The sequence below is a fragment of the Heterodontus francisci genome, chromosome 32, assembly GCF_036365525.1.
Source record: "Heterodontus francisci isolate sHetFra1 chromosome 32, sHetFra1.hap1, whole genome shotgun sequence".
NCBI classification, from domain to species: Eukaryota; Metazoa; Chordata; class Chondrichthyes; order Heterodontiformes; family Heterodontidae; genus Heterodontus; species Heterodontus francisci.
The window spans coordinates 421,835-493,923 of NC_090402.1; positions in this window are offsets into that span (position 1 = coordinate 421,835).

Consider the following 72,089-nt stretch of genomic DNA (forward strand, 5'->3'; position numbering starts at 1 on the left):
TGCCCCTCATCCCACTCCTTTACCCTGCCACTGTCTCACCGTGTTCTGCCCCTAGGCCCATTCCTTTATCCTGCCACTGTCGCACTGTGCTTTACCCCTCATCCCACTCTTTTATCCTGCCACTGTTATACCGTGCTCTGCCCCTTGTCCCACTCCTTTATCCTGCCTCTGTCTCACCGTGCTCTCCCCCTCGGCCCACTCCTTTATCCTGCCACTGTCTCACCATGCTCTCCCCCTGGGCCCACTCCTTTATCCTGCCACTGTCTCACCGTGCTCTCCCCCTCATCCCACTCCTTTATCCTGCCACTGTCTCACTGTGCTCTGCCCCTCATTCCACCCCTTTATCCTGCCACTGTCTCACCGTGCTCTGCCCTTTGGCCCACTCCTTTATCCTGCCACTGTCTCACAGTGCTCTGCCCCTCGTCCCACTCCTTTATCCTGCCACTGTCTCACTGTGCTCTACCCCTCTGCCCACTCCTTTATCCTGCCACTGTCTCACCGTGCTCTGCCCCTTGGCCCACTCCTTTATCCTGCCACTGTCTCACTGTGCTATACCCCTCTGCCCACTCCTTTATCCTGCCACTGTCTCACCATGCTCTACCCCTCGGCCCACTCCTTTATCCTGCCACTGTATCACCGTGCTCTCCCCTCGGCCCACTCCTTTATCCTGCCACTGTCTCACCGTGCTCTACCCCTGGGCCCACTCCTTGATCCTGCCACTGTCTCACCGTGCTCTCCCGTCATCCCACTCCCTTATCCTGCCACTGTGATACCGTGCTCTGCCCCTCGGCCCACTCCTTTATCCTGCCACTGTCTCACCGTGCTCTCCCCCTGGGCCCACTCCTTTATCCTACCACTGTCTCACCGTGTTCTGCCCCTCAGCCCACTCCTTTATGCTGCCACTGTCTCACCGTGCTCACCCCTGGGCCCACTCCTTTATCCTGCCACTGTCTCACCGTGCTCTCCCCCTGGGCCCACTCCTTTATCCTGCCACTGTCTCACCGTGCTGTCCCCCTCATCCCACTCCCTTATCCTGCCACTGTTATACCGTGCTCTGCCCCTCGGCCCACTCTTTTCTCCTGCCACTGTCTCACCGTGCTCTCCCCCTGGGCACACTCCTTTATCCTGCCACTGTCTCACCGTGCTCACCCCTGGGCCCACTCCTTTATCCTGCCACTGTCTCACCGTGCGCTCCCCCTCATCCCACTCCTTTATCCTGCCACTGTCTCACCATGCTCTCCCCCTCGGCCCACTCCTTTATCCTACCACTGTCTCACCGTGCTCACCCCTGGGCCCACTCCTTTATCCTGCCACTGTCTCACCGTGCTGTCCCCCTCATCCCACTCCCTTATCCTGCCACTGTTATACCGTGCTCTGCCCCTCGGCCCACTCCTTTATCCTGCCACTGTCTCACCGTGCTCTCCCCCTTGGCCCACTCCTTTATCCTGCCACTGTCTCACCGTGCTCTCCCCGTCATCCCACTCCTTCATCCTGCCACTGTCCCACCGTGTTCTGCCCCTTGGCCCACTCTTTTATCCTGCCACTGTCTCACCGTGCTCTCCCCCTGGGCCCACTCCTTTATCCTGCCACTGTCTCACCGTGCGCTCCCCCTCATCCCACTCCTTTATCCTGCCACTGTCTCACCATGCTCTCCCCCTCGGCCCACTCCTTTATCCTACCACTGTCTCACCGTGTTCTGCCCCTCAGCCCACTCCTTTATCCTGCCACTGTCTCACCGTGCTCACCCCTGGGCCCACTCCTTTATCCTGCCACTGTCTCACCGTGCTGTCCCCCTCATCCCACTCCCTTATCCTGCCACTGTTATACCGTGCTCTGCCCCACGGCCCACTCCTTTATCCTGCCACTATCTCACCGTGCTCACCCCTGGGCCCACTCCTTTATCCTGCCACTGTCCCACCGTGCTCTGCCCCTCGGCCCACTCCTTTATCCTGCCACTATCTCACCGTGCTCACCCCTGGGCCCACTCCTTTATCCTGCCACTGTCCCACCGTGCTCTGCCCCTCGGCCCACTCCTTTATCCTGCCACTGTCTCACTGTGCTAGACCCCTCTGCCCACTCCTTTATCCTGCCACTGTCTCACCGTGCTCTGCCCCTTGGCCCACTCCTTTATCCTGCCACTGTCTCACCGTGATCTCCCCCTGGGCCCACTCCTTCATCCTGCCACTGTCTCACCGTGCTCACCCCTGGGCCCACTCCTTTATCCTGCCACTGTCTCACCGTGCACTCCCCCTCATCCCACTCCTTTATCCTGCCACTGTCTCACCATGCTCTCCCCCACGGCCCACTCCTTTATCCTACCACTGTCTCACCTTGTTCTGCCCCTCAGCCCACTCCTTTATCCTGCCACTGTCTCACCGTGCTCACCCCTGGGCCCACTCCTTTATCCTGCCACTGTTTCACCGTGCTCTCCACCTCTTACCACTCCTTTACCCTGCCACTGTCTCACCGTGCTCTCCCCCTCATCCCACTCCTTTATCCTGCCACTGTCTCACCGTGCTCTCCCCCTCGGCCCACACCTTCATCCTACCACTGTCTCACCGTGTTCTGCCCCTTGGCCCACTCCTTTATCCTGCCACTGTCTCACCGTGCTCTCCCCCTCGGCCCACTCCTTTATCCTGCCACTGTCTCACCGTGCTCTCCCCCTCATCCCACTCCTTTATCCTGCCACAGTCTCACCGTGCTCTCCCCCTCGACCCACTCCTTTATCCTGCCACTGTCTCACCGTGCTCTCCCCCTCATCCCACTCCCTTATCCTGCCACTGTCTCACCGTGCTCTCCCCCTCGGCCTACTCCTTTATCCTGCCACTGTCTCACCGTGCTCTCCCCCTCGGCCTACTCCTTTATCCTGCCACTGTCTCACCGTGCTCTCCCCCTCATCCCACTCCTTTATCCTGCCACAGTCTCACCGTGCTCTCCCCCTCGACCCACTCCTTTATCCTGCCACTGTCTCACCGTGCTCTCCCCCTCATCCCACTCCCTTATCCTGCCACTGTCTCACCGTGCTCTCCCCCTCGGCCTACTCCTTTATCCTGCCACTGTCTCACCGTGCTCTGCCCCTCGGCCCACTCCTTTATCCTGCCACTGTCTCACCGTGCTCTCCCCCTGGGCCCACTCCTTTATCCTGCCACTGTCTCACCGTGCTCTCCCCCTCATCCCACTCCCTTATCCTGCCACTGTTATACCGTGCTCTGCCCCTCGGCCCACTCCTTTATCCTGCCACTGTCTCACCTTGCTCTCCCCCTCATCCCACTCCCTTATCCTGACACTGTATCACCGTGCTCTGCTCCTCTGCCCACTCCTTTATCCTGCCACTGTCTCACCGTGCTCTCCACCTGGGCCCACTCCTTTATCCTGCCACTGTCTCACCGTGCTCTGCCCCTCATCCCACTCCTTTACCCTGCCACTGTCTCACCGTGTTCTGCCCCTAGGCCCATTCCTTTATCCTGCCACTGTCGCACTGTGCTTTACCCCTCATCCCACTCTTTTATCCTGCCACTGTTATACCGTGCTCTGCCCCTTGTCCCACTCCTTTATCCTGCCTCTGTCTCACCGTGCTCTCCCCCTCGGCCCACTCCTTTATCCTGCCACTGTCTCACCATGCTCTCCCCCTGGGCCCACTCCTTTATCCTGCCACTGTCTCACCGTGCTCTCCCCCTCATCCCACTCCTTTATCCTGCCACTGTCTCACTGTGCTCTGCCCCTCATTCCACCCCTTTATCCTGCCACTGTCTCACCGTGCTCTGCCCTTTGGCCCACTCCTTTATCCTGCCACTGTCTCACAGTGCTCTGCCCCTCGTCCCACTCCTTTATCCTGCCACTGTCTCACTGTGCTCTACCCCTCTGCCCACTCCTTTATCCTGCCACTGTCTCACCGTGCTCTGCCCCTTGGCCCACTCCTTTATCCTGCCACTGTCTCACTGTGCTATACCCCTCTGCCCACTCCTTTATCCTGCCACTGTCTCACCATGCTCTACCCCTCGGCCCACTCCTTTATCCTGCCACTGTATCACCGTGCTCTCCCCTCGGCCCACTCCTTTATCCTGCCACTGTCTCACCGTGCTCTACCCCTGGGCCCACTCCTTTATCCTGCCACTGTCTCACCGTGCTCTCCCGTCATCCCACTCCCTTATCCTGCCACTGTGATACCGTGCTCTGCCCCTCGGCCCACTCCTTTATCCTGCCACTGTCTCACCGTGCTCTCCCCCTGGGCCCACTCCTTTATCCTACCACTGTCTCACCGTGTTCTGCCCCTCAGCCCACTCCTTTATGCTGCCACTGTCTCACCGTGCTCACCCCTGGGCCCACTCCTTTATCCTGCCACTGTCTCACCGTGCTCTCCCCCTGGGCCCACTCCTTTATCCTGCCACTGTCTCACCGTGCTGTCCCCCTGGGCACACTCCTTTATCCTGCCACTGTCTCACCGTGCTCACCCCTGGGCCCACTCCTTTATCCTGCCACTGTCTCACCGTGCGCTCCCCCTCATCCCACTCCTTTATCCTGCCACTGTCTCACCATGCTCTCCCCCTCGGCCCACTCCTTTATCCTACCACTGTCTCACCGTGCTCACCCCTGGGCCCACTCCTTTATCCTGCCACTGTCTCACCGTGCTGTCCCCCTCATCCCACTCCCTTATCCTGCCACTGTTATACCGTGCTCTGCCCCTCGGCCCACTCCTTTATCCTGCCACTGTCTCACCGTGCTCTCCCCCTTGGCCCACTCCTTTATCCTGCCACTGTCTCACCGTGCTCTCCCCGTCATCCCACTCCTTCATCCTGCCACTGTCCCACCGTGTTCTGCCCCTTGGCCCACTCTTTTATCCTGCCACTGTCTCACCGTGCTCTCCCCCTGGGCCCACTCCTTTATCCTGCCACTGTCTCACCGTGCGCTCCCCCTCATCCCACTCCTTTATCCTGCCACTGTCTCACCATGCTCTCCCCCTCGGCCCACTCCTTTATCCTACCACTGTCTCACCGTGTTCTGCCCCTCAGCCCACTCCTTTATCCTGCCACTGTCTCACCGTGCTCACCCCTGGGCCCACTCCTTTATCCTGCCACTGTCTCACCGTGCTGTCCCCCTCATCCCACTCCCTTATCCTGCCACTGTTATACCGTGCTCTGCCCCACGGCCCACTCCTTTATCCTGCCACTGTCTCACCGTGCTCACCCCTGGGCCCACTCCTTTATCCTGCCACTGTCCCACCGTGTTCTGCCCCTCAGCCCACTCCTTTATCCTGCCACTATCTCACCGTGCTCACCCCTGGGCCCACTCCTTTATCCTGCCACTGTCCCACCGTGCTCTGCCCCTCGGCCCACTCCTTTATCCTGCCACTATCTCACCGTGCTCACCCCTGGGCCCACTCCTTTATCCTGCCACTGTCCCACCGTGCTCTGCCCCTCGGCCCACTCCTTTATCCTGCCACTGTCTCACTGTGCTAGACCCCTCTGCCCACTCCTTTATCCTGCCACTGTCTCACCGTGCTCTGCCCCTTGGCCCACTCCTTTATCCTGCCACTGTCTCACCGTGATCTCCCCCTGGGCCCACTCCTTCATCCTGCCACTGTCTCACCGTGCTCACCCCTGGGCCCACTCCTTTATCCTGCCACTGTCTCACCGTGCACTCCCCCTCATCCCACTCCTTTATCCTGCCACTGTCTCACCATGCTCTCCCCCACGGCCCACTCCTTTATCCTACCACTGTCTCACCTTGTTCTGCCCCTCAGCCCACTCCTTTATCCTGCCACTGTCTCACCGTGCTCACCCCTGGGCCCACTCCTTTATCCTGCCACTGTTTCACCGTGCTCTCCACCTCTTACCACTCCTTTACCCTGCCACTGTCTCACCGTGCTCTCCCCCTCATCCCACTCCTTTATCCTGCCACTGTCTCACCGTGCTCTCCCCCTCGGCCCACACCTTTATCCTACCACTGTCTCAACGTGTTCTGCCCCTTGGCCCACTCCTTTACCCTGCCACTGTCTCACCGTGCTCTCCCCCTCGGCCCACTCCTTTATCCTGCCACTGTCTCACCGTGCTCTCCCCCTCATCCCACTCCTTTATCCTGCCACAGTCTCACCGTGCTCTCCCCCTCGACCCACTCCTTTATCCTGCCACTGTCTCACCGTGCTCTCCCCCTCATCCCACTCCCTTATCCTGCCACTGTCTCACCGTGCTCTCCCCCTCGGCCTACTCCTTTATCCTGCCACTGTCTCACCGTGCTCTCCCCCTCGGCCTACTCCTTTATCCTGCCACTGTCTCACCGTGCTCTCCCCCTCATCCCACTCCTTTATCCTGCCACAGTCTCACCGTGCTCTCCCCCTCGACCCACTCCTTTATCCTGCCACTGTCTCACCGTGCTCTCCCCCTCATCCCACTCCCTTATCCTGCCACTGTCTCACCGTGCTCTCCCCCTCGGCCTACTCCTTTATCCTGCCACTGTCTCACCGTGCTCTGCCCCTCGGCCCACTCCTTTATCCTGCCACTGTCTCACCGTGCTCTCCCCCTGGGCCCACTCCTTTATCCTGCCACTGTCTCACCGTGCTCTCCCCCTCATCCCACTCCCTTATCCTGCCACTGTTATACCGTGCTCTGCCCCTCGGCCCACTCCTTTATCCTGCCACTGTCTCACCTTGCTCTCCCCCTCATCCCACTCCCTTATCCTGACACTGTATCACCGTGCTCTGCTCCTCTGCCCACTCCTTTATCCTGCCACTGTCTCACCGTGCTCTCCACCTGGGCCCACTCCTTTATCCTGCCACTGTCTCACCGTGCTCTCCCCTCATCCCACTCCCTTATCCTGCCACTGTTATACCGTGCTCTGCCCCTCGGCCCACTCCTTTATCCTGCCACTGTCTCACCGTGCTCTCCCCCTGGGCCCACTCCTTTATCCTGCCACTGTCTCACCGTGCTCTCCCCCTGGGCCCACTCCCTTATCCTGCCACTGTTATACCGTGCTGTCCCCCTCATCCCACTCCTTTATCCTGCCACTGTCTCACCATGCTCTCCCCCTGGGCCCACTCCTTTATCCTGCCACTGTCTCACCGTGCTCTCCCCCTCAGCCCACTCCTTTATCCTGCCACTGTCTCACTGTGCTCTCCCCCTCATTCCACCCCTTTATCCTGCCACTGTCTCACTGTGCTCTGCCCCTCGGCCCACTCTTGTATCCTGCCACTGTCTCACCGTGCTCTGCCCTTTGGCCCACTCCTTTATCCTGCCACTGTCTCACCGTGCTCTCCCCTTCGGCCCACTCCTTTATCCTGCCACTGTCTCACCATGCTCTCCCCCTGGGCCCACTCCTTTATCCTGCCACTGTCTCACCGTGCTCTCCCCCTCATTCCACCCCTTTATCCTGCCACTGTCTCACTGTGCTCTCCCCCTCATTCCACCCCTTTATCCTGCCACTGTCTCACTGTGCTCTGCCCCTCGGACCACTCTTGTATCCTGCCACTGTCTCACCGTGCTCTGCCCTTTGGCCCACTCCTTTATCCTGCCACTGTCTCACAGTGCTCTGCCCCTCGGCCCACTCCTTTATCCTGCCACTGTCTCACTGTGCTATACCCCTCTGCCCACTCCTTTATCCTGCCACTGTCTCACCGTGCTCTGCCCCTTGGCCCACTCCTTTATCCTGCCACTGTCTCACTGTGCTATACCCCTCTGCCCACTCCTTTATCCTGCCACTGTCTCACCATGCTCTACCCCTCGGCCCACTCCTTTATCCTGCCACTGTATCACCGTGCTCTCCCCTCGGCCCACTCCTTTATCCTGCCACTATCTCACCGTGCTCACCCCTGGGCCCACTCCTTTATCCTGCCACTGTCCCACCGTGCTCTGCCCCTCGGCCCACTCCTTTATCCTGCCACTGTCTCACTGTGCTAGACCCCTCTGCCCACTCCTTTATCCTGCCACTGTCTCACCGTGCTCTGCCCCTTGGCCCACTCCTTTATCCTGCCACTGTCTCACCGTGATCTCCCCCTGGGCCCACTCCTTCATCCTGCCACTGTCTCACCGTGCTCACCCCTGGGCCCACTCCTTTATCCTGCCACTGTCTCACCGTGCACTCCCCCTCATCCCACTCCTTTATCCTGCCACTGTCTCACCATGCTCTCCCCCACGGCCCACTCCTTTATCCTACCACTGTCTCACCTTGTTCTGCCCCTCAGCCCACTCCTTTATCCTGCCACTGTCTCACCGTGCTCACCCCTGGGCCCACTCCTTTATCCTGCCACTGTTTCACCGTGCTCTCCACCTCTTACCACTCCTTTACCCTGCCACTGTCTCACCGTGCTCTCCCCCTCATCCCACTCCTTTATCCTGCCACTGTCTCACCGTGCTCTCCCCCTCGGCCCACACCTTTATCCTACCACTGTCTCACCGTGTTCTGCCCCTTGGCCCACTCCTTTATCCTGCCACTGTCTCACCGTGCTCTCCCCCTCGGCCCACTCCTTTATCCTGCCACTGTCTCACCGTGCTCTCCCCCTCATCCCACTCCTTTATCCTGCCACAGTCTCACCGTGCTCTCCCCCTCGACCCACTCCTTTATCCTGCCACTGTCTCACCGTGCTCTCCCCCTCATCCCACTCCCTTATCCTGCCACTGTCTCACCGTGCTCTCCCCCTCGGCCTACTCCTTTATCCTGCCACTGTCTCACCGTGCTCTCCCCCTCGGCCTACTCCTTTATCCTGCCACTGTCTCACCGTGCTCTCCCCCTCATCCCACTCCTTTATCCTGCCACAGTCTCACCGTGCTCTCCCCCTCGACCCACTCCTTTATCCTGCCACTGTCTCACCGTGCTCTCCCCCTCATCCCACTCCCTTATCCTGCCACTGTCTCACCGTGCTCTCCCCCTCGGCCTACTCCTTTATCCTGCCACTGTCTCACCGTGCTCTGCCCCTCGGCCCACTCCTTTATCCTGCCACTGTCTCACCGTGCTCTCCCCCTCATCCCACTCCTTTATCCTGCCACTGTCTCACCGTGCTCTCCCCCTCATCCCACTCCCTTATCCTGCCACTGTCTCAACGTGCTCTCCCCCTGGGCCCACTCCTTTATCCTGCCACTGTCTCACCGTGCTCTCCCCCTCATCCCACTCCCTTATCCTGCCACTGTTATACCGTGCTCTGCCCCTCGGCCCACTCCTTTATCCTGCCACTGTCTCACCTTGCTCTCCCCCTCATCCCACTCCCTTATCCTGCCACTGTATCACCGTGCTCTGCTCCTCTGCCCACTCCTTTATCCTGCCACTGTCTCACCGTGCTCTCCACCTGGGCCCACTCCTTTATCCTGCCACTGTCTCACCGTGCTCTCCCCTCATCCCACTCCCTTATCCTGCCACTGTTATACCGTGCTCTGCCCCTCGGCCCACTCCTTTATCCTGCCACTGTCTCACCGTGCTCTCCCCCTGGGCCCACTCCTTTATCCTGCCACTGTCTCACCGTGCTCTCCCCCTGGGCCCACTCCCTTATCCTGCCACTGTTATACCGTGCTGTCCCCCTCATCCCACTCCTTTATCCTGCCACTGTCTCACCATGCTCTCCCCCTGGGCCCACTCCTTTATCCTGCCACTGTCTCACCGTGCTCTCCCCCTCAGCCCACTCCTTTATCCTGCCACTGTCTCACTGTGCTCTCCCCCTCATTCCACCCCTTTATCCTGCCACTGTCTCACTGTGCTCTGCCCCTCGGCCCACTCTTGTATCCTGCCACTGTCTCACCGTGCTCTGCCCTTTGGCCCACTCCTTTATCCTGCCACTGTCTCACCGTGCTCTCCCCTTCGGCCCACTCCTTTATCCTGCCACTGTCTCACCATGCTCTCCCCCTGGGCCCACTCCTTTATCCTGCCACTGTCTCACCGTGCTCTCCCCCTCATTCCACCCCTTTATCCTGCCACTGTCTCACTGTGCTCTCCCCCTCATTCCACCCCTTTATCCTGCCACTGTCTCACTGTGCTCTGCCCCTCGGCCCACTCTTGTATCCTGCCACTGTCTCACCGTGCTCTGCCCTTTGGCCCACTCCTTTATCCTGCCACTGTCTCACAGTGCTCTGCCCCTCGGCCCACTCCTTTATCCTGCCACTGTCTCACTGTGCTATACCCCTCTGCCCACTCCTTTATCCTGCCACTGTCTCACCGTGCTCTGACCCTTGGCCCACTCCTTTATCCTGCCACTGTCTCACTGTGCTATACCCCTCTGCCCACTCCTTTATCCTGCCACTGTCTCACCATGCTCTACCCCTCGGCCCACTCCTTTATCCTGCCACTGTATCACCGTGCTCTCCCCTCGGCCCACTCCTTTATCCTGCCACAGTCTCACCGTGCTCTACCCCTCGGCCCACTCCTTTATCCTGCCACTGTCTCACCGTGCTCTCCCCTCATCCCACTCCCTTATCCTGCCACTGTGATACCGTGCTCTGCCCCTCGGCCCACTCCTTTATCCTGACACTGTCTCACCGTGCTCTCCCCCTGGGCCCACTCCTTTATCCTGCCACTGTCTCACCGTGCTGTCCCCCTCATCCCACTCCCTTATCCTGCCACTGTTATACCGTGCTCTGCCCCTCGGCCCACTCCTTTATCCTGCCACTGTCCCACCGTGTTCTGCCCCTTGGCCCACTCTTTTGTCCTGCCACTGTCTCACCGTGCTCTCCCCCTGGGCACACTCCTTTATCCTGCCACTGTCTCACCGTGCTCACCCCTCATCCCACTCCTTTATCCTACCACTGTCTCACCGTGCTCACCCCTGGGCCCACTCCTTTATCCTGCCACTGTCTCACCGTGCTGTCCCCCTCATCCCACTCCCTTATCCTGCCACTGTTATACCGTGCTCTGCCCCTCGGCCCACTCCTTTAACCTGCCACTGTCCCACCGTGTTCTGCCCCTTGGCCCACTCTTTTATCCTGCCACTGTCTCACCGTGCTGTCCCCCTCATCCCACTCCTTTATCCTGCCACTGTCTCACCGTGCTCTCCCCCTCATGCCACTCCTTTATCCTGCCACTGTCCCACCGTGTTCTGCCCCTTGGCCCACTCTTTTATCCTGCCACTGTCTCACCGTGCAGTCCCCCTCATCCCACTCCTTTATCCTGCCACTGTCCCACCGTGTTCTGCCCCTTGGCCCACTCTTTTATCCTGCCACTGTCTCACCGTGCTCTCCCCCTGGGCCCACTCCTTTATCCTGCCACTGTCCCACCGTGTTCTGCCCCTTGGCCCACTCCTTTATCCTGCCACTGTCTCACCGTGCTCTCCCCCTCGGCCCACTCCTTCATCCTGCCACTGTCTCACCGTGCTCACCCCTGGGCCCACTCCTTTATCCTGCCACTGTCTCACCGTGCTCACCCCTCGGCCCACTCCTTTATCCTGCCACTGTCTCACCGTGCTCTCCCCCTGGGCCCAATCCTTTATCCTGCCACTGTCTCACCGTGCTCTCCCCGTCATCCCACTCCTTTATCCTGCCACTGTCTCACCGTGCTCTGCCCCTTGGCCCACTCCTTTATCCTGCCACTGTCTCACCGTGCTCTCCCCCTTGGCCCACTCCTTTATCCTGCCACTGTCTCACCGTGCTCTCCCCGTCATCCCACTCCTTTATCCTGCCACTGTCTCACCGTGCTCTCCCCGTCATCCCACTCCTTTATCCTGCCACTGTTATACCGTCCTCTGCCCCTCATCCCACTCCTTTATCCTGCCACTGTCTCACCGTGCTCTCCCCCTGGGCACACTCCTTTATCCTGCCACTGTCTCACCGTGCTCACCCCTGGGCCCACTCCTTTATCCTGCCACTGTCTCACCGTGTTCTGCCCCTCAGCCCACTCCTTTATCCTGCCACTGTCTCACCGTGTTCTGCCCCTCAGCCCACTCCTTTATCCTGCCACTGTCTCACCGTGTTCTGCCCCTCAGCCCACTCCTTTATCCTGCCACTGTCTCACCATGCTCTCCCCCTCGGCCCACTCCTTTATCCTACCACTGTCTCACCGTGTTCTGCCCCTCAGCCCACTCCTTTATCCTGCCACTGTCTCACCATGCTCTCCCCCTCGGCCCACTCCTTTATCCTACCACTGTCTCACCGTGTTCTGCCCCTCAGCCCACTCCTTTATCCTGCCACTGTCTCACCGTGCTCACCCCTGGGCCCACTCCTTTATCCTACCACTGTCTCACCGTGTTCTGCCCCTCAGCCCACTCCTTTATCCTGCCACTGTCTCACCATGCTCTCCCCCTCGGCCCACTCCTTTATCCTACCACTGTCTCACCGTGTTCTGCCCCTCAGCCCACTCCTTTATCCTGCCACTGTCTCACCGTGCTCACCCCTGGGCCCACTCCTTTATCCTGCCACTGTCTCACCGTGCTGTCCCCCTCATCCCACTCCCTTATCCTGCCACTGTTATACCGTGCTCTGCCCCTCGGCCCACTCCTTTATCCTGCCACTGTCTCACCGTGCTCACCCCTGGGCCCACTCCTTTATCCTGCCACTGTCTCACCGTGCTCACCCCTGGGCCCACTCCTTTATCCTGCCACTGTCTCACCGTGCTCACCCCTGGGCCCACTCCTTTATCCTGCCACTGTCTCACCGTGCTGTCCCCCTCATCCCACTCCTTTATCCTGCCACTGTCTCACCGTGCTCTGCCCCTCGGCCCACTCCTTTATCCTGCCACTGTCTCACCGTGCTCACCCCTGGGCCCACTCCTTTATCCTGCCACTGTCTCACCTTGCTCTGCCCCTCGGCCCACTCCTTTCTCCTGCCACTGTCTCACTGTGCTAGACCCCTCTGCCCACTCCTTTATCCTGCCACTGTCTCACCGTGCTCTGCCCCTTGGCCCACTCCTTTATCCTGCCACTGTCTCACCGTGCTCTCCCCCTGGGCCCACTCCTTTATCCTGCCACTGTCTCACCGTGCACTCCCCCTCATCCCACTCCTTTATCCTGCCACTGTCTCACCGTGTTCTGCCCCTCAGCCCACTCCTTTATCCTGCCACTGTCTCACCGTGCTCACCCCTGGGCCCACTCCTTTATCCTGCCACTGTCTCACCGTGCACTCCCCCTCATCCCACTCCTTTATCCTGCCACTGTCTCACCATGCTCTCCCCCTCGGCCCACTCCTTTATCCTACCACTGTCTCACCGTGCTCTGCCCCTCATCCCACTCCTTTATCCTGCCACTGTTATACCGTGCTCTGCCCCTCGGCCCACTCCTTTATCCTGCCACTGTCTCACCGTGCTCTCCCCCTGGGCCCACTCCTTTATCCTGCCACTGTCTCACCGTGCTCTCCCCCTCATCCCACTCCCTTATCCTGCCACTGTATCACCGTGCTCTGCCCCTCTGTCCACTCCTTTATCCTGCCACTGTCTCACCGTGCTCTCCACCTGGGCCCACTCCTTTATCCTGCCACTGTCTCACCGTGCTCTCCCCCTCATCCCACTCCCTTATCCTGCCACTGTTATACCGTGCTCTGCCCCTCGGCACACTCCTTTATCCTGCCACTGTCTCACCGTGCTCACCCCTGGGCTCACTCCTTTATCCTGCCACTGTCTCACCGTGCTCTCCCCCTTGGCCCACTCCTTTATCCTGCCACTGTCTCACCGTGCTCTCCCCCTCATCCCACTCCTTTATCCTGCCACTCTCTCACCGTGTTCTGCCCCTTGGCCCACTCCTTTATCCTGCCACTGTCTCACCGTGCTCTCCCCCTGGGCCCACTCCTTTATCCTGCCACTGTCTCACCGTGCTCTCCCCCTCATCCCACTCCTTTATCCTGCCACTGTCTCACCATGCTCTCCCCCTCGGCCCACTCCTTTATCCAACCACTGTCTCACCGTGTTCTGCCCCTCAGCCCACTCCTTTATCCTGCCACTGTCTCACCGTGCTCACCCCTGGGCCCACTCCTTTATCCTGCCACTGTTTCACCGTGCTCTCCCCCTCTTACCACTCCTTTACCCTGCCACTGTCTCACCGTGCTCTCCCCCTCATCCCACTCCTTTATCCTGCCACTGTCTCACCGTGCTCTCCCCCTCGGCCCACACCTTTATCCTACCAATGTCTCACCGTGCTCTCCCCCTGGGCCCACTCCTTTATCCTGCCACTGTCTCACCGTGCTCACCCCTGGGCCCACTCCTTTATCCTGCCTCTGTCTCACCGTCCTCTCCCCCTCATCCCACTCCTTTATCCTGCCACTGTCTCACCATGCTCTCCCCCTCGGCCCACTCCTTTATCCTACCACTGTCTCACCGTGTTCTGCCCCTCAGCCCACTCCTTTATCCTGCCACTGTCTCACCGTGCTCACCCCTGGGCCCACTCCTTTATCCTGCCACTGTCTCACCATGCTCTCCCCCTCTTACCACTCCTTTACCCTGCCACTGTCTCACCGTGCTCTCCCCCTCATCCCACTCCTTTATCCTGCCCCTGTCTCACCGTGCTCTCCCCCTCGGCCCACACCTTTATCCTGCCACTGTCTCACCGTGTTCTGCCCCTTGGCCCACTCCTTTACCCTGCCACTGTCTCACCGTGCTCTCCCCCTCGGCCCACTCCTTTATCCTGCCACTGTCTCACTGTGCTCTGCCCCTCATCCCAGTCCTTTACCCTGCCACTGTCTCACCGTGTTCTGCCCCTTGGCCCATTCCTTTATCCTGCCACTGTCGCACTGTGCTTTACCCCTCATCCCACTCTTTTATCCTGCCACTGTTATACCGTGCTCTGCCCCTTGTCCCACTCCTTTATCCTTCCTCTGTCTCACCGTGCTCTCCCCCTCGGCCCACTCCTTTATCCTGCCACTGTCTCACCGTGCTCTCCCCCTCATCCCACCCCTTTATCCTGCCACTGTCTCACTGTGCTCTCCCCCTCATTCCACCCCTTTATCCTGCCACTGTCTCACCGTCCTCTGCCCTTTGGCCCACTCCTTTATCCTGCCACTGTCTCACAGTGCTCTGCCCCTCGGCCCACTCCTTTATCCTGCCACTGTCTCACTGTGCTATACCCCTCTGCCCACTCCTTTATCCTGCCACTGTCTCACCGTGTTCTGCCCCTTGGCCCACTCCTTTATCCTGCCACTGTCTCCCCGTGCTCTCCCCTCGGCCCACTCCTTTATCCTGCCACTGTCTCACCGTGCTCTACCACTCGGCCCACTCCTTTATCCTGCCACTGTCTCACCGTGCTCTCCCCCTGGGCCCACTCCTTTATCCTGCCACTGTCTCACTGTGCTATACCCCTCTGCCCACTCCTTTATCCTGCCACTGTCTCACAGTGCTCTGCCCCTCGGCCCACTCCTTTATCCTGCCACTGTCTCACTGTGCTATACCCCTCTGCCCACTCCTTTATCCTGCCACTGTCTCACAGTGCTCTGCCCCTCTGCCCACTCCTTTATCCTGCCACTGTCTCACCGTGCTCTCCCCTCATCCCACTCCCTTATCCTGCCACTGTTATACCGTGCTCTGCCCCTCGGCCCACTCCTTTATCCTGCCACTGTCTCACCGTGCTCACCCCTGGGCCCACTCCTTTATCCTGCCACTGTCTCACCGTGCTCTCCCCCTCGGCCCACTCCTTTATCCTGCCACTGTCTCACCGTGCTCTCCCCCTCATCCCACTCCTTTATCCTGCCACTGTCCCACCGTGTTCTGCCCCTTGGCCCACTCCTTTATCCTGCCACTGTCTCACCGTGCTCTCCCCCTGGGCCCACTCCTTTATCCTGCCACTGTCTCACCGTGCTCACCCCTGGGCCCACTCCTTTATCCTGCCACTGTCTCACCGTGCTGTCCCCCTCATCCCACTCCCTTATCCTGCCACTGTTATACCGTGCTCTGCCCCTCGGCCCACTCCTTTATCCTGCCACTGTCTCAACGTGCTCACCCCTGGGCCCGCTCCTTTATCCTGCCACTGTCTCACCGTGCTCTCCCCCTCGGCCCACTCCTTTATCCTGCCACTGTCTCACCGTGCTCTCCCCCTCATCCCACTCCTTTATCCTGCCACTGTCCTACCGTGTTCTGCCCCTTGGCCCACTCCTTTATCCTGCCACTGTCTCACCGTGCTCTCCCCCTGGGCCCACTCCTTTATCCTGCCACTGTCTCACCGTGCTCACCCCTGGGCCCACTCCTTTATCCTGCCACTGTCTCACCGTGCTCTCCCCCTCATCCCACTCCTTTATCCTGCCACTGTCTCACCATGCTCTCCCCCTCGGCCCACTCCTTTATCCTACCACTGTCTCACCGTGTTCTGCCCCTCAGCCCACTCCTTTATCCTGCCACTGTCTCACCGTGCTCACCCCTGGGCCCACTCCTTTATCCTGCCACTATCTCACCGTGCTCTCCCCCTCGGCCCACTCCTTTATCCTGCCACTGTCTCACCGTGCTCTCCCCCTCATCCCACTCCTTTATCCTGCCACTGTCTCACCGTGTTCTGCCCCTTGGCCCACTCCTTTATCCTGCCAGTGTCTCACCGTGCTCTCCCCCTGGGCCCACTCCTTTATCCTGCCACTGTCTCACCGTGCTCACCCCTGGGCCCACTCCTTTATCCTGCCACTGTCTCACCGTGCTCTCCCCCTCTTACCACTCCTTTACCCTGCCACTGTCTCACCGTGCTCTCCCCCTCATCCCACTCCTTTATCCTGCCACTGTCTCACCGTGCTCTCCCCCTCGGCCCACACCTTTATCCTACCACTGTCTCACCGTGTTCTGCCCCTTGGCCCACTCCTTTATCCTGCAACTGTCTCACTGTGCTCTCCCCCTCATCCCACTCCTTTATCCTGCCACTGTCTCACTGTGCTCTCCCCCTCGGCCCACTCCTTTATCCTGCCACTGTCTCACCGTGCTCTGCCCCTCATCCCACTCCTTTACCCTGCCACTGTCTCACCATGTTCTGCCCCTTGGCCCATTCCTTTATCCTGCCACTGTCGCACTGTGCTTTACCCCTCATCCCACTCTTTTATCCTGCCACTTTTATACCGTGCTCTGCCCCTTGTCCCACTCCTTTATCCTGCCTCTGTCTCACCGTGCTCTCCCCCTCGGCCCACTCCTTTATCCTGCCACTGTCTCACCATGCTCTCCCCCTGGGCCCACTCCTTTATCCTGCCACTGTCTCACCGTGCTCTCCCCCTCATCCCACTCCTTTATCCTGCCACTGTCTCACTGTGCTCTCCCCCTCATTCCACCCCTTTATCCTGCCACTGTCTCACTGTGCTCTGCCCCTCGGCCCACTCTTTTATCCTGCCACTGTCTCACCGTGCTCTGCCCTTTGGCCCACTCCTTTATCCTGCCACTGTCTCACAGTGCTCTGCCCCTCGGCCCACTCCTTTATCCTGCCACTGTCTCACTGTGCTATACCCCTCTGCCCACTCCTTTATCCTGCCACTGTCTCACCGTGCTCTGCCCCTTGGCGCACTCCTTTATCCTGCCACTGTCTCACCTTGCTATACCCCTCTGCCCACTCCTTTATCCTGCCACTGTCTCACCATGCTCTACCCCTCGGCCCACTCCTTTATCCTGCCACTGTATCACCGTGCTCTCCCCTCGGCCCACTCCTTTATCCTGCCACTGTCTCACTGTGCTCTACCCCTCGGCCCACTCCTTTATCCTGCCACTGTCTCACCGTGCTCTCCCCTCATCCCACTCCCTTATCCTGCCACTGTTATACCGTGCTCTGCCCCTCGGCCCACTCCTTTATCCTGCCACAGTCTCACCGTGCTCTCCCCCTGGGCCCACTCCTTTATCCTGCCACTGTCTCACCGTGCTGTCCCCCTCATCCCACTCCCTTATCCTGCCACTGTTATACCGTGCTCTGCCCCTCGGCCCACTCCTTTATCCTGCCACTGTCTCACCGTGCTCACCCCTGGGCCCACTCCTTTATCCTGCCACTGTCTCACCGTGCTCTCCCCCTCGGCCCACTCCTTTATCCTGCCACTGTCTCACCGTGCTCTCCCCCTCATCCCACTCCTTTATCCTGCCACTGTCCCACTGTGTTCTGCCCCTTGGCCCACTCTTTTATCCTGCCACTGTCTCACCGTGCTCTCCCCCTGGGCACACTCCTTTATCCTGCCACTGTCTCACCGTGCTCACCCCTGGGCCCACTCCTTTATCCTGCCACTGTCTCACCGTGCGCTCCCCCTCATCCCACTCCTTTATCCTGCCACTGTCTCACCATGCTCTCCCCCTCGGACCACTCCTTTATCCTACCACTGTCTCACCGTGTTCTGCCCCTCAGCCCACTCCTTTATGCTGCCACTGTCTCACCGTGCTCACCCCTGGGCCCACTCCTTTATCCTGCCACTGTCTCACCGTGCTGTCCCCCTCATCCCACTCCCTTATCCTGCCACTGTTATACCGTGCTCTGCCCCTCGGCCCACTCCTTTATCCTGCCACTGTCTCACCGTGCTCACCCCTGGGCCCACTCCTTTATCCTGCCACTGTCTCACCGAGCTCTGCCCCTGGGCCCACTCCTTTATCCTGCCACTGTCTCACTGTGCTATACCCCTCTGCCCACTCCTTTATCCTGCCACTGTCTCACCATGCTCTCCCCCTCGGCCCACTCCTTTATCCTACCACTGTCTCACCGTGTTCTGCCCCTCAGCCCACTCCTTTATCCTGCCACTGTCTCACCGTGCTCACCACTGGGCCCACTCCTTTATCCTGCCACTGTTTCACCGTGCTCTCCACCTCTTACCACTCCTTTACCCTGCCACTGTCTCACCGTGCTCTCCCCCTCATCCCACTCCTTTATCCTGCCACTGTCTCACCGTGCTCTCCCCCTCGGCCCACACCTTTATCCTGCCACTGTCTCACCGTGCTCTACCCCTCGGCCCACTCCTTTATCCTGCCACTGTCTCACCGTGCTCTCCCCTCGGCCCACTCCTTTATCCTGCCACTGTCTCACTGTGTTATTCCCCTCGGCCCACTCCTTTATCCTGCCACTGTCTCACCGTGCTCTCCCCTGGGTCCACTCCTTTATCCTGCCACTGTCTCACCGTGCTCTACCCCTCGGCCCACTCCTTTATCCTGCCACTGTCTCACCGTGCTCTCCCCTGGGCCCACTCCTTTATCCTGCCACTGTCTCACTGTGTTATTCCCCTCGGCCCACTCCTTTATCCTGCCACTGTCTCGGGTACAGCAATTGGTGGGGTTATAAAGATGGATTTTGATCTGTTTGGTTACAGTGAAGGATATCCATTTTTTGGATCCGGGTGGAGAAACAGAGATGAGATTTATTACATGGTTAATTAATGCTATGAGCTTGGCAGAGCGAATGTTGATGTGCCTTGTACTAAATAGGAGTGAATTCGGTGTCAGAGAAGGAGCTGAGAATAGAAACATGTAAAGATTTATGGCAAAGATGGAGGCCAATTGGTCGATCATGTCCAACCCAGCAAAATTTGGGGGTTTTAGTGAACAAGTCACTACAAGCAGCAGCACGATGTTCTCAGGTTGTCAGAGCAGGTTGGCATTCATAACGAGCGGTGTAACATGAAGCCAGAGGTACTTAAAAACTCTATTTAGAAGTTTTAGTCTCCTTATTTTGAAAAAGAATATTCAGTTATTGGAGGGAGCACAGAGAAGGATATTCAGTTATTGGAGGGGGTATAGAGAAGGATTATTCAGTTATTGGAGGGGGTACAGAGAAGGATATTCAGTTATTGGATGGGGTACAGAGAAGGATATTCAGTTATTGGATGAGGGACAGAGAAGGATATTCAGTTATTGGATGGGGTACACAGAAGGATATTCAGTTATTGGATGGCATACAGAGAAGGATATTCAGTTATTGGATGAGGTTCAGAGAAGGATATTCCGTTATTGGATGGGGTACAGAGAAGAATATTCAGTTATTGGTTGGGGTGCAGAGAAGAATATTCAGTTATTGGATGGGGTACAAAGAAAGATATTCAGTTATTGGATGGGGTACAGAGAAGGAGATTCAGTTATTGGATGAGGTACAGAGAAGGATATTCAGTTATTGGATGAGGTACAGAGAAGGATATTCAGTTATTGGATGGGGTACAGAGAAGGATATTCAGTTATTGGATGGGATACAGAGAAGGATATACAGTTATTGGATGGGGTGCAGAAAAGGAGATTCAGTTATTGGATGAGGTACAGAGAAGGATATTCAGTTATTGGATGAGGTACAGAGAAGGATATTCAGTTATTGGATGGGGTACAGAGAAGGATATTCAGTTATTGGATGGGATACAGAGAAGGATATACAGTTATTGGATGGGGCATAGAGAAGGATATTCAGTTATTGGATGGGGTGCAGAGAAGGATATTCAGTTATTGGATGGGGTGCAGAGATGGATATTCAGTTATTGCATGGGGTGCAAAGAATGATATTCAATTATTGGATGGGGTACAGAGAAGTATATTCAGTTATTGGATGGGGTACAGAGAAGTATATTCAGTTATTGGATGAGGTACAGAGAAGGATATTCAATTATTGGATGGGGTACAGAGAAGGATATTCAGTTATTGGATGGGGTACAGAGAAGGATATTCAGTTATTGGATGGGGTACAGAAAATGATATTCAGTTATTGGTTGTGTACAGAGAAGGATATTCAGTTATTGAATGGGGTATAGAAAATGATATTCAGTTATTGGGTGGGGTACAGGGAAGGATATTGAGTTATTGGATGGGGTACAGAGAAGTATATTCAGTTATTGGATGGGGTACAGGGAAGGATATTCAGTTATTGGATGGGGCATAGAGAAGGATATTCAGTTATTGGATGGGGTGCAGAGAAGGATATTCAGTTATTGGATGGGGTGCAGAGATGGATATTCAGTTATTGCATGGGGTGCAAAGAATGATATTCAATTATTGGATGGGGTACAGAGAAGTATATTCAGTTATTGGATGGGGTACAGAGAAGTATATTCAGTTATTGGATGAGGTACAGAGAAGGATATTCAATTATTGGATGGGGTACAGAGAAGGATATTCAGTTATTGGATGGGGTACAGAGAAGGATATTCAGTTATTGGATGGGGTACAGAAAATGATATTCAGTTATTGGTTGTGTACAGAGAAGGATATTCAGTTATTGGCTGGGGTACAGAGAAGGATATTCAGTTATTGGATGGGGTGCAGAGAAGGATATTCAGTTATTGGATGGGGTGCAAAGAATGATATTCAATTATTGGATGGGGTACAGAGAAGTATATTCAGTTATTGGATGGGATACAGAGAAGGATATTCAGTTATTGGATGAGGTAGAGAGAAGGATAGTCAGTTATTGGATGGCGTACAGAGAAGGATATTCAGTTATTGGCTGGGGTACAGAGAAGGATATTCAGTTATTGGATGAGGAACAGAGAAGGATATTCAGTTATTGGATGGGGTACAGAGAGGATATTCAGTTATTGGATGGGGTACAGAGAATGATATTCAGTTATTGGTTGTGTACAGAGAAGGATATTCAGTTATTGGATGGGGTATAGAGAATGATATTCAGTTATTGGATGGTGTACAGAAAAGTATATTCAGTTATTGGATGGTGTACAGGGAAGGATATTCAGTTATGGGATGGGGTACAGAGAAGAATATTCAGTTATTGGATGGGGTACAGAGAAGGATATTCAGTTATTAAATGGGGTACAGAGAAGGATATTCAGTTATTGGATGGGGTACAGAGAAGTATATTCAGTTATTGGATGGGGTACAGGGAAGGATATTCAGTTATTGGATGGGGTACAGAGAAAGATATTCAGTTATTGGATGGGGTGCAGAGAAGGATATTCAGTTATGGGATGGGGAACAGAGAAGAATATTCTTATATTGGATGGGGTACAGAGAAGGATGTTCAGTTATTGAATGGGGTACAGAGAAGGATATTCAGTTATTGGATGGGGTACAGAGAAGGATATTCAATTATTGGATGGGGTACAGAGAAGGAAATTCAGTTATTGCATGGGGTACAGAGAAGGATATTCAGTTTTTGGATGGAGTACAGAGAAGGATATTCAGTTATTGGATGATGTACAGAGAAGGATATTCAGTTATTGCATGGAGTACAGAGAAGGACATTCAGTTATTGGATGGAGAACAGAGAAGGATAGTCAGTTATTGGATGGGGTGCAGAGAAGGATATTCAGTTATTGGATGGGGCACAGAGAAGGATATTCAGTTATTGGATGACGTACAGAGAAGAATATTCAGTTATTGGATGGGGTACAGAGAAGGATATTCAGTTATTGGATGGGGTACAGAGAATGATATTCAGTTATTGGTTGTGTACAGAGAGGGATATTCAGTTATTGGATGGGGTATGGAGAATGATATTCAGTGATTGGATGGGGTACAGAGAAGGACATTCAGTTATTGCATGGGGTATAGAGAAAGATATTCAGTTATTGGATGGGGTACAGAGAAGGATATTAGGTTATTGGATGGGGTACAGAGAAGGATATTCAGTTATTGGATGGGGTACAGGGAAGGATATTCAATTGTTGGATGGGGCATAGAGAAGGATATTCAGTTATTGCATGGGGTGCAGAGAAGGATATTCAGTTTTTGGATGGTGTGCAGAGATGGATATTCAGTTATTGCATGGGGTGCAAAGAATGATATTCAATTATTGGATGGGGTACAGAGAAGTATATTCAGTTATTGGATGGGGTACAGAGAAGGATATTCAGTTATTGGATGAGGTACAGAGATGATTATTCAATTATTGGATGGGGTACAGAGAAGTATATTCAGTTATTGGATGGGGTACAGAGAAGGATATTCAGTTATTGGATGAGGTACAGAGATGATTATTCAATTATTGGATGGGGTACAGAGAATGATATTCAGTTATTGGTTGTGTACAGAGAAGGATATTCAGTTATTGAATGGGGTATAGAGAAAGATATTCAGTTATTGGATGGGGTACAGAGAATGATATTCAGTTATTGGTTGTGTACAGAGAAGGATATTCAGTTATTGAATGGGGTATAGAGAATGATATTCAGTTATTGGGTGGGGTACAGGGAAGGATATTGAGTTATTGGATGGGGTACAGAGAAGTATATTCAGTTATTGGATGGGGTGCAGAGAAGGATATTCAGTTATTGGATGGGGTGCAAAGAATGATATTCAATTATTGGATGGGGTACAGAGAAGTATATTCAGTTATTGGATGGGATACAGAGAAGGATATTCAGTTATTGGATGAGGTAGAGAGAAGGATAGTCAGTTATTGGATGGCGTACAGAGAAGGATATTAAGTTATTGGATGGGGTACAGAGAAGGATATTCAGTTATTGGATGAGGAACAGAGAAGGATATTCAGTTATTGGATGGGGTACAGAGAGGATATTCAGTTATTGGATGGGGTACAGAGAATGATATTCAGTTATTGGATGGGGTGCAGAGAAGGATATTCAGTGATTGAATCTGCTACAGAGAAGGATATTCAGTTATTGGATGGGGTACAGAGAAGGATATTCAATTATTGGATGGGGTACAGAGAAGGACTTTCAGTTATTGCATGGGGTACAGAGAAGGATATTCAGTTTTTGGATGGAGTACAGAGAAGGATATTCAGTTATTGGATGATGTATAGCGAAGGATATTGAGTTATTGCATGGAGTACAGATAAGGACATTCAGTTATTGGATGAGGTACGGAGAAGGATAGTCAGTTATTGGATGGGGTGCAGAGAAGGACATTCAGTTATTGCATGGGGTATACAGAAAGATATTCAGTTATTGGATGGGGTACAGAGAAGGACATTCAGTTATTGCATGGGGTATGGAGAATGATATTCAGTTATTGGATGGGGTACAGAGAAGGACATTCAGTTATTGCATGGGGTATAGAGAAAGATATTCAGTTATTGGATGGGGTACAGAGAAGGATATTCAGTTACTGGATGGGGTACAGAGATGGATATTCAGTTATTGGATGGGGTACAGGGAAGGATATTCAATTGTTGGATGGGGCATAGAGAAGGATATTCAGTTATTGCATGGGGTGCAGAGAAGGATATTCAGTTTTTGGATGGTGTGCAGAGATGGATATTCAGTTATTGCATGGGGTGCAAAGAATGATATTCAATTATTGGATGGGGTACAGAGAAGTATATTCAGTTATTGGATGGGGTACAGAGAAGGATATTCAGTTATTGGATGAGGTACAGAGATGATTATTCAATTATTGGATGGGGTACAGAGAAGTATATTCAGTTATTGGATGGGGTACAGAGAAGGACATTCAGTTATTGGATGGGGTACAGAGAATGATATTCAGTTATTGGTTGTGTACAGAGAAGGATATTCAGTTATTGAATGGGGTATAGAGAATGATATTCAGTTATTGGGTGGGGTACAGGGAAGGATATTGAGTTATTGGATGGGGTACAGAGAAGTATATTCAGTTATTGGATGGGGTGCAGAGAAGGATATTCAGTTATTGGATGGGGTGCAAAGAATGATATTCAATTATTGGATGGGGTACAGAGAAGTATATTCAGTTATTGGATGGGATACAGAGAAGGATATTCAGTTATTGGATGAGGTAGAGAGAAGGATAGTCAGTTATTGGATGGCGTACAGAGAAGGATATTAAGTTATTGGATGGGGTACAGAGAAGGATATTCAGTTATTGGATGAGGAACAGAGAAGGATATTCAGTTATTGGATGGGGAACAGAGAGGATATTCAGTTATTGGATGGTGTACAGAGAATGATATTCAGTTATTGGATGGGGTGCAGAGAAGGATATTCAGTGATTGAATCTGCTACAGAGAAGGATATTCAGTTATTGGATGGGGTCCAGAGAAGGATATTCAATTATTGGATGGGGTACAGAGAAGGACTTTCAGTTATTGCATGGGGTACAGAGAAGGATATTCAGTTTTTGGATGGAGTACAGAGAAGGATATTCAGTTATTGGATGATGTATAGCGAAGGATATTCAGTTATTGCATGGAGTACAGATAAGGACATTCAGTTATTGGATGAGGTACGGAGAAGGATAGTCAGTTATTGGATGGGGTGCAGAGAAGGATATTCAGTTATTGGATGGGGCACAGAGAAGGATATTCAGTTATTGGATGACGTACAGAGAAGAATATTCAGTTATTGGATGGGGTACAGAGAAGGATATCCAGTTATTGGATGGGGTACAGAGAATGATATTCAGTTATTGGTTGTGTACAGAGAAGGATATTCAGTTATTGGATGGGGTATGGAGAATGATATTCAGTGATTGGATGGGGTACGGAGAAGTATATTCAGTTATTGGATGGGGTACATGAAAGGATATTCAGTTATTGGATGGGGTACAGGGAAGGATATTCAGTTATTGGATGGGGTGCAAAGCATTAAATTCAATTATTGGATGGGGTACAGAGAAGTATATTCAGTTATTCGATGGGATACAGAGAAGGATATTCAGTTATTGGATGGGGTACAGAGAGGGACATTCAGTTATTGGATGGGGTACAGAGAAGGATATTCAGTTATTGGATGGGATACAGAGAATGATATTCAGTTATTGGATGGGGTACAGAGAATGATATTCATTTATTGGTTGTGTACAGAGAAGGATATTCAGTTATTGGATGGGATACAGAGAAGGATATTCAGTTATTGGATGGGGTACAGAGAAGGATGTTCAATTATTGGATGGGGTACGGAGAAGGACGTTCAGTTATTGCATGGGGTACAGAGAAGGATATTCAGTTATTGGACGGAGTACAGAGAAGGATATTCAGTTATTGCATGACGTACAGAGAAGGATATTCAGTTATTGGATGGAGTACAGAGTAGGATATTCAGTTATTGGATGACGTACAGAGAAGGATATTCAGTTATTGGATGGAGTACAGAGTAGGATATTCAGTTATTGGATGAGGTACAGAGAAGGATAGTCAGTTATTGGATGGGGCACAGAGAAGGATATTCAGTTATTGGATGACGTACAGAGAAGCATTTTCAGTTATTGGATGGGGTACAGAGAAGGATATTCAGTTATTGGATGGGGTACAGAGAATGATATTCAGTTATTGGTTGTGCACAGAGAAGGATATTCAGTTATTGGATGGGGTATGGAGAATTATATTCAGTTATTGGATGGGGTACGGAGAAGCATATTCAGTTATTGGATGGGGTACAGGGAAGGATATTCAGTTATTGGATGGGGGAAAGAGAAGGATATTCTGTTATTGGATGGGATACAGAGAATGATATTCAGATATTGGATGGGGTACAGAGAACGATATTCAGTTATTGGATGTGGTACAGGGAAGGATATTCAGTTATTGGATGGGGTAGGGAGAAGGATATTCAGTTATTGGATGGGGTACAGGGAAGGATATTCAGTTATTGGATGGGGTATAGAGAAGGATATTCAGTTATTGGTTGGGGTACAGAGAAGGATATTCAGTTATTGGATGGTGTACAGAGAAGGATATTCAGTTATTGGATGGGGTACAGAGAAGGATATACAGTTATGGGATGGGGTACAGAAAAGAATATTCAGTTATTGGATGGGGTACAGAGAAGGATATTCAGTTATTGAATGGGGTACAGAGAAGGATATTCAGTTAATTGATGGGGCACAGAGAAGGATATTCAGTTATTGGATGACGTACAGAGAAGAATATTCAGTTATTGGATGGGGTACAGAGAAGGATATTCAGTTATTGGATGGGGTACAGAGAATGATATTCAGTTATTGGTTGTGTGCAGAGAAGGATATTCAGTTATTGGATGGGGTATGGAGAATGATATTCAGTTATTGGATGGGGTTCGGAGAAGTATATTCAGTTACTGGATGGGGTACAGGGAAGGATATTCTGTTATTGGATGGTGTACAGAGAATGATATTCAGTTATTGGTTTTGTACAGAGAAGGATATTCAGTTATTGGATGGGGTATGGAGAATGATATTCAGTTATTGGATGGTGTAAAGAGAAGTATATTCAGTTATTTGATGTGGTACAGGGAAGGATATTCAGTTATTGGACGGGGTACGGAGAAGGATATTCAGTTATTGGATGGGGTACAGGGAAGGATATTCAGTTATTGGATGGGGTATAGAGAAGGATATTCAGTTATTGGTTGGGGTACAGAGAAGGATATTCAGTTATTGGATGGGGTACAGAGAAGGATATTCAGTTATTGGATGAGGTACAGAGAAGGATATACAGTTATGGGATGGAGTACAGAAAAGAATATTCATTTATTGGATGGGGTACAGAGAAGGATATTCAGTTATTGAATGGGGTACAGAGAAGGATATTCAGTTATTGGATGGGGTACAGAGAAGGATATTCAATTATTGGATGGGTACAGAGAAGGACATTCAGTTATTGCATGGGGTACAGAGAAGGATATTAAGTTATTGCATGGGGTACAGAGAAGGATATTCAGTTATTGGAGGTGGTACTGGGACGGATATTCGGTTATTGGATGGTGTAGAGAGAAGGATATTCCGTTATTGGAGGGGGAACAGAGAAGGATATTCAGTTATTGGTTGTGGTACAGAGAAGGATGTTCAGTTATTGGATGGGGTACAGGGACGGATATTCAGTTATTGGAGGGGGTACAGAGAAGAATATTCAGTTATTGTATGGGGTACGGAGTAGTATATTCGGTTATTGGATGGTGTAGAGAGAAGGATATTCAGTTATTGGAGGGGGTACAGAGAAGGATATTCAGTTATTAGATGGGGTACAGAGAAGGATATTCAGTTATTGGATGGGGTACAGTGAAGGATATTCAGTTATTGGAGGGGGTACAGAGAAGGATATTCAGTTATTTGATGGGGTACAGAGAAAGATATTCAGTTATTGGATTGTGCACAGAGAAGGATATTCAGTTATTGGATGTGGTACAGAGAAGGATATTCACTTATTGGATGGAGTACAGAGAAAGATATTGTGTTATTGGATGAGGTACAGAGAACGATATTCAGTTATGGGATGGAGTACAGAGAAGGATATTCATTTATTGGATGGGGTACAGAGAATGATATTCAGTTATTGGTTGTGCACAGAGAAGGATATTCAGTTATTGGATGGGGTATGGAGAATGATATTCAGTTATTGGATGGGGTACGGAGAAGCATATTCAGTTATTGGATGGGGTACAGGGAAGGATATTCAGTTATTGGATGGGGGAAAGAGAAGGATATTCTGTTATTGGATGGGATACAGAGAATGATATTCAGATATTGGATGGGGTACAGAGAACGATATTCAGTTATTGGATGTGGTACAGGGAAGGATATTCAGTTATTGGATGGGGTAGTGAGAAGGATATTCAGTTATTGGATGGGGTACAGGGAAGGATATTCAGTTATTGGTTGGGGAACAGGGAAGGATATTCAGTTATTGGATGGTGTACAGAGAAGGATATTCAGTTATTGGATGGGGTACAGAGAAGGATATACAGTTATGGGATGGGGTACAGAAAAGAATATTCCGTTATTGGATGGGGTACAGAGAAGGATATTCAGTTATTGAATGGGGTACAGAGAAGGATATTCAGTTATTTGATGGGGCACAGAGAAGGATATTCAGTTATTGGATGGGATACAGAGAAGAATATTCAGTTATTGGATGGGGTACAGAGAAGGATATTCAGTTATTGGATGGGGTACAGAGAATGATATTCAGTTATTGGTTGTGTGCAGAGAAGGATATTCAGTTATTGGATGGGGAATGGAGAATGATATTCAGTTATTGGATGGGGTTCGGAGAAGTATATTCAGTTACTGGATGGGGTGCAGGGAAGGATATTCTGTTATTGGATGGGGTACAGAGAATGATATTCAGTTATTGGTTTTGTACAGAGAAGGATATTCAGTTATTGGATGGGGTATGGAGAATGATATTCAGTTATTGGATGGTGTAAAGAGAAGTATATTCAGTTATTGGACGGGGTACGGAGAAGGATATTCAGTTATTGGATGGGGTACAGGGAAGGATATTCAGTTATTGGATGGGGAATAGAGAAGGATATTCAGTTATTGGTTGGGGTACAGAGAAGGATATTCAGTTATTGGATGGGGTACAGAGAAGGATATTCAGTTATTGGATGAGGTACAGAGAAGGATATACAGTTATGGGATGGGGTACAGAAAAGAATATTCAGTTATTGGATGGGGTACAGAGAAGGATATTCAGTTATTGAATGGGGTACAGAGAAGGATATTCAGTTATTGGATGGGGTACAGAGAAGGATATTCAATTATTGGATGGGTACAGAGAAGGACATTCAGTTATTGCATGGGGTACAGAGAAGGATATTAAGTTATTGCATGGGGTACAGAGAAGGATATTCAGTTATTGGAGGTGGTACTGGGACGGATATTCGGTTATTGGATGGTGTAGAGAGAAGGATATTCAGTTATTGGAGGGGGTACAGAGAAGGATATTCAGTTATTGGTTGTGGTACAGAGAAGGATGTTCAGTTATTGGATGGGGTACAGGGACGGATATTCAGTTATTGGAGGGGGTACAGAGAAGAATATTCAGTTATTGTATGGGGTACGGAGAAGTATATTCGGTTATTGGATGGTGTAGAGAGAAGGATATTCAGTTATTGGAGGGGGTACAGAGAAGGATATTCAGTTATTAGATGGGGTACAGAGAAGGATATTCAGTTATTGGATGGGGTACAGTGAAGGATATTCAGTTATTGGAGGGGGTACAGAGAAGGATATTCAGTTATTGTATGGGGTACGGAGAAGTATATTTGGTTATTGGATGGTGTAGAGAGAAGGATATTCAGTTATTGGAGGGGGTACAGAGAAGGATATTCAGTTATTAGATGGGGTACAGAGAAGGATATTCAGTTATTGGATGGGGTACAGTGAAGGATATTCAGTTATTGGAGGGGGTACAGAGAAGGATATTCAGTTATTTGATGGGGTACAGAGAAAGATATTCAGTTATTGGATTGTGCACAGAGAAGGATATTCAGTTATTGGATGGGGCACAGAGAAGGATATTCAGTTATTGGAAGTGGTACAATGAATAATATTCAGTTATTGGATGCAGTACGTAGAAGGATATTCAGTTATTGGATGGGATGCAGAGAAGGATATTCAGTTCATGGAGAGGTGACAGAGAAGGATTTTCAGTTTTTGGATGTGGCACAGAGAAGGATATTCACTTATTGGATGGAGTACAGAGAAAGATATTGTGTTATTGGATGAGGTACAGAGAACGTTATTCAGTTATTGGATGGAGTACAGAGAAGGATATTCATTTATTGGATGAGGTACAGAGAAGGATATTCAGTTTTTGGATGAGGTACAGAGAAGGATATTCAGTTATTGGTGGGGTACAGAGAAGAATCTTCAGATATTGGTTGACGAACAGAGAAGGATATTCATTGATTAGATGGAGTATGGAGAAGGATGTTCAGTTTTTGGATTGTGTTCAGAGAAGAGTATTCAGTTATTGGATGGGGTACAGAGAAGGATATTCAGTTATTGGATGGGGTACAGAGAAGGATATTCAGATATTGGATGTGGTACAGAGAACGTTATTCAGTTATTGGATGAGGTACAGAGAAGGATATTCATTTATTGGATGGGGTACAGAGAAGGATATTCAGTTATTGGATTCTGTACAGAGAATGATATTCAGTTATTGGATGGGTACAGAGAATGATATTCAGTTATTGGATGGGATACAGGGAAGGATATTCAGTTATTGGATGGGGTACAGAGAATGATATTCAGTTATTGGATGGGGGACAGAGAAGGATATTCAGTTACTGGATGCAGTACAGAGAAGGATATTCAGTTATTCGATGAGGTACAGAGAAGGATATTCAGTTATTGGATGGGGTACAGAGAAGGATATTGAGCTATTGGTTGGGGTACAGAGAAGGATATTCAGTTTTTGGATGTGGTACAGAGAAGGATATTCACTTATTGGATGAAGTACAGAGAAAGATATTCTGTTATTGGATGAGGTACAGAGAACGATATTCAGTTATTGGATGGAGCACAGAGAAGGATATTCAGTTATTGGATGAGGTACAGAGAAGGATATTCAGTTATTGGTGGGGTACAGAGAAGGATATTCAGTTACTGGGTTGGGTACAGAGAAGGATATTCAGTTATTGGATGAGGTACAGAGAAGGATATTCAGTAATTGGATGGGGTACAGAGAAGGATATTCAGTTATTGGATGGAGTACAGAGAAGGATATTCAGTTATTGGACGAGGTACAGAGAAGGATATTCAGTTATTGGAGAGGTGACAGAGAAGTATATTCAGTTATTGGATGGGGTACAGAGAAGGATATTCAGTTATTGGATGAGGTACAGAGAAGGATATTCAGTTACTGGATGCTGTACAGAGAAGGATATTCAGTTATTGGATGAGGTACAGAGAAGGATATTCAGTTATTGGATGGGGTACAGAGATGGATATTCAGCTATTGGGTGGGGTACAGAGAAGGATATTCAGTTAATGGATGGGGTACAGAGAAGGATATTCAGTTATTGGATGGGATACATCGAAGGATATTCAGTTATTGGATGGGGTGCAGAGAAGGATATTCAGTTATTGGATGAGGTAGAGAGAAGGATATTCAGTTATTGGATGGGGTACAGAGATGGATATTCAGCTATTGGGTGGGGTACAGAGAAGGATATTCAGTTAATGGATGGGGTACAGAGAAGGATATTCAGTTATTGGATGGGGTACATCGAAGGATATTCAGTTATTGGATGGGGTGCAGAGAAGGATATTCAGTTATTGGATGGGGTGCACAGAAGGATATTCAGTTATTGGATGGGGTGCAAAGAATGATATTCAGTTATTGGATGGGGTATAGAGAAGGATATTCAGTTATTGGATGGAGTACAGAGAAGGATATTCAGTTATTGGATGGCGTACAGAGAAGGATATTCAGTTATTGGATGTGGTACAGAGAAGGATATTCAGCTATTGGATGGGGTGCAGAGAAGTATATTCAGTTATTGGATGGGGTGCAGAGAAGGATATTCAGTTATTGGATGTTGTCCAATGAATGATATTCAGTTATTGGATGCGGTACATAGAAGGATATTCAGTTATTGGATGGGATGCAGAGAAGGATATTCAGTTATTGGATGGAGTACAGAGAAGGATATTCAGTTTTTGGATGGGGTACAGAGAAAGTTATTCACTGATTGGATGGAGTACAGAGAAGTATATTCAGTTATTGGATGAGGTACAGAGAACGATATTCAGTTATTGGATGGAGTACAGAGAAGGATATTCAGTTATTGGATGAGGTACAGAGAAGGATATTCAGTTATTGGTGGGGTACAGAGAAGGATATTCAGTTACTGGGTTGGGTACAGAGAAGGATATTCAGTTATTGGATGGGGTACAGAGAAGGATATTCAGTTATTGGATGGGGTACAGAGAAGGATATTCAGTTACTGGATGGAGTACAGAGAAGGATATTCAGTTATTGGATGAGGTACAGAGAAGGATATTCAGTTATTGGATGGGGCAGAGAGAAGGATATTCAGTGATTTGATGGGGTACAGAAAAGGATATTCAGTTATTGGATGAGGTACAGAGAAGGATAATCAATTATTGGATGGGGTACAGAGAAGGATATTCAGTTATTGGATGAGGGACAGAGAAGGATATTCAGTTATTTGATGGGGTACAGAGAATGATATTTAGTTATTGGATTGTGTACAGAGAAGGATAATCAGTTATTGGATGGGATACAGAGAGGGATATTCAGTTATTGGATGGGGTACAGAGAAGGAGAGTCAGTTATTGGATGGGGTGCAGAGAAGGATATTCAGTTATTGGATTGGGTGCAGAGAAGGATATTCAGCTATTGGATGGGGTACAGAGAAGGATATTCAGTTATTGGATGAGGTACAGAGAAGGATATTCAGTTATTGGATGGGGTAGAGAGAAGGATATTCAGTGATTGGATGGGGTACAGAAAAGGATATTCAGTTAATGGAGAGGTGACAGAGAAGGATATTCAGTTATTGGATGGGGTACAGAGAAGGATATTCAGTTATTGGATGAGGTACAGAGAAGGATATTCAGTTACTGGATGCAGTACAGAGAAGGATATTCAGTTATTGGATGAGGTACAGAGAAGGATATTCAGTTATTGGATGGGGTACAGAGATGGATATTCAGCTATTGGGTGGGGTACAGAGAAGGATATTCAGTTAATGGATGGGGTACAGAGAAGGATATTCAGTTATTGGATGTGGTACATCGAAGGATATTCAGTTATTGGATGGGGTGCAGAGAAGGATGTTCAGTTATTGGATGAGGTACAGAGAAGGATATTCAGTTATTGGATGGGGTACAGAGATGGATATTCAGCTATTGGGTGGGGTACAGAGAAGGATATTCAGTTAATGGATGGGGTACAGAGAAGGATATTCAGTTATTGGATGGGGGACATCGAAGGATATTCAGTTATTGGATGGGGTGAAGAGAAGGATATTCAGTTATTGGATGGGGTGCACAGAAGGATATTCAGTTATTGGATGGGGTGCAAAGAATGATATTCAGTTATTGGATGGAGGATAGAGAAGGATATTCAGTTATTGGATGGAGTACAGAGAAGGATATTCAGTTATTGGATGGCGTACAGAGAAGGATATTCAGTTATTGGATGGGGTACAGAGAAGGATATTCAGCTATTGGATGGGGTGCAGAGAAGTATATTCTGTTATTGGATGGGGTGCAGAGAAGGATATTCAGTTATTGGATGTTGTCCAATGAATGATATTCAGTTATTGGATGCGGTACATAGAAGGATATTCAGTTATTGGATGGGATGCAGAGAAGGATATTCAGTTATTGGATGCGGTACAGAGAAGGATATTCAGTTATTGGATGGGGTACAGAGAAGGATATTCAGTTACTGGATGGAGTACAGAGAAGGATATTCAGTTATTGGATGAGGTACAGAGAAGGATATTCAGTTATTGGATGGGGTAGAGAGAAGGATATTCAGTGATTGGATGGGGTACAGAAAAGGATATTCAGTTATTGGATGAGGTACAGAGAAGGATATTCAGTTATTGGATGGGGTACAGAGTAGGATATTCAGTTCATGGAGAGGTGACAGAGAAAGATATTCAGTTCTTGGATGGGGTACAGAGAAGGATATTCAGTTATTGGATGAGGTACAGAGAAGGATATTCAGTTATTTGATGTGGTACAGAGAATGATATTCAGTTATTGGATTGTGTACTGAGAAGGATATTCAGTTATTGGATGGGGTACAGAGAATGATATTCAGTTATTGGATGAGGTACAGAGAAGGATAATCAGTTATTGGATGGGATACAGAGAGGGATATTCAGTTATTGGATGGCGTGCAGAGAAGGAGAGTCAGTTATTGGATGGGGTGCAGAGAAGGATATTCAGTTATTGGATTGGGTGCAGAGAAGGATATTCAGCTATTGGATGGGGTACAGAGAAGGATATTCCGTTATTTGATGGGATTCTGAGAACAATATTCATTTATTGGATGAGGTACAGAGAAGGATATTCAGTTATTGGATGGGATACAGAGAGGGATATTCAGTTATTGGATGGCGTACAGAGAAGGAGAGTCAGTTATTGGATGGGGTGCAGAGAGGGATATTCAGTTATTGGATTGGGTGCAGAGAAGGATGTTCAGCTATTGGATGGGGTACAGAGAAGGATATTCAGTTATTGGATGAGGTACAGAGAAGGATATTCTGTTATTGGATGGGGTAGAGAGAAGGATATTCAGTGATTGGATGGGGTACAGAAAAGGATATTCACTTAATGGAGAGGTGACAGAGAAGGATATTCAGTTATTGGATGGGGTACAGAGAAGGATATTCAGTTATTGGATGAGGTACAGAGAAGGATATTCAGTTACTGGATGCAGTACAGAGAAGGATATTCAGTTATTGGATGAGGTACAGAGAAGGATATTCAGCTATTGGGTGGGGTACAGAGACGGATATTCAGTTAATGGATGGGGTACAGAGAAGGATATTCAGTTATTGGATGGGGTACATCGAAGGATATTCAGTTATTGGATGGGGTGCAGAGAAGGATATTCAGTTATTGGATGAGGTACAGAGAAGGATATTCAGTTATTGGATGGGGTACAGAGATGGATATTCAGCTATTGGGTGGGGTACAGAGAAGGATATTCAGTTAATGGCTGGGGTACAGAGAAGGATATTCAGTTATTGGATGGGGTACATCGAAGGATATTCAGTTATTGGATGGGGTGCAGAGAAGGATATTCAGTTATTGGATGGGGTACAGAGAAGGATATTCAGTTATTGGATGGGGGATAGAGAAGGATATTCAGTGATTGGATGGGTTGCAAAGAATGATATTCAGTTATTGGATGGGGGATAGAGAAGGATATTCAGTTCTTGGATGGGGTACAGAGAAGGATATTCAGTTATTGGATGGGGTACATCAAAGGATATTCAGTTATTGGATGGGGTGCAAAGAATGATATTCAGTTATTGGATGGGGGATAGAGAAGGATATTCAGTTATTGGATGGAGTACAGAGAAGGATATTCAGTTATTGGATGGGGGATAGAGAAGGATATTCAGTTATTGGATGGAGTACAGAGAAGGATATTCAGTTATTGGATGGCGTACAGAGAAGGATATTCAGTTATTGGATGGGGTACAGAGAAGGATATTCAGCCATTGGATGGGGTGCAGAGAAGTATATTCTGTTATTGGATGGGGTGCAGAGAAGGATATTCAGTTATTGGATGTTGTCCAATGAATGATATTCAGTTATTGGATGCGGTGCATAGAAAGATATTCAGTTATTGGATGGGATGCAGAGAAGGATATTCAGTTATTGGATGAGGTACAGAGAACGATATTCAGTTAGTGGATGGAGTACAGAGAAGGATATTCAGTTATTGGATGAGGTACAGAGAAGGATATTCAGTTATTGGATGGGGGAGAGAGAAGGATATTCAGTGATTGGATGGGGTACAGAAAAGGATATTCAGTTATTGGATGAGGTACAGAGAAGGATATTCAGTTATTGGATGGGGTACAGAGAAGGATATTCAGTTACTGGATGGAGTACAGAGAAGGATATTCAGTTATTGGATGAGGTACAGAGAAGGATATTCAGTTATTGGATGGGGTAGAGAGAAGGATATTCAGTGATTGGATGGGGTACAGAAAAGGATATTCAGTTATTGGATGAGGTACAGAGAAGGATATTCAGTTATTGGATGGGGTACAGAGAAGGATATTCAGTTATTGGATGAGGTACAGAGAACGATATTCAGTTATTGGATGGAGTACAGAGAAGGATATTCATTTATTGGATGAGGTACAGAGAAGGATATTCAGTTTTTGGATGAGGTACAGAGAAGGATATTCAGTTATTGGTGGGGTACAGAGAAGAATCTTCAGATATTGGTTGACGAACAGAGAAGGATATTCATTGATTAGATGGAGTATGGAGAAGGATGTTCAGTTTTTGGATTGTGTTCAGAGAAGAATATTCAGTTATTGGATGGGGTACAGAGAAGGATATTCAGTTATTGGATGGGGTGCAGAGAAGGATATTCAGTTATTGGATTGTGTGCAGAGAAGGATATTCAGCTATTGGATGGGGTACAGAGAAGGATATTCCGTTATTTGATGGGATACTGAGAACGATATTCAGTTCTTGGATGAGGTGCAGAGAAGGATATTCATTTATTGGATGGGTACAGAGAAGGATATTCAGATATTGGATGAGGTACAGAGAAGGATATTCAGTTACTGGATGCAGTACAGAGAAGGATATTCAGTTATTGGATGAGGTACAGAGAAGGATATTCAGTTATTGGATGGGGTACAGAGAAGGATATTCAGTTACTGGATGCAGTACAGAGAAGGATATTCAGTTATTGGATGGGGTGCAGAGAAGGATATTCAGATATTGGATGAGGTACAGAGAAGGATATTCAGTTACTGGATGCAGTACAGAGAAGGATATTCAGTTATTGGATGAGGTACAGAGAAGGATATTCAGTTATTGGATGGGGTACAGAGATGGATATTCAGCTATTGGGTGGGGTACAGATATGGATATTCAGTTAATGGATGGGGTACAGAGAAGGATATTCAGTTATTGGATGGGGTACATCGAAGGATATTCAGTTATTGGATGGGGTGCAGAGAAGGATATTCAGTTATTGGATGAGGTACAGAGAAGGATATTCAGTTATTGGATGGGGTACAGAGATGGATATTCAGCTATTGGGTGGGGTACAGAGAAGGATATTCAGTTAATGGATGGGGTACAGAGAAGGATATTCAGTTATTGGTTGGGGTACATCGAAGAATATTCAGTTATTGGGTGGGGTGCAGAGAAGGATATTCAGTTATTGGATGGGGTACAGAGAAGGATATTCAGTTATTGGATGGGGGATAGAGAAGGATATTCAGTTATTGGATGGGGTGCAAAGAATGATATTCAGTTATTGGATGGGGGATAGAGAAGGATATTCAGTTATTGGATGGAGTACAGAGAAGGATATTCAGTTATTGGATGGGGGATAGAGAAGGATATTCAGTTATTGGATGGAGTACAGAGAAGGATATTCAGTTATTGGATGGCGTACAGAGAAGGATATTCAGTTATTGGATGGGGTACAGAGAAGGATATTCAGCCATTGGATGGGGTGCAGAGAAGTATATTCTGTTATTGGCTGGGGTGCAGAGAAGGATATTCAGTTATTGGATGTTGTCCAATGAATGATATTCAGTTATTGGATGCGGTGCATAGAAGGATATTCAGTTATTGGATGGGATGCAGAGAAGGATATTCAGTTATTGGATGAGGTACAGAGAATGATATTCAGTTATTGGATGGAGTACAGAGAAGGATATTCAGTTATTGGATGAGGTACAGAGAAGTATATTCAGTTATTGGATGGGGTAGAGAGAAGGATATTCAGTGATTGGATGGGGTACAGAAAAGGATATTCAGTTATTGGATGAGGTACAGAGAAGGATATTCAGTTATTGGATGGGGTACAGAGAAGGATATTCAGTTACTGGATGGAGTACAGAGAAGGATATTCAGTTATTGGATGAGGTACAGAGAAGGATATTCAGTTATTGGATGCGGTAGAGAGAAGGATATTCAGTGATTGGATGGGGTACAGAAAAGGATATTCAGTTATTGGATGAGGTACAGAGAAGGATATTCAGTTATTGGATGGGGTACGGAGAAGGATATTCAGTTATTGGATGAGGTACAGAGAAGGATATTCAGTTATTTGATGGGGTACAGAGAATGATATTCAGTTATTGGATTGTGTACAGAGAAGGATATTCAGTTATTGGATGGGGTACAGAGAATGATATTCAGTTATTGGATGAGGTACAGAGAAGGATATTCATTGATTAGATGGAGTATGGAGAAGGATGTTCAGTTTTTGGATTGTGTTCAGAGAAGAATATTCAGTTATTGGATGGGGTACAGAGAAGGATATTCAGTTATTGGATGGGGTGCAGAGAAGGATATTCAGTTATTGGATTGGGTGCAGAGAAGGATATTCAGCTATTGGATGGGGTACAGAGAAGGATATTCCGTTATTTGATGGGATACTCAGAACGATATTCAGTTCTTGGATGAGGTGCAGAGAAGGATATTCATTTATTGGATGGGTACAGAGAAGGATATTCAGATATTGGATGAGGTACAGAGAAGGATATTCAGTTACTGGATGCAGTACAGAGAAGGATATTCAGTTATTGGATGAGGTACAGAGAAGGATATTCAGTTATTGGATGGGGTACAGAGAAGGATATTCAGTTACTGGATGCAGTACAGAGAAGGATATTCAGTTATTGGATGAGGTACAGAGAAGGATATTCAGTTATTGGATGGGGTACAGAGATGGATATTCAGCTATTGGGTGGGGTACAGAGAAGGATATTCAGTTAATGGATGGGGTACAGAGAAGGATATTCAGTTATTGGATGAGGTACAGAGAAGGATATTCAGTTATTGGATGGGGTACAGAGATGGATATTCAGCTATTGGGTGGGGTACAGAGATGGATATTCAGTTAATGGATGGGGTACAGAGAAGGATATTCAGTTATTGGATGGGGTACATTGAAGGATATTCAGTTATTGGATGGGGTGCAGAGAAGGATATTCAGTTATTGGATGAGGTACAGAGAAGGCTATTCAGTTATTGGATGGGGTACAGAGATGGATATTCAGCTATTGGGTGGGGTACAGAGAAGGATATTCAGTTAATGGATGGGGTACAGAGAAGGATATTCAGTTATTGGTTGGGGTACATCGAAGGATATTCAGTTATTGGGTGGGGTGCAGAGAAGGATATTCAGTTATTGGATGGGGTACAGAGAAGGATATTCAGTTATTGGATGGGGGATAGAGAAGGATATTCAGTTATTGGATGGGGTGCAAAGAATGATATTCAGTTATTGGATGGGGGATAGAGAAGGATATTCAGTTATTGGATGGAGTACAGAGAAGGATATTCAGTTATTGGATGGGGGATAGAGAAGGATATTCAGTTATTGGATGGAGTACAGAGAAGGATATTCAGTTATTGGATGGCGTACAGAGAAGGATATTCAGTTATTGGATGGGGTACAGAGAAGGATATTCAGCCATTGGATGGGGTGCAGAGAAGTATATTCTGTTATTGGATGGGGTGCAGAGAAGGATATTCAGTTATTGGATGTTGTCCAATGAATGATATTCAGTTATTGGATGCGGTGCATAGAAGGATATTCAGTTATTGGATGGGATGCAGAGAAGGATATTCAGTTATTGGATGAGGTACAGAGAATGATATTCAGTTATTGGATGGAGTACAGAGAAGGATATTCAGTTATTGGATGAGGTACAGAGAAGGATATTCAGTTATTGGATGGGGTAGAGAGAAGGATATTCAGTGATTGGATGGGGTACAGAAAAGGATATTCAGTTATTGGATGAGGTACAGAGAAGGATATTCAGTTATTGGATGGGGTACAGAGAAGGATATTCAGTTACTGGATGGAGTACAGAGAAGGATATTCAGTTATTGGATGAGGTACAGAGAAGGATATTCAGTTATTGGATGCGGTAGAGAGAAGGATATTCAGTGATTGGATGGGGTACAGAAAAGGATATTCAGTTATTGGATGAGGTACAGAGAAGGATATTCAGTTATTGGATGGGGTACGGAGAAGGATATTCAGTTATTGGATGAGGTACAGAGAAGGATATTCAGTTATTTGATGGGGTACAGAGAATGATATTCAGTTATTGGATTGTGTACAGAGAATGATATTCAGTTATTGGATGGGGTGCAGAGAATGATATTCAGTTATTGGATGAGGTACAGAGAAGGATATTCAGTTATTGGATGGGATACAGAGAGGGATATTCAGTTATTGGATGGCGTACAGAGAAGGAGAGTCAGTTATTGGATGGGTTGCAGAGAATGATATTCAGTTATTGGATGGGGTACAGAGAAGGATATTCCGTTATTTGATGTGATTCTGAGAACGATATTCAGTTATTGGATGAGGTACAGAGAAGGATATTCAGTTATTGGATGGAATACAGCGAAGGATATTCAGTTATTGGATGGGGCACCGAGAAGGATATTCAGTTATTTGATGGGGTACAGAGAAGGATATTCAGATATTGGATGACGAACAGAGAAGGATATTCATTGATTGGATGGAGTATGGAGAAGGATGTTCAGTTTTTGGATTGTGTTCAGAGAAGGATATTCAGTTATTGGATGGGGTACAGCGAAGGATATTCAGTTATTGGATGGGGTACAGAGAAGGATATTCAGATATTGGATGGGGTACAGAGAACGTTATTCAGTTATTGGATGAGGTGCAGAGAAGGATATTCAGTTATTGGATGGGATACAGAGAAGGATATTCAGTTATTGGATGGGGTACAGGGAAGGCTATTTAGTTATTGGAGGGGGTACAGAGAAGGATATTCAATTATTAGATGGGGTACAGAGAAGGATATTCAGTTATTGGATGGGGTACAGTGAAGGATATTCAGTTATTGGAGGGGGTACAGAGAGGGATATTCAGTTATTTGATGGGGTACAGAGAATGATATTCAGTTATTGGATTGTGCACAGAGAAGGATATTCAGTTATTGGATGGGGCACAGAGAAGGATATTCAGTTATTGGAAGTTGTACAATGAATAATATTCAGTAATTGGATGCAGTACATAGAAGGATATTCAGTTATTGGATGGGATGCAGAGAAGGATATTCAGTTCATGGAGAGGTGACAGAGAAGGATTTTCAGTTTTTGGATGTGGCACAGAGAAGGATATTCACTTATTGGATGGAGTACAGAGAAAGATATTGTGTTATTGGATGAGGTACAGAGAACGATATTCAGTTATTGGATGGAGTACAGAGAAGGATATTCATTTATTGGATGAGGTACAGAGAAGGATATTCAGTTTTTGGATGAGGTACAGAGAAGGATATTCAGTTATTGGTGGGGTACAGAGAAGAATCTTCAGATATTGGTTGACGAACAGAGAAGGATATTCATTGATTAGATGGTGTATGGAGAAGGATGTTCAGTTTTTGGATTGTGTTCAGAGAAGAATATTCAGTTATTGGATGGGGTACAGAGAAGGATATTCAGTTATTGGATGGGTTACAGAGAAGGATATTCAGATATTGGATGAGGTACAGAGAACGTCATTCAGTTATTGGATGAGGTACAGAGAAGGATATTCATTTATTGGATGGGGTACAGAGAAGGATATTCAGTTACTGGATTCTGCACAGAGAAGGATATTCAGTTATTGATGGGTACAGAGAATGATATTCAGTTATTGGATGGGGTACAGAGAATGATATTCAGATATTGAATGGGGTACAGAGAAGGATATTCAGTTACTGGATGCAGTACAGAGAAGGATATTCAGTTAATGGATGGGGGACAGAGAAGGATATTCAGTTTTTGGATGTGGTACAGAGAAGGATATTCACTTATTGGATGAAGTACAGAGAAAGATATTCTGTGATTGGATGAGGTACAGAGAACGATATTCAGTTATTGGATGGAGTACAGAGAAGGATATTCAGTTATTGGATGAGGTACAGAGAAGGATATTCAGTTATTGGTGGGGTACAGAGAAGGATATTCAGTTATTGGGTGAGGTACAGAGAAGGATATTCAGTAATTGGATGGGGTACAGAGAAGGATATTCAGTTATTGGATGGGGTACAGAGAAGGATATTCAGTTCCTGGATGGAGTACAGAGAAGGATATTCAGTTATTGGATGAGGTACAGAAAAGGATATTCAGTTATTGGATGGGGTAGAGAGAAGGATATTCAGTGTTTGGATGGGGTACAGAAAAGGATATTCAGTTAATGGAGAGATGACAGAGAAGGATATTCAGTTATTGGATGGGGTACAGAGAAGGATATTCAGTTATTGGAAGAGGTACAGAGAAGGATATTCAGTTACTGGATGCAGTACAGAGAAGGATATTCAGTTATTGGATGAGGTACAGAGAAGGATATTCAGGTATTGGATGGGGTAGAGAGAAGGATATTCAGTGATTGGATGGGGTACAGAAAAGGATATTCAGTTATTGGATGAGGTACAGAGAAGGATATTCAGTTATTGGATGGGGTACAGAGAAGGATATTCAGTTATTGGATGATGTACAGAGAAGGATATTCAGTTATTTGATGGGGTACAGAGAATGATATTCAGTTATTGGATTGTGTACAGAGAAGGATATTCAGTTATTGGATGGGGTACAGAGAATGATATTCAGTTATTGGATGAGGTACAGAGAAGGATATTCAGTTATTGGATGGGATACAGAGAGGGATATTCAGTTATTGGATGGCGTACAGAGAAGGAGAGTCAGTTATTGGATGGGTTGCAGAGAATGATATTCAGTTATTGGATTGGGTGCAGAGAAGGATATTCAGCTATTGGATGGGGTACAGAGAAGGATATTCCGTTATTTGATGTGATTCTGAGAACGATATTCTGTTATTGGATGAGGTACAGAGAAGGATATTCATTTATTGGATGGGTACAGAGAAGGATATTCAGTTATTGGATGGAATACAGAGAAGGATATTCAGTTATTGGATGGGGCACCGAGAAGGATATTCAGTTATTGGATGGGGTACAGAGAAGGATATTCAGTTATTGGATGACGAACAGAGAAGGATATTCATTGATTGGATGGAGTATGGAGAAGGATGTTCAGTTTTTGGATTGTGTTCAGAGAAGGATATTCAGTTATTGGATGGGGTACAGCGAAGGATATTCAGTTATTGGATGGGGTACAGAGAAGGATATTCAGATATTGGATGGGGTACAGAGAACGTTATTCAGTTATTGGATGAGGTGCAGAGAAGGATATTCAGTTATTGGATGGGATACAGAGAAGGATATTCAGTTATTGGATGGGGTACAGGGAAGGCTATTTAGTTATTGGAGGGGGTACAGAGAAGGATATTCAATTATTAGATGGGGTACAGAGAAGGATATTCAGTTATTGGATGGGGTACAGTGAAGGATATTCAGTTATTGGAGGGGGTACAGAGAGGGATATTCAGTTATTTGATGGGGTACAGAGAATGATATTCAGTTATTGGATTGTGCACAGAGAAGGATATTCAGTTATTGGATGGGGCACAGAGAAGGATATTCAGTTATTGGAAGTTGTACAATGAATAATATTCAGTAATTGGATGCAGTACATAGAAGGATATTCAGTTATTGGATGGGATGCAGAGAAGGATATTCAGTTCATGGAGAGGTGACAGAGAAGGATTTTCAGTTTTTGGATGTGGCACAGAGAAGGATATTCACTTATTGGATGGAGTACAGAGAAAGATATTGTGTTATTGGATGAGGTGCAGAGAAGGATATTCATTTATTGGATGGGTACAGAGAAGGATATTCAGATATTGGATGAGGTACAGAGAAGGATATTCAGTTACTGGATGCAGTACAGAGAAGGATATTCAGTTATTGGATGAGGTACAGAGAAGGATATTCAGTTATTGGATGGGGTACAGAGAAGGATATTCAGTTACTGGATGCAGTACAGAGAAGGATATTCAGTTATTGGATGGGGTGCAGAGAAGGATATTCAGATATTGGATGAGGTACAGAGAAGGATATTCAGTTACTGGATGCAGTACAGAGAAGGATATTCAGTTATTGGATGAGGTACAGAGAAGGATATTCAGTTATTGGATGGGGTACAGAGATGGATATTCAGCTATTGGGTGGGGTACAGAGATGGATATTCAGTTAATGGATGGGGTACAGAGAAGGATATTCAGTTATTGGATGGGGTACATCGAAGGATATTCAGTTATTGGATGGGGTGCAGAGAAGGATATTCAGTTATTGGATGAGGTACAGAGAAGGCTATTCAGTTATTGGATGGGGTACAGAGATGGATATTCAGCTATTGGGTGGGGTACAGAGAAGGATATTCAGTTAATGGATGGGGTACAGAGAAGGATATTCAGTTATTGGTTGGGGTACATCGAAGGATATTCAGTTATTGGGTGGGGTGCAGAGAAGGATATTCAGTTATTGGATGGGGTACAGAGAAGGATATTCAGTTATTGGATGGGGGATAGAGAAGGATATTCAGTTATTGGATGGGGTGCAAAGAATGATATTCAGTTATTGGATGGGGGATAGAGAAGGATATTCAGTTATTGGATGGAGTACAGAGAAGGATATTCAGTTATTGGATGGGGGATAGAGAAGGATATTCAGTTATTGGATGGAGTACAGAGAAGGATATTCAGTTATTGGATGGCGTACAGAGAAGGATATTCAGTTATTGGATGGGGTACAGAGAAGGATATTCAGCCATTGGATGGGGTGCAGAGAAGTATATTCTGTTATTGGATGGGGTGCAGAGAAGGATATTCAGTTATTGGATGTTGTCCAATGAATGATATTCAGTTATTGGATGCGGTGCATAGAAGGATATTCAGTTATTGGATGGGATGCAGAGAAGGATATTCAGTTATTGGATGAGGTACAGAGAATGATATTCAGTTATTGGATGGAGTACAGAGAAGGATATTCAGTTATTGGATGAGGTACAGAGAAGGATATTCAGTTATTGGATGGGGTAGAGAGAAGGATATTCAGTGATTGGATGGGGTACAGAAAAGGATATTCAGTTATTGGATGAGGTACAGAGAAGGATATTCAGTTATTGGATGGGGTACAGAGAAGGATATTCAGTTACTGGATGGAGTACAGAGAAGGATATTCAGTTATTGGATGAGGTACAGAGAAGGATATTCAGTTATTGGATGCGGTAGAGAGAAGGATATTCAGTGATTGGATGGGGTACAGAAAAGGATATTCAGTTATTGGATGAGGTACAGAGAAGGATATTCAGTTATTGGATGGGGTACGGAGAAGGATATTCAGTTATTGGATGAGGTACAGAGAAGGATATTCAGTTATTTGATGGGGTACAGAGAATGATATTCAGTTATTGGATTGTGTACAGAGAATGATATTCAGTTATTGGATGGGGTGCAGAGAATGATATTCAGTTATTGGATGAGGTACAGAGAAGGATATTCAGTTATTGGATGGGATACAGAGAGGGATATTCAGTTATTGGATGGCGTACAGAGAAGGAGAGTCAGTTATTGGATGGGTTGCAGAGAATGATATTCAGTTATTGGATGGGGTACAGAGAAGGATATTCCGTTATTTGATGTGATTCTGAGAACGATATTCAGTTATTGGATGAGGTACAGACAAGGATATTCAGTTATTGGATGGAATACAGCGAAGGATATTCAGTTATTGGATGGGGCACCGAGAAGGATATTCAGTTATTTGATGGGGTACAGAGAAGGATATTCAGATATTGGATGACGAACAGAGAAGGATATTCATTGATTGGATGGAGTATGGAGAAGGATGTTCAGTTTTTGGATTGTGTTCAGAGAAGGATATTCAGTTATTGGATGGGGTACAGCGAAGGATATTCAGTTATTGGATGGGGTACAGAGAAGGATATTCAGATATTGGATGGGGTACAGAGAACGTTATTCAGTTATTGGATGAGGTGCAGAGAAGGATATTCAGTTATTGGATGGGATACAGAGAAGGATATTCAGTTATTGGATGGGGTACAGGGAAGGCTATTTAGTTATTGGAGGGGGTACAGAGAAGGATATTCAATTATTAGATGGGGTACAGAGAAGGATATTCAGTTATTGGATGGGGTACAGTGAAGGATATTCAGTTATTGGAGGGGGTACAGAGAGGGATATTCAGTTATTTGATGGGGTACAGAGAATGATATTCAGTTATTGGATTGTGCACAGAGAAGGATGTTCAGTTATTGGATGGGGCACAGAGAAGGATATTCAGTTATTGGAAGTTGTACAATGAATAATATTCAGTAATTGGATGCAGTACATAGAAGGATATTCAGTTATTGGATGGGATGCAGAGAAGGATATTCAGTTCATGGAGAGGTGACAGAGAAGGATTTTCAGTTTTTGGATGTGGCACAGAGAAGGATATTCACTTATTGGATGGAGTACAGAGAAAGATATTGTGTTATTGGATGAGGTACAGAGAACGATATTCAGTTATTGGATGGAGTACAGAGAAGGATATTCATTTATTGGATGAGGTACAGAGAAGGATATTCAGTTTTTGGATGAGGTACAGAGAAGGATATTCAGTTATTGGTGGGGTACAGAGAAGAATCTTCAGATATTGGTTGACGAACAGAGAAGGATATTCATTGATTAGATGGTGTATGGAGAAGGATGTTCAGTTTTTGGATTGTGTTCAGAGAAGAATATTCAGTTATTGGATGGGGTACAGAGAAGGATATTCAGTTATTGGATGGGTTACAGAGAAGGATATTCAGATATTGGATGAGGTACAGAGAACGTCATTCAGTTATTGGATGAGGTACAGAGAAGGATATTCATTTATTGGATGGGGTACAGAGAAGGATATTCAGTTACTGGATTCTGCACAGAGAAGGATATTCAGTTATTGATGGGTACAGAGAATGATATTCAGTTATTGGATGGGGTACAGGGAAGGATAATCAGTTATTGGATGGGGTACAGAGAATGATATTCAGATATTGAATGGGGTACAGAGAAGGATATTCAGTTACTGGATGCAGTACAGAGAAGGATATTCAGTTAATGGATGGGGGACAGAGAAGGATATTCAGTTTTTGGATGTGGTACAGAGAAGGATATTCACTTATTGGATGAAGTACAGAGAAAGATATTCTGTGATTGGATGAGGTACAGAGAACGATATTCAGTTATTGGATGGAGTACAGAGAAGGATATTCAGTTATTGGATGAGGTACAGAGAAGGATATTCAGTTATTGGTGGGGTACAGAGAAGGATATTCAGTTATTGGATGAGGTACAGAGAAGGATATTCAGTAATTGGATGGGGTACAGAGAAGGATATTCAGTTATTGGATGGGGTACAGAGAAGGATATTCAGTTCCTGGATGGAGTACAGAGAAGGATATTCAGTTATTGGATGAGGTACAGAAAAGGATATTCAGTTATTGGATGGGGTAGAGAGAAGGATATTCAGTGTTTGGATGGGGTACAGAAAAGGATATTCAGTTAATGGAGAGATGACAGAGAAGGATATTCAGTTATTGGATGGGGTACAGAGAAGGATATTCAGTTATTGGAAGAGGTACAGAGAAGGATATTCAGTTACTGGATGCAGTACAGAGAAGGATATTCAGTTATTGGATGAGGTACAGAGAAGGATATTCAGGTATTGGATGGGGTAGAGAGAAGGATATTCAGTGATTGGATGGGGTACAGAAAAGGATATTCAGTTATTGGATGAGGTACAGAGAAGGATATTCAGTTATTGGATGGGGTACAGAGAAGGATATTCAGTTATTGGATGATGTACAGAGAAGGATATTCAGTTATTTGATGGGGTACAGAGAATGATATTCAGTTATTGGATTGTGTACAGAGAAGGATATTCAGTTATTGGATGGGGTACAGAGAATGATATTCAGTTATTGGATGAGGTACAGAGAAGGATATTCAGTTATTGGATGGGATACAGAGAGGGATATTCAGTTATTGGATGGCGTACAGAGAAGGAGAGTCAGTTATTGGATGGGTTGCAGAGAATGATATTCAGTTATTGGATTGGGTGCAGAGAAGGATATTCAGCTATTGGATGGGGTACAGAGAAGGATATTCCGTTATTTGATGTGATTCTGAGAACGATATTCTGTTATTGGATGAGGTACAGAGAAGGATATTCATTTATTGGATGGGTACAGAGAAGGATATTCAGTTATTGGATGGAATACAGAGAAGGATATTCAGTTATTGGATGGGGCACCGAGAAGGATATTCAGTTATTGGATGGGGTACAGAGAAGGATATTCAGTTATTGGATGACGAACAGAGAAGGATATTCATTGATTGGATGGAGTATGGAGAAGGATGTTCAGTTTTTGGATTGTGTTCAGAGAAGGATATTCAGTTATTGGATGGGGTACAGCGAAGGATATTCAGTTATTGGATAGGGTACAGAGAAGGATATTCAGATATTGGATGGGGTACAGAGAACGTTATTCAGTTATTGGATGAGGTGCAGAGAAGGATATTCAGTTATTGGATGGGATACAGAGAAGGATATTCAGTTATTGGATGGGGTACAGGGAAGGCTATTTAGTTATTGGAGGGGGTACAGAGAAGGATATTCAATTATTAGATGGGGTACAGAGAAGGATATTCAGTTATTGGATGGGGTACAGTGAAGGATATTCAGTTATTGGAGGGGGTACAGAGAGGGATATTCAGTTATTTGATGGGGTACAGAGAATGATATTCAGTTATTGGATTGTGCACAGAGAAGGATATTCAGTTATTGGATGGGGCACAGAGAAGGATATTCAGTTATTGGAAGTTGTACAATGAATAATATTCAGTAATTGGATGCAGTACATAGAAGGATATTCAGTTATTGGATGGGATGCAGAGAAGGATATTCAGTTCATGGAGAGGTGACAGAGAAGGATTTTCAGTTTTTGGATGTGGCACAGAGAAGGATATTCACTTATTGGATGGAGTACAGAGAAAGATATTGTGTTATTGGATGAGGTACAGAGAACGATATTCAGTTATTGGATGGAGTACAGAGAAGGATATTCATTTATTGGATGAGGTACAGAGAAGGATATTCAGTTTTTGGATGAGGTACAGAGAAGGATATTCAGTTATTGGTGGGGTACAGAGAAGAATCTTCAGATATTGGTTGACGAACAGAGAACGATATTCATTGATTAGATGGAGTATGGAGAAGGATGTTCAGTTTTTGGATTGTGTTCAGAGAAGAATATTCAGTTATTGGATGGGGTACAGAGAAGGATATTCAGTTATTGGATGGGGTACAGAGAAGGATATTCAGATATTGGATGAGGTACAGAGAACGTTATTCAGTTATTGGATGAGGTACAGAGAAGGATATTCATTTATTGGATGGGGTACAGAGAAGGATATTCAGTTACTGGATTCTGCACAGAGAAGGATATTCAGTTATTGATGGGTACAGAGAATGATATTCAGTTATTGGATGGGGTACAGGGAAGGATAATCAGTTATTGGATAGGGTACAGAGAATGATATTCAGTTATTGAATGGGGTACAGAGAAGGATATTCAGTTACTGGATGCAGTACAGAGAAGGATATTCAGTTATTCGATGAGGTACAGAGAAGGATATTCAGTTAATGGATGGGGGACAGAGAAGGATATTCAGTTTTTGGATGTGGTACAGAGAAGGATATTCACTTATTGGATGAAGTACAGAGAAAGATATTCTGTTATTGGATGAGGTACAGAGAACGATATTCAGTTATTGGATGGAGTACAGAGAAGGATATTCAGTTATTGGATGAGGTACAGAGAAGGATATTCAGTTATTGGATGAGGTACAGAGAAGGATATTCAGTTATTGGATGAGGTACAGAGAAGGATATTCAGTAATTGGATGGGGTACAGAGAAGGATATTCAGTTATTGGATGAGGTACAGAAAAGGATATTCAGTTATTGGATGGGGTAGAGAGAAGGATATTCAGTGTTTGGATGGGGTACAGAAAAGGATATTCAGTTAATGGAGAGATGACAGAGAAGGATATTCAGTTATTGGATGGGGTGCAGAGAAGGATATTCAGTTATTGGATGGGATACAGAGAAGGATATTCAGTTATTGGATGGGGTACAGGGAAGGCTATTTAGTTATTGGAGGGGGTACAGAGAAGGATATTCAATTATTAGATGGGGTACAGAGAAGGATATTCAGTTATTGGATGGGGTACAGTGAAGGATATTCAGTTATTGGAGGGGGTACAGAGAGGGATATTCAGTTATTTGATGGGGTACAGAGAATGATATTCAGTTATTGGATTGTGCACAGAGAAGGATATTCAGTTATTGGATGGGGCACAGAGAAGGATATTCAGTTATTGGAAGTTGTACAATGAATAATATTCAGTAATTGGATGCAGTACATAGAAGGATATTCAGTTATTGGATGGGATGCAGAGAAGGATATTCAGTTCATGGAGAGGTGACAGAGAAGGATTTTCAGTTTTTGGATGTGGCACAGAGAAGGATATTCACTTATTGGATGGAGTACAGAGAAAGATATTGTGTTATTGGATGAGGTACAGAGAACGATATTCAGTTATTGGATGGAGTACAGAGAAGGATATTCATTTATTGGATGAGGTACAGAGAAGGATATTCAGTTTTTGGATGAGGTACAGAGAAGGATATTCAGTTATTGGTGGGGTACAGAGAAGAATCTTCAGATATTGGTTGACGAACAGAGAAGGATATTCATTGATTAGATGGAGTATGGAGAAGGATGTTCAGTTTTTGGATTGTGTTCAGAGAAGAATATTCAGTTATTGGATGGGGTACAGAGAAGGATATTCAGTTATTGGATGGGGTACAGAGAAGGATATTCAGATATTGGATGAGGTACAGAGAACGTTATTCAGTTATTGGATGAGGTACAGAGAAGGATATTCATTTATTGGATGGGGTACAGAGAAGGATATTCAGTTACTGGATTCTGCACAGAGAAGGATATTCAGTTATTGATGGGTACAGAGAATGATATTCAGTTATTGGATGGGGTACAGGGAAGGATAATCAGTTATTGGATAGGGTACAGAGAATGATATTCAGTTATTGAATGGGGTACAGAGAAGGATATTCAGTTACTGGATGCAGTACAGAGAAGGATATTCAGTTATTCGATGAGGTACAGAGAAGGATATTCAGTTAATGGATGGGGGACAGAGAAGGATATTCAGTTTTTGGATGTGGTACAGAGAAGGATATTCACTTATTGGATGAAGTACAGAGAAAGATATTCAGTTATTGGATGAGGTACAGAGAACGATATTCAGTTATTGGATGGAGTACAGAGAAGGATATTCAGTTATTGGATGAGGTACAGAGAAGGATATTCAGTTATTGGTGGGGTACAGAGAAGGATATTCAGTTATTGGATGAGGTACAGAGAAGGATATTCAGTAATTGGATGGGGTACAGAGAAGGATATTCAGTTATTGGATGAGGTACAGAGAAGGATATTCAGATATTGGATGAGGTACAGAGAACGTTATTCAGTTATTGGATGAGGTACAGAGAAGGATATTCATTTATTGGATGGGGTACAGAGAAGGATATTCAGTTACTGGATTCTGCACAGAGAAGGATATTCAGTTATTGATGGGTACAGAGAATGATATTCAGTTATTGGATGGGGTACAGGGAAGGATAATCAGTTATTGGATAGGGTACAGAGAATGATATTCAGTTATTGAATGGGGTACAGAGAAGGATATTCAGTTACTGGATGCAGTACAGAGAAGGATATTCAGTTATTCGATGAGGTACAGAGAAGGATATTCAGTTAATGGATGGGGGACAGAGAAGGATATTCAGTTTTTGGATGTGGTACAGAGAAGGATATTCACTTATTGGATGAAGTACAGAGAAAGATATTCTGTTATTGGATGAGGTACAGAGAACGATATTCAGTTATTGGATGGAGTACAGAGAAGGATATTCAGTTATTGGATGAGGTACAGAGAAGGATATTCAGTTATTGGTGGGGTACAGAGAAGGATATTCAGTTATTGGATGAGGTACAGAGAAGGATATTCAGTAATTGGATGGGGTACAGAGAAGGATATTCAGTTATTGGATGAGGTACAGAAAAGGATATTCAGTTATTGGATGGGGTAGAGAGAAGGATATTCAGTGTTTGGATGGGGTACAGAAAAGGATATTCAGTTAATGGAGAGATGACAGAGAAGGATATTCAGTTATTGGATGGGGTGCAGAGAAGGATATTCAGTTATTGGATGGGATACAGAGAAGGATATTCAGTTATTGGATGGGGTACAGGGAAGGCTATTTAGTTATTGGAGGGGGTACAGAGAAGGATATTCAATTATTAGATGGGGTACAGAGAAGGATATTCAGTTATTGGATGGGGTACAGTGAAGGATATTCAGTTATTGGAGGGGGTACAGAGAGGGATATTCAGTTATTTGATGGGGTACAGAGAATGATATTCAGTTATTGGATTGTGCACAGAGAAGGATATTCAGTTATTGGATGGGGCACAGAGAAGGATATTCAGTTATTGGAAGTTGTACAATGAATAATATTCAGTAATTGGATGCAGGACATAGAAGGATATTCAGTTATTGGATGGGATGCAGATAAGGATATTCAGTTCATGGAGAGGTGACAGAGAAGGATTTTCAGTTTTTGGATGTGGCACAGAGAAGGATATTCACTTATTGGATGGAGTACAGAGAAAGATATTGTGTTATTGGATGAGGTACAGAGAACGATATTCAGTTATTGGATGGAGTACAGAGAAGGATATTCATTTATTGGATGAGGTACAGAGAAGGATATTCAGTTTTTGGATGAGGTACAGAGAAGGATATTCAGTTATTGGTGGGGTACAGAGAAGAATCTTCAGATATTGGTTGACGAACAGAGAAGGATATTCATTGATTAGATGGAGTATGGAGAAGGATGTTTAGTTTTTGGATTGTGTTCAGAGAAGAATATTCAGTTATTGGATGGGGTACAGAGAAGGATATTCAGTTATTGGATGGGGTACAGAGAAGGATATTCAGATATTGGATGAGGTACAGAGAACGTTATTCAGTTATTGGATGAGGTACAGAGAAGGATATTCATTTATTGGATGGGGTACAGAGAAGGATATTCAGTTACTGGATTCTGCACAGAGAAGGATATTCAGTTATTGATGGGTACAGAGAATGATATTCAGTTATTGGATGGGGTACAGGGAAGGATAATCAGTTATTGGATAGGGTACAGAGAATGATATTCAGTTATTGAATGGGGTACAGAGAAGGATATTCAGTTACTGGATGCAGTACAGAGAAGGATATTCAGTTATTCGATGAGGTACAGAGAAGGATATTCAGTTAATGGATGTGGTACAGAGAAGGATATTCACTTATTGGATGAAGTACAGAGAAAGATATTCAGTTATTGGATGAGGTACAGAGAACGATATTCAGTTATTGGATGGAGTACAGAGAAGGATATTCAGTTATTGGATGAGGTACAGAGAAGGATATTCAGTTATTGGTGGGGTACAGAGAAGGATATTCAGTTATTGGATGAGGTACAGAGAAGGATATTCAGTAATTGGATGGGGTACAGAGAAGGATATTCAGTTATTGGATGAGGTACAGAGAAGGATATTCAGATATTGGATGAGGTACAGAGAACGTTATTCAGTTATTGGATGAGGTACAGAGAAGGATATTCATTTATTGGATGGGGTACAGAGAAGGATATTCAGTTACTGGATTCTGCACAGAGAAGGATATTCAGTTATTGATGGGTACAGAGAATGATATTCAGTTATTGGATGGGGTACAGGGAAGGATAATCAGTTATTGGATAGGGTACAGAGAATGATATTCAGTTATTGAATGGGGTACAGAGAAGGATATTCAGTTACTGGATGCAGTACAGAGAAGGATATTCAGTTATTCGATGAGGTACAGAGAAGGATATTCAGTTAATGGATGGGGGACAGAGAAGGATATTCAGTTTTTGGATGTGGTACAGAGAAGGATATTCACTTATTGGATGAAGTACAGAGAAAGATATTCTGTTATTGGATGAGGTACAGAGAACGATATTCAGTTATTGGATGGAGTACAGAGAAGGATATTCAGTTATTGGATGAGGTACAGAGAAGGATATTCAGTTATTGGTGGGGTACAGAGAAGGATATTCAGTTATTGGATGAGGTACAGAGAAGGATATTCAGTAATTGGATGGGGTACAGAGAAGGATATTCAGTTATTGGATGAGGTACAGAAAAGTATATTCAGTTATTGGATGGGGTAGAGAGAAGGATATTCAGTGTTTGGATGGGGTACAGAAAAGGATATTCAGTTAATGGAGAGATGACAGAGAAGGATATTCAGTTATTGGATGGGGTGCAGAGAAGGATATTCAGTTATTGGATGGGATACAGAGAAGGATATTCAGTTATTGGATGGGGTACAGGGAAGGCTATTTAGTTATTGGAGGGGGTACAGAGAAGGATATTCAATTATTAGATGGGGTACAGAGAAGGATATTCAGTTATTGGATGGGGTACAGTGAAGGATATTCAGTTATTGGAGGGGGTACAGAGAGGGATATTCAGTTATTTGATGGGGTACAGAGAATGATATTCAGTTATTGGATTGTGCACAGAGAAGGATATTCAGTTATTGGATGGGGCACAGAGAAGGATATTCAGTTATTGGAAGTTGTACAATGAATAATATTCAGTAATTGGATGCAGTACATAGAAGGATATTCAGTTATTGGATGGGATGCAGAGAAGGATATTCAGTTCATGGAGAGGTGACAGAGAAGGATTTTCAGTTTTTGGATGTGGCACAGAGAAGGATATTCACTTATTGGATGGAGTACAGAGAAAGATATTGTGTTATTGGATGAGGTACAGAGAACGATATTCAGTTATTGGATGGAGTACAGAGAAGGATATTCATTTATTGGATGAGGTACAGAGAAGGATATTCAGTTTTTGGATGAGGTACAGAGAAGGATATTCAGTTATTGGTGGGGTACAGAGAAGAATCTTCAGATATTGGTTGACGAACAGAGAAGGATATTCATTGATTAGATGGAGTATGGAGAAGGATGTTTAGTTTTTGGATTGTGTTCAGAGAAGAATATTCAGTTATTGGATGGGGTACAGAGAAGGATATTCAGTTATTGGATGGGGTACAGTGAAGGATATTCAGATATTGGATGAGGTACAGAGAACGTTATTCAGTTATTGGATGAGGTACAGAGAAGGATATTCATTTATTGGATGGGGTACAGAGAAGGATATTCAGTTACTGGATTCTGCACAGAGAAGGATATTCAGTTATTGATGGGTACAGAGAATGATATTCAGTTATTGGATGGGGTACAGGGAAGGATAATCAGTTATTGGATAGGGTACAGAGAATGATATTCAGTTATTGAATGGGGTACAGAGAAGGATATTCAGTTACTGGATGCAGTACAGAGAAGGATATTCAGTTATTCGATGAGGTACAGAGAAGGATATTCAGTTAATGGATGTGGTACAGAGAAGGATATTCACTTATTGGATGAAGTACAGAGAAAGATATTCAGTTATTGGATGAGGTACAGAGAACGATATTCAGTTATTGGATGGAGTACAGAGAAGGATATTCAGTTATTGGATGAGGTACAGAGAAGGATATTCAGTTATTGGTGGGGTACAGAGAAGGATATTCAGTTATTGGATGAGGTACAGAGAAGGATATTCAGTAATTGGATGGGGTACAGAGAAGGATATTCAGTTATTGGATGAGGTACAGAGAAGGATATTCAGATATTGGATGAGGTACAGAGAACGTTATTCAGTTATTGGATGAGGTACAGAGAAGGATATTCATTTATTGGATGGGGTACAGAGAAGGATATTCAGTTACTGGATTCTGCACAGAGAAGGATATTCAGTTATTGATGGGTACAGAGAATGATATTCAGTTATTGGATGGGGTACAGGGAAGGATAATCAGTTATTGGATAGGGTACAGAGAATGATATTCAGTTATTGAATGGGGTACAGAGAAGGATATTCAGTTACTGGATGCAGTACAGAGAAGGATATTCAGTTATTCGATGAGGTACAGAGAAGGATATTCAGTTAATGGATGGGGGACAGAGAAGGATATTCAGTTTTTGGATGTGGTACAGAGAAGGATATTCACTTATTGGATGAAGTACAGAGAAAGATATTCTGTTATTGGATGAGGTACAGAGAACGATATTCAGTTATTGGATGGAGTACAGAGAAGGATATTCAGTTATTGGATGAGGTACAGAGAAGGATATTCAGTTATTGGTGGGGTACAGAGAAGGATATTCAGTTATTGGATGAGGTACAGAGAAGGATATTCAGTAATTGGATGGGGTACAGAGAAGGATATTCAGTTATTGGATGAGGTACAGAAAAGTATATTCAGTTATTGGATGGGGTAGAGAGAAGGATATTCAGTGTTTGGATGGGGTACAGAAAAGGATATTCAGTTAATGGAGAGATGACAGAGAAGGATATTCAGTTATTGGATGGGGTGCAGAGAAGGATATTCAGTTATTGGATGGGATACAGAGAAGGATATTCAGTTATTGGATGGGGTACAGGGAAGGCTATTTAGTTATTGGAGGGGGTACAGAGAAGGATATTCAATTATTAGATGGGGTACAGAGAAGGATATTCAGTTATTGGATGGGGTACAGTGAAGGATATTCAGTTATTGGAGGGGGTACAGAGAGGGATATTCAGTTATTTGATGGGGTACAGAGAATGATATTCAGTTATTGGATTGTGCACAGAGAAGGATATTCAGTTATTGGATGGGGCACAGAGAAGGATATTCAGTTATTGGAAGTTGTACAATGAATAATATTCAGTAATTGGATGCAGGACATAGAAGGATATTCAGTTATTGGATGGGATGCAGAGAAGGATATTCAGTTCATGGAGAGGTGACAGAGAAGGATTTTCAGTTTTTGGATGTGGCACAGAGAAGGATATTCACTTATTGGATGGAGTACAGAGAAAGATATTGTGTTATTGGATGAGGTACAGAGAACGATATTCAGTTATTGGATGGAGTACAGAGAAGGATATTCATTTATTGGATGAGGTACAGAGAAGGATATTCAGTTTTTGGATGAGGTACAGAGAAGGATATTCAGTTATTGGTGGGGTACAGAGAAGAATCTTCAGATATTGGTTGACGAACAGAGAAGGATATTCATTGATTAGATGGAGTATGGAGAAGGATGTTCAGTTTTTGGATTGTGTTCAGAGAAGAATATTCAGTTATTGGATGGGGTACAGAGAACGATATTCAGTTATTGGATGGGGTACAGAGAAGGATATTCAGATATTGGATGAGGTACAGAGAACGTTATTCAGTTATTGGATGAGGTACAGAGAAGGATATTCATTTATTGGATGGGGTACAGAGAAGGATATTCAGTTACTGGATTCTGCACAGAGAAGGATATTCAGTTATTCGATGAGGTACAGAGAAGGATATTCAGTTAATGGATGGGGGAGAGAGAAGGATATTCAGTTTTTGGATGTGGTACAGAGAAGGATATTCACTTATTGGATGAAGTACAGAGAAAGATATTCAGTTATTGGATGAGGTACAGAGAATGATATTCAGTTATTGGATGGAGTACAGAGAAGGATATTCAGTTATTGGATGAGGTACAGAGAAGGATATTCAGTTATTGGTGGGGGACAGAGAAGGATATTCAGTTATTGGATGAGGTACAGGGAAGGATATTCAGTAATTGGATGGGGTACAGAGAAGGATATTCAGTTATTGGATGAGGTACAGAAAAGGATATTCAGTTATTGGATGGGGTAGAGAGAAGGATATTCAGTGTTTGGATGGGGTACAGAAAAGGATATTCAGTTAATGGAGAGATGACAGAGAAGGATATTCAGTTAATGGATGCAGTACAGAGAAGGATATTCAGTTATTGGATGAGGTACAGAGAAGGATATTCAGGTATTGGATGGGGTACAGAGATGGATATTCAGCTTTTGGGTGGAGTACAGAGAAGGATATTCAGTTAATGGATGGGGTACAGAGAAGGATATTCAGTTATTGGATGGGGTACATCGAAGGATATTCAGTTATTGGATGGGGTGCAGAGAGGGATATTCAGTTATTGGATGAGGTACAGAGAAGGATATTCAGTTATTGGATGGGGTACAGAGATGGATATTCAGCTATTGGGTGGGGTACAGAGAAGGATATTCAGTTAATGGATGGGGTACAGAGAAGGATATTCAGTTATTGGATGGGGTACATCGAAGGATATTCAGTTATTGGATGGGGTGCAGAGAAGGATATTCAGTTATTTGATGGGGTACAGAGAATGATATTCAGTTATTGGATTGTGTACAGAGAAGGATATTCAGTTATTGGATGGAGTACAGAGAAGGATATTCAGTTATTGGATGAGGTACAGAGAAGGATATTCAGTTATTGGTGGGGTACAGAGAAGGATATTCAGTTATTGGATGAGGTACAGAGAAGGATATTCAGTAATTGGATGGGATACAGAGAAGGATATTCAGTTATTGGATGGGGTACAGAGAAGGATATTCAGTTCCTGGATGGAGTACAGAGAAGGATATTCAGTTATTGGATGAGGTACAGAAAAGGATATTCAGTTATTGGATGGGGTAGAGAGAAGGATATTCAGTGTTTGGATGGGGTACAGAAAAGGATATTCAGTTAATGGAGAGATGACAGAGAAGGATATTCAGTTATTGGATGGGGTACAGAGAAGGATATTCAGTTATTGGAAGAGGTACAGAGAAGGATATTCAGTTACTGGATGCAGTACAGAGAAGGATATTCAGTTATTGGATGAGGTACAGAGAAGGATATTCAGGTATTGGATCGGGTAGAGAGAAGGATATTCAGTGATTGGATGGGGTACAGAAAAGGATATTCAGTTATTGGATGAGGTACAGAGAAGGATATTCAGTTATTGGATGGGGTACAGAGAAGGATATTCAGTTATTGGATGAGGTACAGAGAAGGATATTCAGTTATTTGATGGGGTACAGAGAATGATATTCAGTTATTGGATTGGGTGCAGAGAAGGATATTCAGCTATTGGATGGGGTACAGAGAAGGATATTCCGTTATTTGATGTGATTCTGAGAACGATATTCAGTTATTGGATGAGGTACAGAGAAGGATATTCATTTATTGGATGGGTACAGAGAAGGATATTCAGTTATTGGATAGCATACAGAGAAGGATATTCAGTTATTGGATGGGGCACCGAGAAGGATATTCTGTTATTTGATGGGGTACAGAGAAGGATATTCAGATATTGGATGACGAACAGAGAAGGATATTCATTGATTGGATGGAGTATGGAGAAGGATGTTCAGTTTTTGGATTGTGTTCAGAGAAGGATATTCAGTTATTGGATGGGGTACAGCGAAGGATATTCAGTTATTGGATGGGGTACAGAGAAGGATATTCAGTTATTGGATGGGGTACAGAGATGGATATTCAGCTATTGGGTGGGGTACAGAGAAGGATATTCAGTTAATGGATGGGGTACAGAGAAGGATATTCAGTTATTGGATGGGGTACATCGAAGGATATTCAGTTATTGGATGGGGTGCAGAGAAGGATATTCAGTTATTTGATGGGGTACAGAGAATGATATTCAGTTATTGGATTGTGTACAGAGAAGGATATTCAGTTATTGGATGGAGTACAGAGAAGGATATTCAGTTATTGGATGAGGTACAGAGAAGGATATTCAGTTATTGGTGGGGTACAGAGAAGGATATTCAGTTATTGGATGAGGTACAGAGAAGGATATTCAGTAATTGGATGGGATACAGAGAAGGATATTCAGTTATTGGATGGGGTACAGAGAAGGATATTCAGTTCCTGGATGGAGTACAGAGAAGGATATTCAGTTATTGGATGAGGTACAGAAAAGGATATTCAGTTATTGGATGGGGTAGAGAGAAGGATATTCAGTGTTTGGATGGGGTACAGAAAAGGATATTCAGTTAATGGAGAGATGACAGAGAAGGATATTCAGTTATTGGATGGGGTACAGAGAAGGATATTCAGTTATTGGAAGAGGTACAGAGAAGGATATTCAGTTACAGGATGCAGTACAGAGAAGGATATTCAGTTATTGGATGAGGTACAGAGAAGGATATTCAGGTATTGGATCGGGTAGAGAGAAGGATATTCAGTGATTGGATGGGGTACAGAAAAGGATATTCAGTTATTGGATGAGGTACAGAGAAGGATATTCAGTTATTGGATGGGGTACAGAGAAGGATATTCAGTTATTGGATGAGGTACAGAGAAGGATATTCAGTTATTTGATGGGGTACAGAGAATGATATTCAGTTATTGGATTGGGTGCAGAGAAGGATATTCAGCTATTGGATGGGGTACAGAGAAGGATATTCCGTTATTTGATGTGATTCTGAGAACGATATTCAGTTATTGGATGAGGTACAGAGAAGGATATTCATTTATTGGATGGGTACAGAGAAGGATATTCAGTTATTGGATAGCATACAGAGAAGGATATTCAGTTATTGGATGGGGCACTGAGAAGGATATTCTGTTATTTGATGGGGTACAGAGAAGGATATTCAGATATTGGATGACGAACAGAGAAGGATATTCATTGATTGGATGGAGTATGGAGAAGGATGTTCAGTTTTTGGATTGTGTTCAGAGAAGGATATTCAGTTATTGGATGGGGTACAGCGAAGGATATTCAGTTATTGGATGGGGTACAGAGAAGGATATTCAGATATTGGATGGGGTACAGAGAACGTTATTCAGTTATTGGATGAGGTGCAGAGAAGGATATTCAGTTATTGGATGGGATACAGAGAAGGATATTCAGTTATTGGATGGGGTACAGGGAAGGCTATTTAGTTATTGGAGGGGGTACAGAGAAGGATATTCAATTATTAGATGGGGTACAGAGAAGGATATTCAGTTATTGGATGGGGTACAGTGAAGGATATTCAGTTATTGGAGGGGGTACAGAGAGGGATATTCAGTTATTTGATGGGGTACAGAGAATGATATTCAGTTATTGGATTGTGCACAGAGAAGGATATTCAGTTATTGGATGGGGCACAGAGAAGGATATTCAGTTATTGGAAGTTGTACAATGAATAATATTCAGTAATTGGATGCAGTACATAGAAGGATATTCAGTTATTGGATGGGATGCAGAGAAGGATATTCAGTTCATGGAGAGGTGACAGAGAAGGATTTTCAGTTTTTGGATGTGGCACAGAGAAGGATATTCACTTATTGGATGGAGTACAGAGAAAGATATTGTGTTATTGGATGAGGTACAGAGAACGATATTCAGTTATTGGATGGAGTACAGAGAAGGATATTCATTTATTGGATGAGGTACAGAGAAGGATATTCAGTTTTTGGATGAGGTACAGAGAAGGATATTCAGTTATTGGTGGGGTACAGAGAAGAATCTTCAGATATTGGTTGACGAACAGAGAAGGATATTCATTGATTAGATGGAGTATGGAGAAGGATGTTCAGTTTTTGGATTGTGTTCAGAGAAGAATATTCAGTTTTTGGATGGGGTACAGAGAAGGATATTCAGTTATTGGATGGGTTACAGAGAAGGATATTCAGATATTGGATGAGGTACAGAGAACGTTATTCAGTTATTGGATGAGGTACAGAGAAGGATATTCATTTATTGGATGGGGTACAGAGAAGGATATTCAGTTACTGGATTCTGCACAGAGAAGGATATTCAGTTATTGATGGGTACAGAGAATGATATTCAGTTGTTGGATGGGGTACAGGGAAGGATAATCAGTTATTGGATAGGGTACAGAGAATGATATTCAGTTATTGAATGGAGTACAGAGAAGGATATTCAGTTATTGGATGAGGTACAGAGAAGGATATTCAGTTATTGGTGGGGTACAGAGAAGGATATTCAGTTATTGGATGAGGTCCAGAGAAGGATATTCAGTAATTGGATGGGGTACAGAGAAGGATATTCAGTTATTGGATGGGGTACAGAGAAGGATATTCAGTTCCTGGATGGAGTACAGAGAAGGATATTCAGTTATTGGATGAGGTACAGAAAAGGATATTCAGTTATTGGATGGGGTAGAGAGAAGGATATTCAGTGTTTGGATGGGGTACAGAAAAGGATATTCAGTTAATGGAGAGATGACAGAGAAGGATATTCAGTTATTGGATGGGGTACAGAGAAGGATATTCAGTTATTGGAAGAGGTACAGAGAAGGATATTCAGTTACTGGATGCAGTACAGAGAAGGATATTCAGTTATTGGATGAGGTACAGAGAAGGATATTCAGGTATTGGATGGGGTACAGAGATGGATATTCAGCTTTTGGATGGGGTACAGAGAAGGATATTCAGTTAATGGATGGGGTACAGAGAAGGATATTCAGTTATTGGATGGGGTACATCGAAGGATATTCAGTTATTGGATGGGGTGCAGAGAGGGATATTCAGTTATTGGATGAGGTACAGAGAAGGATATTCAGTTATTGGATGGGGTACAGAGATGGATATTCAGCTATTGGGTGGGGTACAGAGAAGGATATTCAGTTAATGGATGGGGTACAGAGAAGGATATTCAGTTATTGGATGGGGTACATCGAAGGATATTCAGTTATTGGATGGGGTGCAGAGAAGGATATTCAGTTATTGGATGGGGTGCACAGAAGGATATTCAGTTATTGGATGGGGTGCAAAGAAGGATATTCAGTTATTGGATGGAGTACAGAGAAGGATATTCAGTTATTGGATGGGGTACAGAGAAGGATATTCAGCTATTGGATGGGGTGCAGAGAAGTATATTCAGTTATTGGATGGTGTGCAGAGAAGGATATTCAGTTATTGGATGTTGTCCAATGAATGATATTCAGTTATTGGATGCGGTACAGAGAAGGATATTCAGTTATTGGATGGAGTACAGAGAAGTATATTCAGTTATTGGATGAGGTACAGAGAAGGATATTCAGTTATTGGATGGGGTAGAGAGAAGGATATTCAGTGACTGGATGGAGTACAGAAAAGGATATTCAGTTATTGGATGAGGTACAGAAAAGGATAATCAGTTCTTGGATGGGGTACAGAGTAGGATATTCAGTTCATGGAGAGGTGACAGAGAAAGATATTCAGTTCTTGGATGGGGTACAGAGAAGGATATTCAGTTATAGGATGAGGTACAGAGAAGGATATTCAGTTATTTGATGGGGTACAGAGAATGATATTCAGTTATTGGATTGTGTACAGAGAAGGATATTCAGTTATTGGATGGGGTACAGAGAATGATATTCAGTTATTGGATGAGGTACAGAGAAGGATATTCAGTTACTGGGTTGGGTACAGAGAAGGATATTCAGTTATTGGATGGGGTACAGAGAAGGATATTCAGTTATTGGATGGGGTACAGAGAAGGATATTCACTTATTGGATGGAGTACAGAGAAGTATATTCAGTTATTGGATGAGGTACAGAGAACGATATTCAGTTATTGGATGGAGTACAGAGAAGGATATTCAGTTATTGGATGAGGTACAGAGAAGGATATTCAGTTATTGGTGGGGTACAGAGAAGGATATTCAGTTACTGGGTTGGGTACAGAGAAGGATATTCAGTTATTGGATGGGGTACAGTGAAGGATATTCAGTTATTGGATGGGGTACAGAGAAGGATATTCAGTTACTGGATGGAGTACAGAGAAGGATATTCAGTTATTGGATGAGGTACAGAGAAGGATATTCAGTTATTTGATGGGGTAGAGAGAAGGATATTCAGTGATTGGATGGGGTACAGAAAAGGATATTCAGTTATTGGATGAGGTACAGAGAAGGATATTCAGTTATTGGATGGGGTACAGTTTAGGATATTCAGTTCATGGAGAGGTGACAGAGAAGGATATTCAGTTATTGGATGGGGTACAGAGAAGGATATTCAGTTATTGGATGAGGTACAGAGAAGGATATTCAGTTATTTGATGGGGTACAGAGAATGATATTCAGTTATTGGATTGTGTACAGAGAAGGATATTCAGATATTGGATGGGGTACAGAGAATGATATTCAGTTTTTGGATGGGGTGCAGAGAAGGATATTCATTAATTGGATGGGTACAGAGAAGGATATTCAGTTATTGGATGAGGTACAGAAAAGGATATTCAGTTATTGGATGAGGTACAGAGAAGGATATTCAGTTATTGGATGGGGTACAGTTTAGGATATTCAGTTCATGGAGAGGTGACAGAGAAGGATATTCAGTTATTTGATGGGGTACAGAGAATGATATTCAGTTATTGGATTGTGTACAGAGAAGGATATTCAGTTATTGGATGGGGTACGGAGAATGATATTCAGTTTTTGGATGGGGTGCAGAGAAGGATATTCATTAATTGGATGGGTACAGGGAAGGATATTCAGTTATTGGATGGGGTACAGAGAAGGAGAGTCAGTTATTGGATGGGGTGCAGAGAAGGATATTCAGTTCTTGTCTGGGGTGCAGAGAAGGATATTCAGTTATTGGATGGGGTACAAAGAATGATATTCAGTTATTGGATGAGGTACAGAGAAGGATATTCAGTTATTGGATGGGATACAGAGAGGGATATTCAGTTATTGGATGGGGTACAGAGAAGGATATTCTGTTATTGGATGGGGTGCAGAGAAGGATATTCAGTTATTGGATTGGGTGCAGAGAAGGATATTCTGCTATTGGATGGGGTACAGAGAAGGATATTCCGTTATTTGATGGGATACTGAGAACGATGTTCAGTTATTGGATGAGGTACAGAGAAGGATATTCATTTACTGGATGGGTACAGAGAAGGATATTCAGTTATTGGATGGAGTACAGAGAAGGATATTCAGTTATTGGATGGGGCACAGAGAAGGATATTCAGTTATTTGATGGGGTACAGAGAAGGATATTCAGATATTGGATGACGAACAGAGAAGGATATTCATTGATTGGATGGAGTATGGAGAAGGATGTTCAGTTTTTGGATTGTGTTCAGAGAAGGGTATTCAGTTATTGGATGGGGTACAGAGAAGGATATTCGGTTATTGGATGGGGTACAGAGAAGGATATTCAGATATTGGATGGGGTACAGAGAACGTTATTCAGTTATTGGATGAGGTACAGAGAAGGATATTCAGTTATTGGATGGGGTACAGAGAATGATATTCAGTTATTGGAGGTGGTACAGAGAAGGATATTCAGTTATTGGATGGGGTGCAGAGAACGATATTCAGTTATTGGATGGGGTGCAGGGAAGGATATTCAGTTATTGGACGGGGTACAGAGAAGGATATTCTATTATTGGATGGGGTACAGGGAAGGATATCCAGTTATTGCATGGGGTACAGAGAAGGATATTCAGTTATTGGATGTTGTACAATGAATGATATTCAGTTATTGGATGCGGTACATAGAAGGATATTCAGTTATTGGATGGAATGCAGAGAAGGATATTCAGTTATTGGATGAGGTACAGAGAACGATATTCAGTTATTGGATGGAGTACAGAGAAGGATATTCAGTTATTGGATGAGGTACAGAGAAGGATATTCAGTTATTGGTGGGGTACAGAGAAGCATATTCAGTTACTGGGTTGGGTACAGAGAAGGATATTCAGTTATTGGATGGGGTACAGAGAAGGATATTCAGTTACTGGATGGAGTACAGAGAAGGCTATTCAGTTATTGGATGAGGTACAGAGGAGGATATTCAGTTATTGGATGGGGTAGAGAGAAGGATATTCAGTGATTGGATGGGGTACAGAAAAGGATATTCAGTTATTGGATGAGGTACAGAGAAGGATATTCAGTTATTGGATGGGGTACAGAGTAGGATATTCAGTTCATGGAGAGGTGACAGAGAAGGATATTCAGTTATTAGATGGGGTACAGAGAAGGATATTCAGTTATTGGATGAGGTACAGAGAAGGATATTCAGTTATTTGATGGGGTACAGAGAATGATATTCAGTTATTGGATTGTGTACAGAGAAGGATATTCAGTTATTGGATGGGGTACAGAAAATGATATTCAGTTTTTGGATGGGGTGCAGAGAAGGATATTCATTAATTGGATGGGTACAGGGAAGGATATTCAGTTATTGGATGGGGTACAGAGAAGGAGAGTCAGTTATTGGATGGGGTGCAGAGAAGGATATTCAGTTCTTGTCTGGGGTGCAGAGAAGGATATTCAGTTATTGGATGGGGTACAAAGAATGATATTCAGTTATTGGATGAGGTACAGAGAAGGATATTCAGTTATTGGATGGGATACAGAGAGGGATATTCAGTTATTGGATGGGGTACAGAGAAGGATATTCAGTTATTGGATGGGGTGCAGAGAAGGATATTCAGTTATTGGATTGGGTGCAGAGAAGGATATTCAGCTATTGGATGGGGTACAGAGAAGGATATTCCGTTATTTGATGGGATACTGAGAACGATATTCAGTTATTGGATGAGGTACAGAGAAGGATATTCATTTATTGGATGGGTACAGAGAAGGATATTCAGTTATTGGATGGAGTACAGAGAAGGATATTCAGTTATTGGATGGGGTACAGAGAAGGATATTCAGTTATTTGATGGGGTACAGAGAAGGATATTCAGATATTGGATGATGAACAGAGAAGGATATTCATTGATTGGATGGAGTATGGAGAAGGATGTTCAGTTTTTGGATTGTGTTCAGAGAAGGATATTCAGTTATTGGATGGGGTACAGAGAAGGGTATTCAGTTATTGGATGGGGTACAGAGAAGGATATTCAGATATTGGATGGGGTACAGAGAACATTATTCAGTTATTGGATGAGGTACAGAGAAGGATATTCAGTTATTGGATGGGATACAGAGAAGGATATTCAGTTATTGGATGGGGTACAGAGAATGATATTCAGTTATTGGAGGAGGTACAGAGAAGGATATTCAGTTATTGGATGGGGTACAGAGTAGGATATTCAGTTCATGGAGAGGTGACAGAGAAGGATATTCAGTTATTAGATGGGGTACAGAGAAGGATATTCAGTTATTGGAGGAGGTACAGAGAAGGATATTCAGTTATTGGATGGGGTACAGAGTAGGATATTCAGTTCATGGAGAGGTGACAGAGAAGGATATTCAGTTATTAGATGGGGTACAGAGAAGGATATTCAGTTATTGGATGAGGTACAGAGAAGGATATTCAGTTATTTGATGGGGTACAGAGAATGATATTCAGTTATTGGATTGTGTACAGAGAAGGATATTCAGTTATTGGATGGGGTACAGAAAATGATATTCAGTTTTTGGATGGGGTGCAGAGAAGGATATTCATTAATTGGATGGGTACAGGGAAGGATATTCAGTTATTGGATGGGGTACAGAGAAGGAGAGTATGTTATTGGATGGGGTGCAGAGAAGGATATTCAGTTCTTGTCTGGGGTGCAGAGAAGGATATTCAGTTATTGGATGGGGTACAAAGAATGATATTCAGTTATTGGATGAGGTACAGAGAAGGATATTCAGTTATTGGATGGGACACAGAGAGGGATATTCAGTTATTGGATGGGGTACAGAGAAGGATATTCAGTTATTGGATGGGGTGCAGAGAAGGATATTCAGTTATTGGATTGGGTGCAGAGAAGGATATTCAGCTATTGGATGGGGTACAGAGAAGGATATTCCGTTATTTGATGGGATACTGAGAACGATATTCAGTTATTGGATGAGGTACAGAGAAGGATATTCATTTATTGGATGGGTACAGAGAAGGATATTCAGTTATTGGATGGAGTACAGAGAAGGATATTCAGTTATTGGATGGGGTACAGAGAAGGATATTCAGTTATTTGATGGGGTACAGAGAAGGATATTCAGATATTGGATGATGAACAGAGAAGGATATTCATTGATTGGATGGAGTATGGAGAAGGATGTTCAGTTTTTGGATTGTGTTCAGAGAAGGATATTCAGTTATTGGATGGGGTACAGAGAAGGATATTCAGTTATTGGATGGGGTACAGAGAAGGATATTCAGATATTGGATGGGGTACAGAGAACATTATTCAGTTATTGGATGAGGTACAGAGAAGGATATTCAGTTATTGGATGGGATACAGAGAAGGATATTCAGTTATTGGATGGGGTACAGAGAATGATATTCAGTTATTGGAGGTGGTACAGAGAAGGATATTCAGTTATTGAATGAGGTACAGAGAAGGATATTCAGTTATTGGATGGGGTGCAGAGAACGATATTCAGTTATTGGATGGGGTACAGGGAAGGCTATTCAGTTATTGGAGGGGGTACAGAGAAGGATATTCAATTATTGGATCAGGTACAGGGAAGTATATCCAGTTATTGCATGGGGTACAGAGAAGGATATTCAGTTATTGGAGGTGGTACTGGGACGGATATTCAGTTATTGGATGGTGTAGAGAGAAGGATATTCCGTTATTGGAGGGGTTACAGAGAAGGATGTTCAGTTATTGGATGGGGTACAGGGACGGATATTCAGTTATTGGAGGGGGTACAGAGAAGAATATTCAGTTATTGGATGATGTAGAGAGAAGGATATTCAGTTATTGTAGGGGGTACAGAGAAGGATATTCAGTTATTAGATGGGGTACAGAGAAGGATATTCAGTTATTGGAGGGGGTACAGAAAAGGATATTCAGTTATTGGATGAGGTACAGAGAAGGATATTCAGTTATTGGATGGGTTACAGAGAAGGATATTCAGTTCATGGAGAGGTGACAGAGAAGGATATTCAGTTATTGGATGGGGTACAGAGAAGGATATTCAGTTAATGGATGGGGTACAGAGAAGGATATTCAGTTATTGGATGGGGTACATCGAGGGTATTCAGTTATTGGATGGGGTGCAGAGAAGGATATTCAGTTATTGGATGGGGTGCACAGAAGGATATTCAGTTATTGGATGGGGTACAGAGAAGGATATTCAGTTATTGGATGGGGTACAGCAAAGGATATTCAGTTATTGGATGAGGTACAGAGAAGGATATTCAGTTATTGGATGGGGTACAGAGAAGGATATTCAGTTCATGGAGAGGTGACAGAGAAGGATATTCAGTTATTGGATGGGGTACAGAGAAGGATATTCAGTTAATGGATGGGGTACAGAAAAGGATATTCAGTTATTGGATGGGGTACAGAAAAGGATATTCAGTTATTGGATGAGGTACAGAGAAGGATATTCAGTTATTGGATGGGGTACAGAGAAGGATATTCAGTTATTGGATGGGGTGGAGAGAAGGATATTCAGTGATTGGATGGGGTACAGAAAAGGATATTCAGTTATTGGATGAGGTACAGAGAAGGATATTCAGAGATTGGATGGGGTACATCGAAGGATATTCAATTATTGGATGGGGTGCAGAGAAGGATATTCAGGTATTGGATGGGGTGCACAGAAGGATATTCAGTTATTGGATGGGGTGCACAGAAGGATATTCAGTTATTGGATGGGGTGCAAAGAATGATATTCAGTTATTGGATGGAGGACAGAGAAGGATATTCAGTTATTGGATGGGGTGCAGAGAAGGATATTCAGTTATTGGATGGGGTATAGAGAACGATATTCAGTTATTGGATGGAGGACAGAGAAGGATATTCAGTTATTGGATGGCGTACAGAGAAGGAGATTCAGTTATTGGATGGAGTACAGAGAAGTATATTCAGTTATTGGATGAGGTACAGAGAACGATATTCAGTTATTGGATGGAGTACAGAGAAGGATATTCAGTTATTGGATGGGGTACAGAGAAGGATATTCAGTTTTTGGATGGGGTACAGAGAAGGATATTCAGTTATTGGATGGAGTACAGAGAAGTATATTCAGTTATTGGATGAGGTACAGAGAACGATATTCAGTTATTGGATGGAGTACAGAGAAGGATATTCAGTTATTGGATGAGGTACAGAGAAGGATATTCAGTTATTGGTGGGGTACAGAGAAGCATATTCAATTACTGGGTTGGGTACAGAGACGGATATTCAGTTATTGGATGGGGTACAGACAAGGATATTCAGTTATTGGATGGGGTACAGAGAAGGATATTCAGTTACTGGATGGAGTACAGAGAAGGATATTCAGTTATTGGATGAGGTACAGAGAAGGGTATTCAGTTATTGGATGGGGTAGAGAGAAGCATATTCAGTGATTGGATGGGGTACAGAAAAGGATATTCAGTTATTGGATGAGGTACAGAGAAGGATATTCAGTTATTGTATGGGGTACAGAGTAGGATATTCAGTTCATGGAGAGGTGACAGAGAAGGATATTCAGTTATTGGATGGTGTACAGAGAAGGATATTCAGTTATTGGATGAGGTACAGAGAAGGATATTCAGTTATTTGATGGGGGACAGAGAATGATATTCAGTTATTGGATTGTGTACAGAGAAGGATATTCAGTTATTGGATGGGGTACAGAAAATGATATTCAGTTTTTGGATGGGGTGCAGAGAAGGATATTCATTAATTGGATGGGTACAGGGAAGGATATTCAGTTATTGGATGGGGTACAGAGAAGGAGAGTCAGTTATTGGATGGGGTGCAGAGAAGGATATTCAGTTCTTGTCTGGGGTGCAGAGAAGGATATTCAGTTATTGGATGGGGTACAAAGAATGATATTCAGTTATTGGATGAGGTACAGAGAAGGATATTCAGTTATTGGATGGGATACAGAGAGGGATATTCAGTTATTGGATGGGGGACAGAGAAGGATATTCAGTTATTGGATGGGGTGCAGAGAAGGATATTCAGTTATTGGATTGGGTGCAGAGAAGGATATTCAGCTATTGGATGGGGTACAGAGAAGGATATTCCGTTATTTGATGGGATACTGAGAACGATATTCAGTTCTTGGATGAGGTGCAGAGAAGGATATTCATTTATTGGTTGGGGACAGAGAAGGATATTCAGTTATTGGATGGAGTACAGAGAAGGATATTCAGTTATTGGATGAGGTACAGAGAAGGATATTCAGTTATATGATGGGGTACAGAGAAGGATATTCAGATATTGGATGACGAACAGAGAAGGATATTCATTGATTGGATGGAGTCTGGAGAAGGATGTTCAGTTTTTGGATTGTGTTCAGAGAAGGATATTCAGATATTGGATGGGGTACAGAGAATGATATTCAGTTATTGGAGGTGGCACAGAGAAGGATATTCAGTTATTGAATGAGGTACAGAGAAGGATATTCAGTTCTTGGATGGGGTGCAGAGAACGATATTCAGTTATTGGATGGGGTACAGGGAAGGCTATTCAGTTATTGGATGGGGTACAGAGTAGGATATTCAGTTCATGGAGAGGTGACAGAGAAGGATATTCAGTTATTGGATGGGGTACAGAGAAGGATATTCAGTTATTGGATGAGGAACAGAGAAGGATATTCAGTTATTTGATGGGGGACAGAGAATGATATTCAGTTATTGGATTGTGTACAGAGAAGGATATTCAGTTATTGGATGGGGTACAGAAAATGATATTCAGTTTTTGGATGGGGTGCAGAGAAGTATATTCATTAATTGGAAGGGTACAGGGAAGGATATTCAGTTATTGGATGGGGTACAGAGAAGGAGAGTCAGTTATTGGATGGGGTGCAGAGAAGGATATTCAGTTCTTGTCTGGGATACAGAGAGGGATATTCAGTTATTGGATGGGGTACAGAGAAGGATATTCAGTTATTGGATGGGGTGCAGAGAAGGATATTCAGTTATTGGATTGGGTGCAGAGAAGGATAAACAGCTATTGGATGGGGTACAGAGAAGGATATTCCGTTATTTGATGGGATACTGAGAACGATATTCAGTTATTGGATGAGGTACAGAGAAGGATATTCATTTATTGG